We start from the raw sequence: 72089 nt of genomic DNA on the forward strand, positions 1-72089 counted from the left end.
GGGAAAACCCACACGGTATTGGGGAGAACGTACAAACTCCACACAGACAGCAACCGTAGTCAGGGTCGAACCTGGGTCTCTGGTGCTGTAAGGCAGCAACTCTACCGCTGCGCCACCGTGCTGCCCTGTGCTGCATCTCTCTCTCTCTCTCTATATATATATATATATATATACAGTACCAACCAAGGAACTGGGCAGAGCCCGAAGTCAGTGACTAAAGGGGCTGCCCCACTTGGCCGACATTTGCGCCTCATTTACGCGTCATATGTAAAATAGGTCGGCACGTCATGATGCGTGGGGTGCGCGTGGGTGACGCATGCATTGCGCATGGTGAGGCGTGGAATCACATGTAGTGGCGTGCGGTATCGGGCGGCGCTCCAGGATTTTGTAGTGTAACTAAATCCTCGCGCACCACCTGCGGGACGTATCGTGTACGCACGCTGGCATTGGCTACACATGCTGACGCATGCTGTATGGTTACGTCACCGTGCGTCAACGTCCGTAAACATGCGATGCCGCTCGACGCCCATACGCAGTCGGCCCGTCTTTTACGCGTCATGTAACCTCTAACCTCTTCCTGGGTTTCTTGCTAGCCTTTCCTGTTGTACTCCTGCCTGACCGATCTGTATGTATGAGGGCTGCTGCTAACAGAAGTCTCTGTTGTTGCTGTAGCAATAAAATCTGTAGTTCTTCCATGATGGGCATGATGCAGAATAGGGAAGCAGGGCATTCTAATGACGTCACACGCACCAGGCGGCTGTGCTGACGTATGATGACGCGTGATTTACGCGGGACATTGCACGTCGACCTATTTTACATATGATGCGTAAATGAGGCTCAAATGAGGGCCAAGCCACCCTTTAGTACTCCACGAAAGCCGAGGTGATAGAACATAGAACAGTACAGCATGTGAACAGGCCTTCTTTGGCCCACAATGCATGTGCCCAACATGATGCCTAGCTGAACTGATCTCATCTACCTTCCTAAAAGCCTCTTAAACGTCACTATCATAGCAATGTCTTCCAGGCGCCCACCTCTATGTTTGTGACAAGAGTTTAACCCTAGCCATCTCACGGTCCTCTGGTACCTCAATAGTAGTCAAAGAGAACATAGAACGTAGCACAGTACAGCATTGGAACAGCCACTTCCTCCCACAATGTCTGTGCCGAATATGATGCCAAGTTAAACTGATCTCGTCTGCCTGCACGTGACACACATTCACTGCACATCCACGTGCCTGTTGAAAGCCTTTTTAATGCCATTATTGAATCTACTTCCAGCACCAACCTTGGCAGCAACTCAGAAACAAACCTGCATAAGCCAGGACTCCAGTGAAAACCTTTAGATACCATTTATATATATCGACTGAAATTCAGAGAGATCAGGATCCTCCCTAATTCCCTACAACGCCGTTCATGCTCAGATAGATCTCAGACGAATCGAATTTATGGATTCAATGCACTAAAAATTGAGTTGCATACTTTGCCGATTATGTTGAAGTTCGTTTAGTTTAGTTTCAACCCACCACTATCTGTGTAAAATAAACATGCCCTGTGTACGGAAACAGGCCCTTGAATCCACCGATTCCGTGCCGACCAGCGATCTCCGCGCATTTCTACCCCCGTGCAACACTATCCTACGCACTCTACGGATAATTGACACTTATACCGAGCCAATCAACCCACAACCTGCACGTCTTTGGAGTGTAGGAGGAAACCGAAGATCTCGGAGAAAACCCACGCAGGTCACGTGGAGAAAGTACAAACTCCCTACAGACAGCACCCGTAGTCGGGATCGAACCCGGGTCTCCAGCGCTGTAAGTGCTGTAAGGCAACAACTCTACCGCTGCGCCACCGTGTATGTCGTGTTGTAGATTTCCACCCTGAGACAAAGGTTTGACTGTCTACACTGTCAATGCCTCTCATAATTTTATATACTTCCATCAAGCCTTCCCGTAACCTCCGACCGTCAATGAAACAAAGAAAATAAAAAAGTAAAAAAGATATTTTATATTAAATCTGTAGCACGGTTATACGCGGTCAGTAGTCAATAAATCAGTTCCTCTCCATGGTCCGGTTGGAAATGTGGTCATGCCGTTACATTTGCCAACAGGCAAAAGAACACAAATATTTTTATGTTCTTGAGTGTTGCAGCTTGTGTTAAGTTGCTCAGAAGTTTACTGGACTCCCCCCCCACTGTTGTCGCCATTGCAACTTCCTGTACGTCTTGGAAATATCTTTCTCCTTGCAAGGCAGCGGATGTTGGGGAAATGTTGACAGTCAGTGTGCTTTTCTTGCTGGTCCTGTTCTGCAATGTTATTGACGAGAGCCTTTCTGTCACCCCGAAGATTTTGTTAAGTATTGCCAGAGCAGTTCCAATTTATGCAGCAGTTCCTTTGTCTTCTTCACTGTCGGCCTTTTAGGATTTCGTACCGTTTTCTTCGATTTGCAACATTTTCCCTACGGACATAAAATTTTAACACGTCATGTATTGTCATGTATAAGGTTCGGAGGCAGAGATCACACACATAGCATAGATCAGGACAGTGTAGGGGGGAACTGCAGATGCTGGTTTACACCGAAGTCAGATATCAAAAGGATGGAGTAACTCAGCGGGACAGGCAGCGCCTCTGGATAGAAGGAATGGGTGACGTTTCGGATCGAGACCCTTCTTCAGAAGGCTCCAGAGATGCTGCCTGTTCCGCTGAGTTACTCCATCATTTTGTGTCTATCTTTTTATTATAGATCAGGACAGGACATGAACAGGCCCTTCGGCCCACAATGTCTGTGCCGACCATGATGCCAAGATAACCTAATCCCATCGGCCTGCACGTGGTCCATATCTCACCATTCCCTGCATATCTTCGTGCCCATCCACACGCTACTGTCCAACCTGCCTCCACCTCCCTGGTTAGTGTTTCCTCCACACCGTCCCGTCACATGTACACACACACACACACATACTCACACACACACATACACACACACACACACACACACACACACACACACACACACACACACACACACACACACACACACACACACACACACACACACACACACACACACACACACACACACACACACACACACACACACACACACACACACACACACACACACCGGCAACATGTTCCAGGCACCCACCACCCTCTGAATAAAACACTTGCCAGCACGTCCCCCTTAAACTTTTCCCAGATTGTCCAGGCATTTTAAAATGCATTGAATAATGTATTTTGCAACTTAATGTTAAAAGTTACAAAATACTTTGAAGGTTGCAGTTTATATCGATCAGACCATACAATTGTGGAAACTGCAATGACTTAATGGATATCATCTCTAAGATCGATGCATCATGGCTGTGAACCTGAAGAAAGAACCTAAATCTTGGAGAGTAATAGATTGGTAATTATTGATAATTGTGACAATATCCCACATTAAATGTAACCTTGGATAATATTGCTGATTGATTGAAAGATGTAACTTGGAAACAGGTTCTCCGGTTCACAAAGTCCAAGCTGACCATTGATCACCCTTTCACACTAGTTCATAAGTTATAGGAGCAGAATTAGGCTATTCGGCCCATCAAGTCTACTCTGCCATACAATCATTAGCAATGTTACAAAATTTTTAGATTTAAAAAATCAAGTCTGCAATTTATCCCATCAGATAAAGCATAACAATAAGTTTAATTTGACACCTAATTCACTTTCATATCTCAAGTAATAAAAAAAGTTATGGCCATTTTCATATCCGGAAATTAGCATCTTGTTCCCTATTGATTTTCTATGGACATAACAAAAAAGCTGTGATCGAGGGCAGTCAAAAGCCCATAACCTTCTTAAAAATTAAGAGAACGGAATGAAATTTTCAGTTATCATAGATTGAACCATTCTGAAACAAATATAAAATAATCTTACTTGGAGGACCTGAAATTAAAGCATATAATTAGTTAGTTACCCAATTGTAGCTAATTTCAAACTTCAATTACTAGATCTAAACCTATCCATTTCTTAATAAATGATTAACATTTTTAAATAGCCTAAGTGTCCAAATAATATTCACAAATAATTCACAATAAAACATGATTTTTAAATCTCATTTACATTAATTTATAGGCCAAATGGAAGGAATTTAGTGTTCAATTGCTGTAAATTAAAGTCAATTTAATTCGGCTTTCTAGTGGGTTCCTGTGAACGCTCTGGTTTAGAACGTTCACATTGCGCTGGATTTGTGCCCTCAAATGCCCAGAAAAATACTGCGGGATATAAAGAGCCCAAAATGAACTACTCGCTATAGTAAACTTTGTATAAAGGGGTCTTAAGAAGCCCCTTTTAATGTAAAAATAAGGTACATACCTTTAATTGTTTGCTTTATAAAACCCTGGGGCTGCGAGAGGTCACGGGTTGAGAGAGTGGTTTTTAAACTACTATAACTATTATACAAGGCCATAAAAACTAATAATACATTTTGCGACGGGGTCTTTCAGCGATTTTCCGTTAATGATTTACTAGGCTGAACATTTTCGATTGCAACAGCCTAGAGAAAATCGCGTTTTAAACCCGCCCCCTCTAAACAGCGGCAAAATCGCGCACACGGGGCTGGGACAGATTCTCAATGACGATTCAGGTAGGTTTTGTAACATACCTACAATCATGGCTTTCTATCTTTCCCTCTCAATCCCATTCTTCTGCCTTCTCCCGATAACCGCTGTCACCTGTACTAATCTTACAAATACCAAATGACTTGGATTCCACAGATTCACCACCCTCTGACTAAAGGAATTCTTCCTCATCTCCTTTCTAAAGGTACGTCCTTTATTCTGAGGCTGTGGCCTTTGGTCCTGGATTCTTCCACTAGTGGAAACATCCTCTCCACATCCACTCCATCCTGGCCCGCTTGTCTAGTTCTTCCTCATCCACTCCCTGCACACAACAGGGGGAAATTTTACAGAGGCCCATTAACCAGGGCTGGCAACATTGGGTGAGAGTTGGGAGTGAGAAATTGCGAGAGACCAAGCCCGAGGGAGCATAGCGACCGGGGGGGGGGGAGGAGGATTTACCCCCTCCCGTTAGTACGGAGCATTTGCATTTTTCAGCTTGAAATTGTACAATATGGTGCACACTGTAGTGAGTCTTTTAACTTAAGCTTGAATGCAATATATATGCTTTAAATTGGATTGGAGCATTTTTGAAAGGGGGGCGGTGTGCGATCACTGGCCTTGGGGGTACCCGGTGAGGGAGTGGAGCAACCGAGTGGGGAGGGTGTGGAAGAAGGTGGTTCCCCCTCCCAGGGTAGGAACATTTTGAAATTTGATGTATTAAAATCATGTTTTAGTGCACTGTAGAAGTATGATTTCAATGTTTTTTGTATGAAGTATTTTTAAGAGGTAACTTTTTAAGGGGTGACTTTATCCACACAAAGGCTGATGGGTATATGGAACAAGCTGCCAGAGGAGGTAGTTGAGGCAGGGACCATCCCAACATTTAAGAAAAGGTTAGACTGATACATGGATAGGACAGGTTTGGAGGTATGGACCAAAAGCAGGTGGCGTAGCTGGGACATGTTGGCGGGTGTGGGCAAGTTGCGCTGAAGGGCCTGTTTTCACACTGTATCACTCTATGACTACATTATACCTCCACCATGCATGAATGCTTCAAAATCAAGTGAATAAATCGAGTTTTATTGCCATATACTCAAGCATAGAAACATAGAAAATAGGTGCAGGAATAGGCCATCGGCCCTTCGAGCCAGCACTGCCATTCAATATGATCATGGCTATTCATCTAAAATCAGTACCTCTTTCCTGTTTTTTCCCCATATCCCTTGATGTTGTTAGCCCAAAGAACTAAATGTAACTCTCTCTTGAAAATATCCCGTGAATTGGCCTGCACTGCCTTCTGTGGCAGAGAATTCCACAGATTCACAACTCTCTGCGTGAAGAAAGTTTGTTCTCATCTCAGTCCTAACTGCCCCCCACCCCCTTTATTCTTAAACTGTGACCCATGGTTCTGAACGCCCCCAACATCGGGAACATTTTTCCTGCAGTTACAGTAAGTGAAAAACTAGCAGGCAAGCAGGATGCTTTCACCAACCACTCCCATTTAAAGTCCACTATCTTCCACCGTTTCTACCCAGTGCTTGGTACTTACTTCCAGCAGCCACTGGTTGTCCTCCAGGATGCACCGAGCCGCAGCTTGATCCATGTTGGTCACCTGGGCGAATTCGGCACAGAGACTCGCAGGGCAGCGGAGCAACGCTTCAACGCCTCCGACGGCCCAGGACTCTTGCACTGAGACTGCTCCATGGCCGGAGCTGCAGTGAGCGACTCGCGAGCCCGGCAAACACTCGCCAGCCCCGCTCCCCGTCCGCGTCTGTCCCCGCCGCTGCTTCTGCTTCCAACACCCGCGGCCCATGAGTTTTGAAATTTTCATTGAGCACAGAATTTCTCACAACAGAGCAAGATAAAATTGTGATCAGCGTGAGAATTTGGCGAAATGCGTGATTCTCACGCTCAATGCATGGGAGTTGGCAGCCCTGCCTCTCAATCCCCCTCTCCCTCCTCCCCCTCTCTCTCTCTCCTCCTCTCTCTCCTCTCTCTCTCCCCCTCTCTCCCGCTCTCTCCTCTCAACCCCCCTCTCTCCCCTCCCCCTCTCACTCTCCCCCTCTCACTCCCCCTCTCTCTCTCCTCTCTCCCCGTCTCACCCCCCTCTCACTCTCTCTCCCCTTCCTCTCTCTCTCTCTCTCCCCCCTCTCTCTCTCTCTCCCCCCTCTCTCCCCTCTCTACTTCCCTCTTACTTTCTATCTCACTCTTTTCTCCTTTTCGTTATCCCCCCCTCCCCCTCTCTCCTCCCTCTCTCTCTCTCTGTGTCTCTCTCCTCTCTCTGTCACTCTCCCTCTCTGTCTCTCTCTCCGTCCCTCTCTCCTCTCTCTCCCTCTGTCCCTCCCTCTCTCTCTCCCTCTATCTATCTCTATCTCTCTTTCTCTTAACTCTCTCTCTCTCTCTCCCTCTCTTTCTCCCTTTCCCTCTCTCTCTACTGACTCTGGGCTCGATGCTCCGTGTCTTGAATTTCCGGCCTGAAAAGCCTGGTTCTTGGCCTAGTTGTTCTCTCTCTCTCCCCCCCTCTCTCTCTCGCCTCTCTCTCTCTCTCTCTCCTCCCACCTCTCTCTCTCCCTCGTCTCTCTCTCCTCCCCCTCTCTCCTCTCTCTCTCTTTCTCCTCTGTCTCTATATCCTCTTTCTCTTCCCCCTCTCTCTCTCTCTCTTTTTTACCACCCCTCTCTCTCCCATTCTCTCCTACCCTCTCCACCCCCCCTCCTCTCTTTCTTCCCTGTCTCTTCCCCCCTCTCCCACCTCACTCTCTCCCCCCCCTCCCTCTTCTCTCTCCATTCACTCCCCCTCTGTCTCTCCCCTCTCTCTCCTCTCACCCTCCTCTCTCTCTCCCCCACTGTCTCCCTGTCTCCTTCCCCTCTCTCTCTCACCACCTCCCTTTGAGAGTCTGTCCCTTCGGCACAGAGACTCTCGTGGCAGCGGCAGCGGCGTTTCCGACGGCTCCGCGGCCCGGGACACTCGCACTGTCCGGAGCGCTCCATGGCCGGAGATGCAGCGTCAGCCCCGCAAACACTCACCAGTCCCGGCTCCCCGCATCTGTTCCCGCCGCTGGTTCTGCTCCCATCCCTCCCGCAGCCCCGGCTCTCCAACACCCGCGGACCATGCAGTTTATCCGAGTTTTGAAATTTTCGTTGATCACAAAATTTCTCACCACTGAGCGTGAGAAATTTCCGATCAGCGTGAGGGCGTGAGAGTTTGCTTGAGGGCGTGAGTCTCACGCTCAAAGCGTGAGAGTTGCATTAACACACTTTTTATTAATGTGAGAGGGAACTAAGATACCCAGAGATGCTCACTCTGTCACAGGGAGAACGTGTAAACTCCACACAGACAGCGCCCAAGGTCAGGCTCGAACCCTGGTCTCTTGACGCTATGAGGCGGCAGCTCTAACAGCTGTGCCACCGTGCTGCCCAACCATTGGAAAGCAGACTTTACAAAACTTTCAATTGGGAAAGTTGTCATCAGGTGGATTGGAGAGAGGATAGAAACCACACACTATATTGAAAGAATATACAAACCTAATCGGTTCCAACACCAAAGATCTTGTAATTTTACTTCCGGAGTTGTATACTTCTTGACAAAATATACCTTGTTAGTCTACAACACATGCGGCTAGAAAATAAATAGTTAACATATCTGGTTTAGATTTAATAATTAATCACCACTGTTTTGACTTCTGTATCTTAGGATGGCACAGTGGCTCAGCGGTAGAGTTGCTGCCTCACAGCAACAGAGATCCAGGTTTGTTTCTGACTACGGGTGCTGTCTGTGCAGAGTCTGTACGTTCACCCTGTCACCACGTGAATTTTCTCCGGGAGTTCCGGTTTCCGCCCACATTCCAAAGACGTACAGGTTTGTAGGTTACTTGGCTTTGGTAAAATTGTCCCTAGTGTGCAGGATAGAACTGGTGTATGGGTGATCGCTGGGCAGCGTGGACTCGGCGGGATGAAGGACCTGTTTCCATGCTGTATCACCAAACCAAACAAAACTAAACTAAGGTGAACTGAATTAAAATAAACTAAAATAAGCTAATCTAATCTTCATCATAATCTGTCAAGTACGCAACTCTCAAATTTTAATTCAGGTTATCCTTAAATTAGATTAGTCTGGGAGATCTTTCCGAGTTGAACTGTTTTGCAGGGAATAAAGGAGGATCCCGATGTCTCTTTAAACTTTAGAGGATATAGATGTGATATCTACAGCCTTTTGCTGGAGTCTTCCTGGTTTATCCAAGCTTGCCTCTCAGTTACTGGAATGGAATTAAGTCGTTCCTTACCAAATAAATCCACAAATCTGTCAACCTGACACTCATCTTCCATATAGGAGAGATAACAGGAAACAGGAAGTATTAATGGATATCACAGCGACACAGACTTCCTTGGGAAAAATTGATGACATGCTGAGCGGAAGTCAATTGTGGCGGCAGGGCAGAGCTATCAATGAATATTTCAAACCTTATCTGTGCACAGTCCAAACTATAGAAAGTTTATGACAGAAAGAATGTTTAAGAAGGAACTGCAGATGTTGAAAAATCGAAGGTAGACAAAAATGCTGGAGAAACTCAGCGGGTGAGGCCGTATCTATGGAGCGAAGGAAATAGGCAATGTTTCGGGTCAAGACCTGACGAAGGGTCTCGACCCGAAATGTTGCCTTTTTCCTTTGCTCCATAGATGCTGCCTCACCCTCTGAGTTTCTCCAGCATTTGTGTCTGACACAGAAAGAAGGTCATTTGTCCCATCGTGTCTCTGCCAGTTGAAAACTATCGCCCGTTTTGATTCCCAAATCGTCTCCCATTTCGGGTCTGAAGAAGGATCCCAACCCGAAACATCACCTATCCATGTTCTTCAGGGATGCTTCCTGACCCTCGGAGACACTCCAGCACTGGGTTCATAACGTGTCATTATGTTTTCATATCTTCTGTTTGCTTTCCTAATTATCCCCCATTAATTTCACTTTAAAATCTTTTATACCTCTCCAAATTTCCTGCAGAATTAAACACTTGGTATTTTAAATGAGTTTAGTTTAGTTTAGAGAGCCAGCACGGAAACAGACCTTCGGCTCACTGAGTCTGCGCAGTCCAGCAATCCCCATACACTAGCACTATCCTACACATTAGGGATCATTTACAATCTGAAGCCAATTAATTTACAAACCTGCACGTCTTTGAAGTGTGGGAGGAAATATTTACAAGATAAAATATCTCCAGCTCTGTTGAAGACACAAGGGACTGCAGACTGCGGGGACTTTGAGGAAAGCACAAAGTGCTGGAGGAACTCAGCTGGTCAGGTGGCATCTGTGGAGGGAATGGGCAAATGAAGTGTGTCAGTGAGAGTGAGAGTGAGAGAAAGTGTGTCAGTGAAAGAGAGACATGTAGCGTGAAAGATGTGAATTGTTCAACAACTTTAGGCTCTTGAAACCCATGTGGTCAGAGCACCATTTAATCGAATCCGGGAAGAAATCAGTAAATAGGAAATTAGGAGGGCACTGGTAAATGTTGAATTGGGGGTGGGGCACCAGTAAATGGCTATTAGGGGAGGGCACTGGTAAATGTGGAATTAGGGAAGGGCATTGGTAAATGGACCATTAGGGGAGGGCACTGGTAAATAGGCCATTAGGGGAGGGCACCAATAAAAGGTTTATTAGGGGAGGGCACTGGTAAATGTGGAATTACGGGAGGCATACTTACTATCCAAATTTTGCATTCCCAGAATATGATGCAAAATGATTGAGACTAGTGTGAGATGGGCAGTGGGAAAGAAGGAGGAAGGAAAGGAGAATGACAGGGAGAATGTGTCAGAGAGAGAGGGTGTGTCAGAGAGAGGTGGAGTGTTTGAGAGAAAGAGATAGTGCCAAGAGAGGGAGATAGTGTGTTATATATATATATATATATATATATATGTCTCTCTTGGATGGATTTGCCAGGATTTATTAAGACACTTGATACTATCCTTGGCAGCAAAGACAGTGGGCTTCCCGAGTCTGAGAAGCGTTGGGGGACTTCCTAAGTTCCTAAGTGGCCATTTGGCTTGTTTTATGGCCTGTGTCTTTAAATTTTAGATTATATTGTTATATTGTGGGTGGGATTTATGACGTATTCTAGGGTTGGTTTGGAGCTACGTTTCTTGCGCAGAAGCTTAGTTTTTAGTTTAGTTTTGGACCAGCATGAGGAAGGCTTGCCCTTTGAACATGCGGAGTGTAACGGAGACACGAGGAGTTTTCTAACCATTAAAGCGATAAGCTGGAGTTCGATGAAGATTATAGTGTACGAGTCGGAAGAAGATTGGATGTGTACCTTATTGTTTCTCATCTGCAATAAAGAATCTATTAATCAAAAGACTGTGTTATGAAGATTTATCTGTGAAGAAGCTCTGAAGGTCTTTGACGGAGAGCTCGCATGCGTATAATGACATTCTCCTTAATCATGCAGTCCATTTAGCGGCTAGAGGGAGTAATCCCTTGAACGGAAAAAAAAAACTGCCGCTAAAGTTCTTAAGGGAGAGGGTCCCGCTCCCATGAGGAGTGTGAGGAAAAAATGCTGGTGTGTTTGCATATTCACAGTTGCTAGTCTAAAACTAAATGGCGGTGAGTATCGGGAGAGGAAGGAACCTGCTGCTTGTGGAACCTGCTGCTTGAGCGGTCCCGAGGCGCCTACGTGTGGTTGCAGGTCCAGATGCTGCACGATCTGGACTGTGCATTGCCTTTATTTTTCTCTCTGGAGAAAGGGCGGTGAGCTCGCAAACAACTTGTAGAGCTGCTCGTGGGTGATGGCTCCTCTGTCTCAGATTCAGAGAGGATCACATTAGTCCGGTCCTTTTATGGGTCCCTGTTCACCGCAGATGAAATCAGCAGGGAGGCTCAGCGGGTCCTGTGGGAGTGTCTACCGACTGTAGATAGGGAGGTGCTTGAACTTCTTGATGACCCCTTATCACTGGAGGAGTTAACTCGTGCCCTGCAGCTCAGGAGGGGCACTAGTTAACTCGCCTGGGCTCCGTGCTGTCCCAACTGATCCACCCGGACCAGTCCTATACAGTCCCTGGCTGGTCCATTCAGGATAACATCCACCTGGTTAGGGACCTGATTCGTCCATATCAGGGTACTGGTCAGTCAGCTGCTTTTCTGTCTCTTGATCAGGAGACGGTTTTTGACAGGGTGGATCATGACTACCTCTTCGGGACGCTGCAAGCGTTCGGATTTGGACCGCATTTTGTAGCCCGGGTCCAGCTTTTGTATGCTGCAGTGGAGTGTCTCGTGAAGGTTAATGGTGCGTTGTTGGCTCCCATTCATTTTGGGAAGGGGGTTCGCCAGGGGTGTCCCATGTCGGGTCAGTTGTACTCGGTCTGTGTGGAGCCGTTCCTGTGTCTTCTTCGGAGGCGGTTGACAGGCCTGGCTTTACGAGGACCGGGGGTGGCGGTGGTTCTTTCGGCTTATGTCGATGATGTACTCCTTATGTTCACTGATCCTGGTGACCTGCGGAGGATGCGTGACTGCCACAAGGTTTCCTCGGCTGCAACATCTGCCAGGATTAACTGGAGTAAGTGCTCTGGACGTTTAGTGGGTCAGTGGCAGGTAGACTCCATGCTGGAGGGGATGACATTGTATGCGTGGAGCACCACACACCTCCTCTATCTGGGGAGTCCTACTGAAGATGCTTGGCCGGCAAACTGGCAGTAGTTGGAGATGAAAGTGGTTGCCCGGCTGGGGCGCTGGTCAGGCCTGCTTGGAGTTCTTTCCTTCCAGGGTAGGGTGCTGGTCATAAACCAGCTGGTGGCCTCCATGTTGTGGTACCGGCTGGCTACTCTTGTCCCGCCCTCTATCTTTGCAACTGCATTGCAGAAGAAGCTGGTGGATTTATTTTGGGGAGATAAGAAGCACTGAGTCTCCACAGCAGTCCTGAGTCTCCCGTTAGAGGAGGGCGGCCAGTCATTGGTATGCGTGCGTGTACCCAGGTGGCGGCTCTCCGTCTCAGGACTCTGCAGAGGTATATGTATGTAGAGACCCCCCCCAGGTAGCACGCTCTGGCCACGCATATTTTCAGTCGGGGTCGTTGTCTAAGGGAGGTTTCACGGCTAACTAGCTAACTAGCTATTTAGTTATCTAACTATCCAGATAGGTAAATAGTTAGATAGCTACATGGCTAGATGGCCAGCTGTTGCTGGTTAGATGGCTAGCTGGCTACCTAGCCAACTAGCTAGTTAGCCAGCTGGCTAGATAGCAGTTTGGTTAGAGAGCAAAATAGTTAGCTAGTTAACTAGTTGACCATCAGGTAATCTATCTTGCATGATAGCTGTCGAGCCTTTCACTATTCGGTAAGTTTCAATGAGGTTCCCCCTCATCCCTCTAAACTCCAGGGAGTACAGGCCTCATCGTAGGTTAACCTACTCATACCTGGGATCATTCTTGTAAACTTGCTCTGGACCCTCTCCAGAGCCAGCACATCCCTTTCTCAGATATGGTGCCCAGAACTGCTCACCATACTCCAAATGCGGCCTGACCAGTGCCTTGCCTGTCCCACTTAGGCGACTCTTTAGGAGACTGTCAGGGAATAGTTTTAATGGAATTCACCTACAACACCTGGCAACAACCTACGACAACCTACGACTGCAACTGTCGCCAAAAATTGTTCCACATGTTGAAAATGTTGCGGCAGTTGCATGTCGTCGCCCAAAAAAATTACCATAGTGGGACAGGCCCATTAGAGAGCCTCAGCATTATATCCTTGTTTTGTACTCTAGCCCTCTCGAAATAAATGCTAGCATTGTTTTTGCCTTACTGTTGATTCGACTTGCAAATTAACTCTTTGGTAATCCTGCAACAGCCTTCCCTAGTCCATTTCAACCTCCGATATCTGGATTCCACATTTAGAAAATAGTCTATGCCTTTACCACAAAAATGCATGACTCCCCAATTTGCTATACTTCTCTCCCAATCTACAAACCTGTTTATGCCCTTCCGCAGAGTCCCTGCTTTCTCTACGCTACCTGCCCCTTTACCTATTTTTGTACCGTCTGCAAGGGCGTGTTTAGAGAGAGAGAGAGAGAGAGGGGAGAGGGAGTTTTCGCTGGAGTGTTGGTGGGTGAGAGAAGACTCAGTAGAAGGTCATATTATGAGAGGAATGGATTGGGTAGACAGTCAAAGTCTTGAGGTGAGTGGATGAATGTTTAAAGGAGATTAATGAGGCAAGTTTTTTGTACATGGAGTGAAGCAGTTGCTTGGAATTCATTGCCAGGGGAGGTGGTGGAGGCAGATATGACAGTGACGTTTAAGATGCAATGTAGAAAGGTACACAAACACGCAGGGAATGGAAGGATACAGAGTGGGTGTAGACAGATGGGATTAGGTTAATTTGGCATTATGGTTGGCACAGATATTGTGGGCTGGAATGCCTGCTTGATTATTGTACAGTTAATCCCTTACTTGGAACTGTAATCAAAGGCTTTGTGCAAAATAGCATAAATAATATCGGAATAAATCTCCAAGCAACCTTCTTCAGAAACAGCCACCCACATTAATTATGCATGACTTGCTCTTTACATTTTTATGATGTCTCTCTCTAATTAGCTAATTAACAAAACTTTATCCCTAATCAGTACCGTTAAATGCTAAATGTCGAAGCCGTAATCATTAATATTATAATAAATACGAGATAATGGCAGCACGGTAAATAAGAGTATATAATATTGGGGCCTGTTCGGAGGGCCCTTTATCACAGGGCGGCACGGTGGCGCAGCTGCGTTACAGCGTTACAGTAGAGTTGCTGCGTTACAGCGCTTGCAACCGGGTTCAATCCTGACTACGGGTGCTGTCTGTACAGAGTTTGCACGTTCTTCTCGTGAGTCAGTGGGCCAGGCAGCATCTCTGGAGAAAACGGAACGGTGACGTTTCAGGTCAGGGCCGTTCTTCAGTCTGACGTTTTCCCGCTTTTGCTGTTTTTTGACTTTCAAGCAAAAAGCTTACTTCATCATGTTTAATACTTCTCAGTAAAATGGCCGACATTAACCCTCAACCTCTGGGGTATTCGATGTCTGAGAAAATTTGAAATCTTACATCACGTCAGTGTATTACAAAGATACACACATAATGCAAAGGGTCAGGCAGCATCTCTGGAGAAAATGTCTGGGTGAAGATTTGGGTTGGGACCCTTCTTGTTAACTGCCTTGGAAGCTGATTGTGCAGGAAGGAACTACAGAATATGGTTTATACCGAAGGTGGGCACAAAGTGCTGAAATAACCAGACTGAAGAAAAGTTCCAACCTGAAACGTCACCCATCCCTTCTCTCCAGAGATGCTGCCTGACCTGCTGAGTTACTCCATCACTTGGTGTCTATTTTTGGAAACTTATTGCACTGAAATCCATGAAAAGCATTTCAGGGGCTCAATGCAACTTGTTGCCTCTGTTGTGTTGCACAGATATTACGATTGATAATCTTAAAATTTCTTTGCATTTATTTTTGCAGATGCTCATTCATTTTATCCCCAAGAACAGATGCTCGTAACATCAGTGAACAAGGGAGACAATATACTAAAAGATATTTTGAAGAAGGGTCTCGGCCCGCAACATAACCCATTCCTTTTCTCCAGAGATGCTGCCTGTCCCACTGAGATACTCCTGCTTTTTGTATCTGTCTTTGATTTAAACCAGCATTTGCAGTTCTTTCCTACACGTACTAAAATATCTATGAACTCCCAATTTATCTCTTCTAACTTTCCAAAGTAATAGAGTGGATTGGGAGAATGACTCACCAGCTGATTGTACCTATACCTATACCCATGGGTTTATACGACACAGTGGGCAAGGTCCTCTAGTTTTGTAACCAACAAAAATATTCTGAAGTAGGATCATTTTTTAATAATTAGTTAGAGTACAGAGCAGGAGGAAAATATCCATAAAGAAACAAAATAAATAATTTCTGTGACAGGTTCAACACTGATTTTAAGGCAACTGGTAGTCTCCTTTAATCTGGACAAAATTATGAGATGCACTTGACATCCCCCCCGGAAGTCCCCACGAAAATGTGGCGCCTAGGCCGGGTGAGGGGGCCAATCTCGACCTCATCAGGACTTCCGTGCCGATCGGTGGGTCTAATTTGCCGGCTGCGGCCAGGGTTCTGGAACTCCAGGCTGGACGGAGCCGGCAGATCCATTCCCATAGACAACTTTGTGGCCGTTATGGGCCTGTCCCACTGTACGAGCTAATTCAAGAGTTCTCCCGAGTTTCCCCTGATTCGAACTCGGAGAATTACGGTAATAGCCGCTCGTAGGTACTCGGGGCTCTCGTGGACATTTTTCAACATGTTGAAAAATCTTCACGAGTCATCACGAGCTTACCCCGTGTCCCGAGTACCTGCCGTTAGCGTTACGAGCCACTAAGAGACGTCCCGAGCTCCGACGTAGCCGCTACGTACATTCTACGTGCTTACCACGAGTTTGATGTTTTATAACTCGGGAGAGCTCTTGAATTACCTCGTACAGTGGGACAGGCCCTTTACTTTGGCTCCACGTCTGCGCAGATGGACCGTTCTGGAACCGTTGGACTACTCTTGGCGGCCATGGCCTCTGTTGGTCCGGCCAATACAGATAATCCAGAAAGGCTCTAGAACCAAGGGTGCATGAAAATTGGTGGTGAACCTGTAAGCCCTTTTGTGACCAAGGCTCTCGAAGTGTACAACCTGTTACATTAAAACATGCGATCCCACTTGTTGCAACAAAATAACACCAACAGCAACAAGATGGATAGTCAGAGGGTGGTGAATCTGTGGAATTCTTTGCCACAGAAGGCTGTGGAGGCAAAGTCAGTCGATATATTTAAGGCAGAGATAGATAGATTCTTGATTAGTACGGTGTCAGACGTTATGGGGAAAAGGCAGGGGAGTGGTGTTAGGAAGGAGAGATAGATCAGTCATGATTGAATGGCGGTGTAGACTTGATGGGCCGAATGGCCTAATTCTACTCCTATCATATGTTCCAGCATAGAAGGAGGCAATTTATCCCACTGAGTCAATGCAGGCTCCTAGTCGAACAATCTAGTGGGACCCATTTCCATCACAGTGACCTTTTGAAAGCGCCTCTATCGCCACTTTCCCTACAGACAGCAATTTTATAATTTTTAGTTTTAGAGATACAGCATGGATACAGGCCCTTCGGCCCACCAAGTCCTCACCGACCATTGATCCGCACACACTGGTTATTTAGCGACAATGTACAGAAGCCAATTATCCCATAAATCCTGCACGCCTTTGGATAGTGGGAGGAAACTGGAGCGCCTGGAGAAAACCCAAATGATCACAGGGAGACTGGAGTCTGGCAATGCCGCAAAATCATGGCCCCTCTTGCATGTGGGATCAGTGGACCATTTCTGGTGTGGCAATACTCCACAGGACTGTTTGTGAGAAAATAATGTCACTGTGCGTTGGCACTTTGCACAGGTGACAATAAACGCACCATTGAAGCACAGGCAGCATCACACACATCCAAGACCATTCCTCTTCTGGGAGACAGATAGTATTGGGGAGCAGCAGAAGTTTACGATAAGCTCAGTTATGTATGCTCAACGCAAAATCAGAAAGGATGCCCAAAGTTGTAAATGGTACAGCGTGGGACTGGATGTCAAGTATCCCAACAGGCTTTGGGAGGATGCTACTAGCTAGAGACAGACAGAGCGAAATGCTGGAGCTAGAAGAACAAAGGAGCGCAGTGAAAACGGTCAAGTCATTGGGAGCAGAGCTGAATGTAACTTCATGGCTATGGCAGTACGGCCTTGAGAAGATATGGTGCCTGCAACGGATATTTTGCAAAATAACTCTATAATGAGAAGGAGATATGAATAGGCAACATAATTAAGAACTCCCTAGCCTGATACAGAATGAAGATGTGTTTTGTTTATTCAGCCCTTGGAGGAGTGACAGCTTGAAATGATTGACTGTAAAGCCACGAGAATCTTGGGTTAGAACAAAAGCTTCCTTTCCAAGATTGAAGGAAAATTAGTATAAAAGAGGGGCGGTCCGAGACATCGGCAGCAACAACCCAGGAACAACCAACACAAGAAGGAGGGACCTGAGTTAGAAGCTCAGAGAAGACTACCCCCTCCCAACAGAGTGGAACTGGCTAATTCATTCATACAGTTTATATCTGACTCCAAGTCATGGGTTTTATGTTTTAGTTTAAGAAGTGATAAGTTGAAATAGTAAAGTAAAGTTATTAGAAGTCAATTGTTTGCATGCATGTTTAAAGTAATGGGCCTGTCCCACTTAGGCGATATTTCAGGCGTCGGTCAAGTTGCCGGCAGTCGCCTGAAAAACCGGCAACTGGAACAGCGACTGTCAGAGTGGAACACGCACACATTGCTTCCTTCACCAGCCCGTTATGCAGGTGGGGGACAGGGCAATGGGGGGGGGAGCGCTGTCTGAGTGAAATTCACACGGTGCAAAGCCAAGGTGATATCGCGATGAACAGGAAGGTTGGCGCTGTAATTAAGTCGGCTAAAGCACAGTGTACGGTAAGCCCTTTAAAAGAAGGGGGGGGGGGTTAGGGCGGATGGGGAAGAAGTGAGGAGAAGGAAGAAGAAGGAGTGGAGACAACTTCTAAGAAGCCAGAGAGACATGGCTGTGAAGCTCGGCGGACATTAACATTACCGGTCGGTTATCCTTGATTCTGAAAACTACTGTTCCTACGTTTTCCTTTCCCAATGAGCCAATGAAATTCACCAGCCATCACCGGCTACAACCTACGAGAACCTACGAGAACCTTCGCCTCCTGGCGACCCACTAGGACCTCCTGGTGACCCACCTACGGCACGAGAATTCTCGCTACTCTCCATGGCGGCTTCATTCTAGTAGCCGCTAATTTTTCAACATGTTGAAAAATTCTCGACGACCATAATGAGGCTGCGACTAGTTCCCAGAATGCGGGAACTCCTCACGACCATGAAGGCGACTCCCCGGCAACCACCCGCGAACATGTGGTGACCATGTGGCGACCATGTGGCGACCATGTGGAGACTGAATAGTCTCCTGCAGTTGCCCAAAAAGTCGCCTAAGTGGGACAGACCCAGAAAACTCGAGTATTAATAAAGATTAAGTTGTACTAAACTAAAATAGAATCTTTTGTTCAACACATCAGTTGATACCCTAAAGAGGTAATAGGGTCAACAATGGTATCAGCCCATGAAATATTACATCAAGATGCAAAATAACTTTACCAACTTTTCGATTCGCAATGATTTTCTTTAGACTTATCCCTTTAATATAGATGCAATTGAAAGTCAACCTTGTTGGTGGGTTTGGAATCACGTGGTGGATGAACCAGGTAAGCACAACGGATTTGTTTAGTTTACTTTGGTTTAGAGATACTGCGTAGAGTACAGAGCCTTCGGCCCACCGTGTCCGTGCCGACCAGCCATATACAATTTACCGAAGCCAATTAACTTACAAACCTGTGTGGCTTTGCAGTGTGGGAGGAAACCAGAATACCTGGAGAAAACCCACGCGGTCACAGGGAGAATGTACAAACTCCATACAGACAGGACCCATAGTCACGATCGAACCTGGGCCTCTGGCGCTGTAAGGCAACAACTCTACCGCTGTGTCACCGTGGCGCCCATCTGAGATATTCCATAACTTTGACTATTGGTTATATTGTTTCTATCTCTGTACTATTTCCGAAAGTACTGAGGGAAAAAAAAGGCACATTTGCCAATCATCTATCATCACCTCAGGATCTTTCAAAGCAAATTCCAGGCACCTAAGTACATTATGTGGTGCAGTTGTCATGTGGGAACAAACACGACTCTTATCTTATTTTTACAATCTTATACTAAACATGGTGGAACTGACAATCTAAACCCCCCTCTCTCTCTCTGTCTCTCTGGGTTGAACCAATCCATTATTCATCTGCAACAGGATATCTGCATTATTAATCTGTCAATGGAACAATTACAAGGCCTGGAAAGCATTTGCTTTCGTGGAGACCTCAAATCTGTAGTTGTAATGCTGACAAAACCATCAGCGTTCATCTTCATTACAGCATATTTGTGGCTTGTGCTCGTGTGTAATTTAACGTGGAAATCAAAAAGCAGCTGAAGAGAAGAGAAACCAGTTATGCTGCACTAGAGAAACTATATATTTTTGTTAAATGGGCAGCATGGTGTCACAGCGGTAGAGTTGCTGCTTTACCGCGCCGGAGACCCGGGTTCGATCCTGACTACGGGCGCTGTCTGTACGGAGTTTGTACTTTCTTCCCGTGGTTGGGTTTTCTCCGAGATCTTCCGTTTCCTCCCACACTCCAAAGACGTGCAGGTTGATAGGTTAATTGGCTTGGTATAAATGTAATAATTGTCCCTGGGGTGTGTAGGATAGCGTCAATGTGCGGGGATCCTTGCTCAGCGCAGACTCGCTAGGCCGAAGGGCCTGTTTCCACGCTGTGTCTCTAAACTAAACTAAACTAAACTAGTTGATTTGTCATCTTTAAAAGTAATTCTTATACAAATCACGCTGAAAGAAAGAAAACACTGAAAATCCTGCAACTGACTAGGTGGGATCCAAAGCCGTATTAACGGCTTACAAATCCTTCATTACTCTTTAACAAATTCCCCCGCATGCATAAACTAATTTTATATTTGTACATTCTAATCCCTCAGAAAATATTTCACATTATAATGAATTTAAAAATAGTAAAAGTAATTTGATATTATCCAGGAAGTTTATTTATGCTAATTCTTCTTCTCCCTTAATCATTTTTTGATCTTTTGTCTTTTATAGTTGCCCTGTAAAATGTTTAATATGGTAATTAAAATTGTGGCATCAATCTTGATGCTAGATCTATAATGAATACAACGGCACACAGTGCAGTGAACTACAGGGCTCTGGGGAGTGTTGTAGAGCAGAGCAATCTCGGAGTGCAGGTACATAGTTAGTTGAATGTGGCACCACAGGTAGATAGGGTGGTCAAAAAGGCTTTTGGCACATTGGCCTTCATCAGTCAGAGTATTGAGTATAGAAGTTGGGAGGTCATGTTGTAGTTGTATAAGGTGTTGGCGAGACCACATTTAGAGTATTGTGTTCAGTTCTGGGCACCATGCTATAGGAAAGATGTGGCAAAGGGTCTTGCTTGGAACAAGACCAGCTCTGTCAGGACCCTGAATGGTGGTCTCCCCCAGGTCTCTACTCTGTCCTAGCTCCCCTACTCTTCAACATTTATGTGAGCGACATGCCAACTATCTCGTCCAGGAAGTTTGCATATGCAGATGACCTTGCCCTTGCCCTTGCCCTTGCCCACCAGGGAGCTGCCCTTGAGGATATCAGCAGATTGCTAACCCAAGTCTTGAAGGGGATGGAGGAGTACTTCACCATCTGGTGATTTCGCCCCAACCCATCTGTCAACTGTCACTGCCCTTCACCTCAGCAATCGGCTCGCCAATGCAAAGCTCTGAGTGTCCTTTTGTGGTAAGCAGGTGAAGAATGAAGAATTCCCCAAGTACCTCGGAGTCACCCTGGATCGCACCCTCACCTGTCGTGAACACCTGAAGAGGGTGGCTGATAAACTGAAAGCAAGGGTCAACATCATCAGGAAACTTGCAGGCAACAGCTGGGGATCCAATGCACACACCCTCCGTACCACAAGCTTAGCCCTAGTCTATTCAACAGCCGAGTTTTGCTCAACAGCTTGGACTACAAGTTGAGAGGAGAAAGGTTTAATGGACAAGTTTTTTACACAAGAGTGAGTGTTGGGGGCCTGGAACACAGTGGCAGGGATGGTGGTGGAGGCAGATATGATAGTGGCATTTAGGAGGCTTTGAGATAGGCTCATGGAAGTGCGGAGAATGGAGGTGCAGGCAGTTGAGATCAGTTGAACTTGGCATCATGTTCGTCACAAACATTTTCGGTCGAAGGGCCTGTTCCTGTGCGGTATTGTTCTATGTTCTATCCAAAAGTCTTTAAAATGCCTAGTGTAATGTATCTACTTCAACAGCCACCCGCCCAGAAATGCATTCCAGGCATTCCCCACCATCTGTGTAAAAAAACCTGCCCTGCACATCTCCTCGAAGCTTTGCCCCTCTCACCCTATTTCTTCACCACAGAACCTCAGCAAATAAATCTTATGCAGAGTGCGTAGGAAAGAACTGCAGATGCTGGTTTAAATCGAAGGAAGACACAAAATGCTAGGGTAACTCAGCAGGACAGGCAGCATCTCTGGAGAGAAGGATTGGGTGACGTTTCGGGTCGAGACCATTCTTCAGTCCTTCTCTCCAGATACGCTGCCTGGCCCGCTGAGTTACTCCAGCATTTTGTGTCTACGTTTTCTGCAGACGCAGAGAAACCATTCTGTACCTAAACCATAACTTTTAACCTCGGTAACGTTTTCTTCTCTGGGAAGCTCACTTGCTCAAAGCACTGGCCAAACCTCTGCCCAAATGCCCATGTGCATCTATTGTAGACGAGTGGGGCTTCAAGGATGCATAGCATTTCCGTACAACTTGCCCCTGGATTCTGAGGTTGGGAATTTCCCATGGAGATTCTCACAGTTTCCCATACTGTAAGAAACATAGAGTACAGGACAAAATGAACTATAGATGGTGCTGGAGTGTGGCAAATCTTTGCATGCTCATAATTATTGTCATGGTCTTAATCATAGTTATATAGTCATAGCCATGTTCATAGTTATAGTCAGTCTTAGTCTTATTCATAATCATAATCACAGTCTTTATCCCATCCGCACTGGTCCCACCTGCCTGCGTTTGGCCCATATCCCTCGAAACCTGTCCCATCCACGTACCTGTAATTATTTCTTCAAAGTTATGATAGTCCCTGCCTCAACTACCTCCTCTGGCAGCTCGTTCCGTACACCCACCACCCTTTGTGTGACACGGTTAACTTTAAGATTCCATTGAAATCTGTTCCTTGAGGGATCAAGCCGAGTTGAATTCTGGATAATGTATACGTACCAAGGCAGACATTGTATTTCTGTGCAGGGCGCGAAAACTCATCTGCAGGTCGTTACACGATTCACAGGTAATATTTAGTGCTTTAGTTTTCCATAAAATTTCACATACCTTATAAAAAAATTAAAAAACAAGGAAGTTAGCTGGAGAATGGAGACATGTTTACTTTAGACTTTAGAGATACAGAGCCGAAACCCATCACACTCTGGACTTGTGAGGTGCAGATGATGGAAAGGCTGTGAGAAGTTTCTTTAGGGTGGCACGACAGCGATAGAGTTCTTCATAGTTTCATTGTTCTTTAGAGACGTGCAGAAACAGCTTCGGACCACCGAGTCTCGAGTTACTCCAGCCAATTTTATGTCTAAGTAAATTCACCGACAAAACTGCACGTTCTGCAGACGGATACTGTGCTGGAGGAAACTGGGAACCCCGGAGAAAAATTCTGTACCTACGGGGATAACTTTTAACCTCACGGTAACGTTTTCAGGATTGCACCTGGCTCACTGGCTCAAAGCACTGGCCAAACCTCTGCCCAAATGCCCCTGCGCATCTATTGTAGCTGGATGGGGCTTCAAGGTTATGACCATGCTGGCAAGGCATCTTGGCACATGATGGTAGCACAGACTGGGAGAGTGTTTCATGCTGACCTATTGTTTTCTATCCATTAAAGTTAACGAACATAAAGATGTCGGTCTGAAGTTTCCCACAATACAAGTCTCAGACAAGTTGAAGTTATCCCACTCTCCGGTCCACTCCCTACACACACACACGAGGGGAATCAACCTATAACCCCGCACGTGTTTGGAATGTGGGAGGAAACCAGAGCACCCGGAGGAAACCCACGCGGTCACAGGGAAAACGTGCAAACTGCACGCAGGTACCCCGGTGGTTTCCCCCCACATCCCAAAGACGCGTGGGGTTTGTAGGTTAATAATCCCTCTGCAAATTGCCCCAAGTGTGTAGGGAGTGGATGGGTCAGTTATTCCATTGGTAATGATTGCTTACTGGTGCGATATCAGTTTAGTTTAGTGGGCAACACACATATAGTCGCCTTGGTTGGGCGCCATCTTGGAAGCCTTGATATGAATGAATATTGTAACAGGGAAAACTATTTCCCCAAGAAACAATATTCTTGGAGGATTGTAGACTGACAATTTAGCATCTTCAACATTACCCTGCAAAAGCCTTAATGCATCAAATCCTTGATAGAAAAATATGATATGATTGTAAGCTAATTTATTTTAAATTGGTTACTTAATACCTCTGTTATAAATAGCAGTAAAACAAAATCTTATGTCCTGGGTCATTGAATTCATAAGTTGTTTGTCTGCAAGTGCATGGAATAATAATTCCTTACATCTGCGGGTTTTATTGACTGAGGGCACATTTCCATTCTGTTTACGTGACAAACCCGCACGTCTTTTGAGTGTGGGAGGAAACTGGAGCACCCGGAGAAAACCCGCGCGGTCACAGTGAGAACGTGCAAACTCTGTACAGACAGCAACATAGTCAGGATCGAACACGGGTCTCTGGCGCTGAAAGGCAGCAACTCTACCGCTGCGCCGCCGTGCCGCCCTATTGTTGAATGGAATAATTTATTTTCTTAGATCTCTTAACTTTTTTCAATCAAATGACCCAATCACTCAGCTCATTGCTAAAAGGAATCTGTTGTTATTATTTCCTCTGTCTCGGACCCCTCATATCGAATTTAATCTCCTCCTCTGTCTCCAAAGAAAACAACCACACCCAAGTCAGACTCCCCCCCCTCAGCGCTCTGATACTTAAGCTCGGGCAACATGAAACTTGTGTCAACATCCATCCATCTCCACCACACTCTGCATTGATCGCTGATCACCTTCCGAATACTTCATCCTCTGCATAATACCCCTTCCCGCTCCGCTAGGTCTCTGCCACCTCTGCTTCCCACCAACTTCAATGGGCGGCACGGTGGCGCAGAGGCAGAGTTGCTGCCTTACAGAGCCAGAGGCCCAGGTTCGATCCTGACTACGGGTGCTATCTGTACAGTTTGGGTTGTGACCTGTGTGGGTTGTCTCCGAAATCTCCGGTGCTGATTGGTCCTGATCTTATCTTCCCTCCCACCTCTGACTTTGACTCAAGAAGGGTCCCGACCCAAAACGCCAGCTATCCTTTTTCCAGAGTTGGAGGTAGGGGAGGGGGCTCTAAGGGCTGGAGGCATTACACACGCACTTGGCGTCTATCACCATATGTTATTGCTGTTGATTGGCATGATGAGATTCCTGCAAAGAATGGTAAACTATTTTCATGTCAAGTTCATAAGTCCATAATTTCATAAGACATACGGGCAGAATTAAGCCATCCACGTCTTTGTGGGCCAGCAACAAATGACCTCGGGCAGGGTGGTGCTTGGCAGGTCCAGTGTTGGCGGGGGAAGGTGTGATCTCAAAACGGAGACAATGTGGTGAACTGTGGAACTGGTAAAACAACTCGGGTGGAGGAATGGACAAGGGGGGGTGGGGGGGGGGGGGGGGGGGGGGGGGGGGGGGAGGGGGGGGGGGGGGGGGGGGGGACAGCGATGAAGAAGGGTTTCGCCCGAAACATCGCCTATTTCCTTCGCTCCATAGATGCTGCTGCACCCGCTGTGTGTCTTCAGCAATTTTGTGTACCTTCGATTTTCCAGCATCTGCAGTTCCTTCTTGAACACCTGGGCCTCCTTCATTGCCAGAACGATGCCACATGCAAATTAGAGGAACAGCACCTCATATTTTTCTTGAGATCACACCTTCCCTCACCAACAATGGACCTACCAGGCACCACCCCACCCGACCCCGTCATTTGTGGCCGGCCCTGATTATCCTCCTCTTTTCTAGCCTCTTTACACCCAAAATATCACCCATCCATTTTCTCCAGAGATGCTGCCTGACCCGCTGAGTTACTCCAGCACAGTGTGTCTATCTTTGCTATAAACCGGCATCAGCAGTTTCTTGTTTCTACGCCAGAATTGTCATGACACAGGTGAAAGCCATTTATCCCTTGAACAAAAATTGACAGACAGGGCGGCACAGTGGCACAGCGGTAGAGTTGCATTAACACTAGAGACACGGGTTCGATCCTGACTACGGGTGCTATCCGTTCAGAGTTTGTACGTTCTCCCCGTGACCTGCAATGGTTTTATTCGGGTGCTCCGGTTTCCTCCCACATTCCAAAGATGTACGAGGTTCATTGGCTTTGGTAAACATTGTAAATTGTCGCTAGTGTGCAGTGTGTTCTGGTACAACAGGGATTGCTGGTGAGCCGAAGGGGCTGTTTCCACACTATATCTCTCAAAGTAAAATTAAAACTACAGTGGAATATTAGCATTGGCACATGAAGCATTGCATGACATTTTGTAATCATTAATGAACATTAATTATTGGTCAATGACAAATGTAACGACTATTTAATATTTAGGGAGCACAAAAATTTCTAAGCAGCACAATCTTAAGTTATTTTATTTTTTGTTTAGTTTTGAGATACAGCGATCTCCGCATATTAGCACTATCCCACACACACTAGGGCCAATTTGCATTTATAAACCAAACCAATTAACTGATAAACCTGTGTGTCTTTGGAGTGTGGGAGGAAACCGAAGATCTTGGAGAAAACCCACGCGGTCACAGGGAGAACATACAAACTCTGTACAGACAGCACCAGTAGTCAGGATCGAACCCGTGACCCAGGGCTCTGGCACTGTAAGGCAGCAATACTACTGCTGCGCCTTACAGTAACACTACTCCTTTTGCGGAGGTATTAATTGATTTAGTTTAAATGGGAAGTTAACATGGGAAGGCAATTTATCAACGATTCAATCCATTAGAATAGTCTAAGTACAAATGACTCTGGTTCTGTATTATTGTGCAAGTCCACCACTGACTTTCCAGCAACTGCTGGTCAGGCACCTCCTTTAATCCGGACAACATTTCGAGAGCACACTTTGAATACCCCCCCCTCCCTCCCGGATGTCTTCCCGATAATGTAGCACCTAGGCCGGGTGAGGTGGCCGATCTTGACCTCATCGGGACTTCCGCGGCTGATCGGCGGGCCGAATTTGCCCCCTAGGGCTGGGGCTCTGGAACTCTGGCCCGGCCGGAAACGGCAGATCCGATGCCCCAGCCAACATTCCGAAGCCGACTGGTATCTCGACCGCCCTGTGGCCTAGGTGGATTGTTCCAGTATTGGTGGACTTCTCTCGGAGGCCGTGACCTCTGTTGGTCGAGCATAATGGGTGATCCAGCAAAGCTCCGGAACCAAGGGTGCAGGAAAATCGGTGGTGGACCTGTACTTGTAAATATGGCGCTGCAAATGGTTTTTTTTTTCAGATTAAGAGAGGCATTTGAAAGAAGATAATTTAAAATAAAAGGATTCTGGCAGTCATACATACCAAAGATTTGAAGTCACGAGGTGAATTTGGAAATCTGGTCCGTGTGATGGATTTCATTCTCACATTCTAAAATAGAAAAATAAAGTCATAGAGTAATTCAGTGTAGAAACAGGCCCTTCAGCCCAACTTGCCCATGCCGACCTACGTGTCCCATCTACACTAGTCCCACTTGCCCGCGTTTGGCCCATAATCCTCTAAACCTATCCTATCCACGTACATCCAGATGTTTCGTGAATGTTATGATACTACCTGCCTTCTCCGGCAGCTTGTTCCATATACCCACCCACTTGCCTGATGGGAGAGGAGAGAAGAGGGAGTGACCAGGGTGAGACTGGTCTCTCATTATGCTGGCCTTGCCCGGGCAGTGTGAAGTGTAGATGGAGTCAACGGAAGGGAGGTTGGTTTGTGTGATGGTCTGGGCTGATTACACAATTCGCTGCAATTTCTTGCAGTGTCGATGGAGCTGTTGCCAAACCATGCTGTATGATGCATGCCAATAAAATGCTTTCTCGGGCGCATCTTATGAGTTCATACTGGAGGAGGAAGCCTCTTGGCTGTTGGTGATGAGGTTAGCAGTAACGGAGCATCATTCAGTGTGCCCCGGCATCTTAACTGCGTGACAGATGATAGCGAGTTCTCCATTGATCACGGTGGCGCAGCGGTAATTTGCTGCCTCACAACGCCAGAGACCCGGGTTCAATCCTGACTACGGGTGCTGTCTGTACGGAGTTTGTACGTTCGCCCCGTGACCTGCATGGACTTTCTCCAAGTCCTTCAGTTTCCTCCCACACTCCAAATGCTTACCGGTTTGTATGTTAATTGGCTTGGTGTAAATGTAGTAATTGTCCCCAGTGTGTGTAGGGTAGCATTAATGTGCGGGGATCACTGGTTGGTGGGCCGAAGGGCCTGTTTCCGCGCTGTATCTCTAAACTAAACTAAACTAAGCTGCTGTCAGAGTGGGATTGGCAAAGCACCCAACGGTCTTAGTTACCCACCGGAAAGGAATGGAGGATACAAAACACATTCAAAACCACAAACAATTTTACAATTAGTGCACAGGCCGAAGGGTAAAACATATATTTCATGGGGTAAAAAGACACAGTGGTTGCAGAACTCGAGCCAAGAAAATAAGTAATGGATGAAATGCTGCACAATGTAGGATAGTATTAATGAGGATTAATGCAGTTTGAATCCATATGCAAGGTACATAAACGATTGAATTACCAAGAAAGTACCATCGTGCAGGGGAAAGTACCATCGTGAGCAAAAACCCAAAGTGCTAGAGTAACTCAGCGGGTCAGGCGGTATCAATGGAGAAGGAATGGACTGACGATGTTTTGGGTCGGGACCCTTCTTCGGGTTGCTTTGAGTGGGGGTGACGTGTGGGAGCTGGAAAAGAGAGGTGGGTGGGTGGTGGTGGGTGGTGAGGGGGGAGGGTCGGGGAGGGAAGTGATTAGCAGACGAGTGGAGTACCTGGCAAAGACTAGAGGTGAAAAGGAGACGCAAGGGTATTAAATAAGGAAAGTGCAGGAGGAGAGAATAGTAAAGCAGGAGAGAGGGATATGGGTGGATCTCCGCTCTAACACTATCCTACACACACTGGGGACACTTTTATATTTACACCAAGCCGAAGTTGCCGATCTATCTACAGGAGCCCACACCAGGAACACCGGATGCAGTAGATGAGGTCAGAGGAGGTGCTTGTGAACCTGTGCGTAACCTGAAAGGTCAGTTGGGGTCCCTGGATGGAGTGGAGGGAGGAGGTGTAAGGACAGTTGCTTCTCCTGCAGTTCCAGGGGAAAGTACCTGGGGAGGCAGTGATTTGGCTTTGAGTGAAGGGACGAGTGAACAAGGAGTTGTGGAGGGAGCGGACTTTGCGGAAAGCGGAAAGGGGTGGAGATGGAAAGATGTGATTAGTGGTGGGATCCTTAGGAGGTGACTGAGATGTCAGAGGTTTTAACGTAACAGCTCAAGTCCATCTGAAACTCACAACTCAATGTTGGGCGACACAGTGACGCAAATATAGATTCTGTATCTAAAATAAATATATAAAATAATCCGGGTCCAGTGGGTCGGCACGGTGGCGCAGCGGTAGAGACCGCTGCCTTACAGCACCAGAGACCCGGGTTCCATTGTGACTCTGGGTGCTGTCTGTACGGAGTTTGGACGTTCTCCCTGCGACCCTGCCTGGGTTTTCTCAGAGATCTTTGGTTTCTTCCCACACTCCAAAGACATACAGGTTTGTAGCATAATTGGCTTGGTGTAAATGTAAAATTGTCCCTAGTGTGTGTAAGATAGTGTTAATGTGTGGGGATCGCTGGCCGGCGTGGACTCTGTAGGCCGAAGAGCCTGTTTCTGTGCTGTATCGCCAAACTAAACTAAAAAACCTACCCAGAAAACGATTTTCTTGCACAAATAATGGTATTATTAATTTAGATTAAAAAACTAGTAAAGTACTGCTTGAAGTTATTAGTAGAGAGTGTTTAATGGCCTCACATGTCCACCTTGGCCTACGGGATTTCCTGACTTTCCAACCATTCCATCTCCTCTTCCCATTCCCACACTGACCTTTCTGCGCTGGGCCTCCTCCATTGTCAGAGTGAGGCCACATGCAAATTGGAGGAACAGCATCTCATATTTCACTTGGGCAGCTTACAACCCAGCGGTATGAATGTTCGATTCAGTAATTTCAAGTAACTTGCATCTTACACTCCCCTCCCTCTTTGGCCCAATCCTCCATCCGAGTCATTTTTACCAGTTCCATAGTCCTCCACATTGTTTCTCTTGAGATCACACCGACCCCGGCCAACAATGGACCTACCAAGCTGCCTGAAGATAGACACAAAAATCTGGAGTTTGTACGTTCTCCCTGCGACCACGTGGGTTTTCTCTGGATGCTCCGGTTTCCACCCACACTCCAAAGATGTACAGGTTTGTTGGTTAATTGGCTTCAGTAAGTCATAAAATTGTCCCTAGTGTGTAGGATAGTGCTATTGTACGGGGTGATCGCTGGTCGGCGCGGACTCGGTGGGCCAAAGGGCCTATTTCCGCACTGTATCTCTAAAGGCTAAAGTCTGAAGTAATTTGGAAGCTTGCAAGAGGAAAATGCAACTTTGCTATCAATTCTTAACAATATCAGGGCAGAAATTATTGCTTCTAAGTGAGAAAATTATTTTTTAATTTCCTCACATGACATTCTATTCTATGCTAATTTAATGCCCTGTTAATTCATTTGCTATAAATAGATTTGCTCTCGACACCCGTGTGACATGTGAAGCCATTAAACACTCGCCACTAATTATTTCAAAGAACTTTACCAATTTCAATTTTCTATCAAAATTAATAATACCATTTTTTTTCGTTTGGAGAAACAGCCCAGAAACAGGCCCTTCGGCCCACTCAGTCCGCATCGACCAGCGATCCCCGCACACTAATACTATCCTACACACACGAGGGACAATTTTCCGTTCGTACCAAGCCATTTATGCTACAAACCTGTATGTCTTTGGAGTGTGGGAAGAAACCGAAGATCTCGGAGAAAACCCACGCGGGTCACGGGGAGAACGTACAAACTCGGTACAGACAGCACCCATAGTCGGGATCGAAACATGGTCTCTGGCGCTGTGAGGCAGCAACTCTACCGCTGCGCCACTGTGCCGCCCGACTTTATTTTCGCAAGAAAATAGTTTTCTGGGTCGATTTTGTATCGAGACAAAAAATCATTTTCTTTATAAAATAGCATTGTCCACAGACTGTTTTAACAGGGAAGACAGTGAGGGGACATAATGAAGACAGCCAAACGAATGGCTGATCTGTGTGGAGTTGACTTGGTAGGTTTTCCTGACAACCAAGACTATTAAGTATGCATTGAAAGTGACTGGGATTGATATAATGGATAGGTGACATTTCGGGTCGGGACCCTTCTTCTTCACCTATCCATATTTGATACAAAATGCTGGAGTAACTCAGCAGATCAGGCAGCATCAGGGAGAGAAGGATTAGGTGGGGTTTCAGGTCGAAACCCTTCTCCAGGCTGAGATTCAACAAAATGTCAACAAAATAGAGAGAGTACAGAGGAGATTTACTAGAATGTTGCCTGGGTTTCAGCAACTAAGTTACAGAGAAAGGTTGAACAAGTTAGGGCTTTATTCTTTGGAGCGCAGAAGGTTAATGGGGGACTTGATAGAGGTTTTTAAAATGATGAGAGGGATAGACAGAGTTGACGTGGAAAAGCTTTTCCCACTGAGATTAGGGAAGATTCAAACAAGGGGACATGACATGAGAATTAAGGGACTGAAGTTTAGGGGTAACATGAGGGGGAACTTCTTTACTCAGAGAGTGGTAGCTGTGTGGAATGAGCTTCCAGTGAAGGTGGTGGAGGCAGGTTCGTTTTTATCATTTAAAAATAAATTGGATAGTTATATGGATGGGAAGGGAATGGAGGGTTATGGTCTGAGCGCAGGTATATGGGACTAGGGGAGATTATGTGTTCGGCACGGACTAGAAGGGTCGAGATGGCCTGTTTCCGTGCTGTAATTGTTATATGGTTATATGGTTATATGGTTATTCAGGGGGGAGGGAAATTAGAGCTAGGAAAAACATCATAACAAGATTTAGAAAAAGGGTCTTTTTGAAAACAACCTTTTCATACCTTAGTTCCCCTCCCATACAACCCTTACATGACCTCGGTGTATCTGATATCCTTGCAACTGATGCTTTGGGTGGCACAATGGAGCAGCGGGTAGAGCTGCTGCCTCACAGCTCCACAGTCCCGGGTTCGATCCTGACCCTGGGGTGCTGCTTGTGTGGAGTTTCCATGTTCTCCCTGTGACCGGGGGGGTTTTCTGCGGGTGCACCGGTCTCCTCCCACACATCAAAGACGTGGGGTTTGTGCAGGTGCGTGTGGGGAGTGGATGCAAAAATTGGGATGACAGAGAACTAGCGTGAATGTGTGTTCGCTGGTCATCGTGGACTCAGTGGGGCACCGGGTCTGTTTCCATGCTGTATCTCTAAACTAAACTAAATTAAAGAACCTCTTCCCATACCCACGACCAACCGCCCCCCTCCACACCCAGCTCTCCCTTCATAAGTTATAAGAGGAGAATTAGGCCATTTGGCCCATCAAGTCTACTCTGCCATTCAATCATGGCTGATCTATCTCTCCCATTTTCCTGCCATCTCCCCGTTACCTCTGACACCCGTACTAATCAAGAATCCCTTGGTCCTTCTCTCCCCTGACTGTGGTCCCCTCCCTTCACAGCATTCAACAGAGCCAGTCCCACCAGTTTTCCTTCGTGCATTCCACGATGGTGAAGTTCATTGGTTCCAGGAGGAAAATTAGGCCATTCAGCCCATCGAGTCTACTCTGCCATTCAATCATGGGTGATCTCTATCTATCCTTCTCAACCTCCCTTCACGGTGAAGTGTGGGAAAGGCCATTGATGTACAAAGTGTGCAAGACCAATTCTGTATCCAGCTTGTCGGTCTCATGCATCCTAGTACTTTCCCAAGAATCATTGCAGTTACAGCACAGAAGGAGGCCATTCAGCCCATCTACTTCCATTCTGTCTCTGTGCAAAAGTAATCAAGTTAGTCATGGTCTCCTGCTCTGTCCTAATTCCCTTGCAAATCATTTCCTTCTCTATGGTTACCCAGCTAATCTCTGAATGCAATGTTGATTTCTCTTCTGAAGAAGGGCCCTGGCCCAAAATGTCACCTCTCCATGTTCTCCAGAGATGCAGCCTGACCTGCTGAGTTACTCCAGCACAATGTCTTCTTTAGTAAACCAGCATCAACTGACAACAATCAAAATAGGTCAGTTGGGAGAGCGTTAGACTGACGATCGAAAGGTCGCTGGTTCGATCCTGAGTTTAGGCAAATCTTTCAGCTTGGCACAGTGGGACAGCAGTAGAGTTGTTGTCTGGAGCGCAGGAGGATGAGGGGTGATCTTACAGATGTGTATAGATCGGGTAGAGCCTCTTGCCCAGAATAGGTGAATCGAGGACCAGGCATAGGTGTAAGGTGAAGGGGAAAGGATTTAATAGGAATCGGAGGGGTAATTTTTCCACACATAGGGAGGTAGGTGTGTGGAACGAGCTGCCAGAGGAGGTGGTTGAGGCAGGGACTATCCCAACATTTAACAAACAGTTAGACAGGTACATGGACAGGACAGGTTTGGAGGGATGTTGGTCCCTTAGCCAGAGACCAGGGTTCAATCCTGACTATGGGTGCTGTCGGTACGGAGTTGGTATGTTCTTCCTATGAGCCTGTGGGTTTTCTTCGGATGTTCCAGCTTCCACACATTCCACAGATGTGCAAGTTAATTGACTTCTGTAAATTGACCCTAGATAGAACTAGTGTATAGAGGATCGCTGGTCGGCGCGGACTCTGTGGGCTGAAGAACCTGTTTCCACGCAATAGCTCTGAACTAAACAAAACCTGCAGTTCCTTGTTTCTAAGTTCATTCCCTCCTTTCTTACCCTAGTAACGTATTTCTAACCTTAACCATTCAGCATGTTAAAAACAAAATCCATGACTATATAATTGTTCCTTTGCCAATCATTTTACATCAGGGAAGATGAACTCAAATTCCAACCAGACTGGAAATATTTTTCCTGACTCTCCTTCATTCTACTTTCAATCATTTGAAATCAGTTCTCACTATTGACTCCTTTTCAAAGGCAATTAGGCCTGGAAATTGATTCTTTGTTTTACAACAATATATGTGCGACACAAACTCATTGCGCTCCAACTGGAGATTTATTTCTCTGGAACAGAATTTCTGAAGCAGAATCTGATGCACTGGTGCTGAAGTCTGAAGAAGGATCTCGACTAGAGTTGCCAACTGTCCCGTATTATCCGGGACATCCCGCATTTTGGGCCAAATTGGTTTGCCGCACTTGTCCCATATATAACTGCTACTACTCGGGTTGAGGGGATTGTCGGCTCGGAGTGTCGCATCCGACCCCGCCTCATCCGTCCCGACGTAGTGCAGCCCATGGAGTGCAGCTGTAGCAGTGCCTCGCCCGTGGCCCCGTCTGTCGGCAGCCCAGCCAACTCATCGTTTACTGCCGACACCACCACTCCTCCTCATGGCCGATCTTCAGCTCATGACTTGGACGGGGTGCCGGACGTTGCGCGCGATGTCGCGTGGCCAAAACTCCTCAGCTGGCCCGCCGGCTGGGCTTTATATGCAGTCTAGCACCCGGGCCAACTCATCATTCACCCAGGCATGGCCGAGTTGGTCAACGAATTGCCTTCGGGAATTTGTCCCGTAGTTTGACCTTTTGTCCCTTATTTGGGAGTGAGAAAGTTGGCAACCCTAGTCCCGACCCAAAACGCCACCCGTCCATTTTCTGCTGCCTGACCCGCTGAGTTACTTCAGCATTTTGTGCCTGCCTTTAGTATAAACCAGCATCTGTTCAGTTCAGTTCAGTTTAGTTTATTGTCACATGTACCGAGGTACAGTAAAAAGTTTTTGTTGCGTGTTAACCAGTCAGCGGAAAGACAATGCATGATTGCAATCGAGCCACTCACAGTGTACAGATACATGATAGGGGAATAACATTTTGTGCAAGATAGAGCCAGTAAAGTCCGATCAAAGATAGTCCGTGGCTCACCAATGAGGTAGATAGTAATTCAGGGCTGCTCTCTAGTTGTTGATGGGACGATTCAGTTGCCTGATAACAGCTGGGACGAAACTGTCCCTGAATCTGAAGGTGTGCGTTCTCACACTTCTGTACCTTTTGCCCGTCGATGGGAGTGTGGAGAAGATGGGGTGCGCTCGTCCTTGATTATGCTGCTGGCCTTGCCGAGGCAGCGTGAGGTATAAATGGAGTCAAAGGAAAAGAGGTTGGCTTTGATGTGATGGCAGCTCTTTGTTTCTGTGTTGTTGATACCGTGTGGATTATAGGGTAAAGTTCCTTCTCACCCACTGCTCGGGCAACATGTTCACACATAGTGTGGTGGGTGTTTGGACTGAGCTGCCAGAGGAGGTAGTTGAAAGGTAATATAACAACATTTAAAAGACATTTTGACAGGTACATAGATAAGAAATGTTTGAGAAGAATATGGGCCTAATGTGGACAGAAGGGTCAAACGTAGATGGGGCACGGACATAGTTGGGCCAATGTGAACTTCTGCTGTATGATGTCATGACTCAGAATAAGTCGGCACGGTGGCGCAATGATGGAATTGCTGCCTTACAATGCCAGAGGCCCGGGTTCGATCCTGACTACGGGTGCTGTCTGTACGGAGTTTGCACGTTCTCCCTGTGACCGCGCGAGTTTTCTCTGGGTGCTCCTGTTTCTTCCCACAGGCAGGTGGGAGAAGTGTAGATGGGACATGTTGGTGGTTGTGGGCAAGTAGGGCACTGTATACATACTATATTATTCTATAAGTAAACTAAATGTATAAAATTATCCAGTCCTGCTGTGCGGCACGGTGGCGCAGTGGTAGAGTTGCTGCCTTACAGCGCCAGAGACTTGGGTTCGATCCTGACTACGGGTGCTGTCTGTACACAGTTCGTACGTTCACCCTGCGTGGGTTTTCCCCGGGATCTCCAGTTTCCTCCCACACTCCAGGTTTGTAGGTTAATTGGGGCGGTATCATTGTAAATTGTCCCTACTGTGTGTAGGATAGCGCTAATGTGCGGGGATCGCTGGCCGACCCGGACTCGGTGGGCCGAAGGGCCTGTTTCCACGCTGTATCTCCAAACTAAACTAAACTAAACAGCCCCGGTGACAACCTTCCAAATCCTACATATCCCAGCTTGTGCAACATGGCCAGATCTGATAAAGACATCTAGTGCTTAGATGATATGGAGATGATATATTTAAATAAAAAAATCAGCACAGTGTTCTCAGAGGCATGAATTAATGATTTGGAATAATGCTTCAGACAGAAGTAGCAGTTCAGTGGAGTGAAATAATAGCATTTGAAGAAAACTCATGTAAGGGCAGCGCACTATACACCTGTCAACAGACATGTAAAAATAGATGTGCATACCCCAGTCTTATTCCGGTGCAATGATGCATTATTTTTCAATTGTATAATGATGTGTGCTGCTTCAATCTAAAAATGGAACAAAAACAAAAAGTGGTATGAATATTGATTCCTCTAACTTCAAGTAACCCCTACATTCCCTCTCTCTCTCCGTCCCTCCCCCGCCCCAGTTTCAAAGTCGTCTTGTTGAGTCTCATGTTTAAGAAGGAACTGGAGATGCTGGAAAATCGAATGTGGACAAAAGTGCTGGAATAATGGAGCGAAGGAAATAGGCAGTTTCGGGACAGGCAGCTCCAGCACTTTTGTCTACCTTTGTTGAGTCTCATTGTCTTCACCCAACAAACAGCTGACAATGTGTAGGAAAGAACTGCAGATGCTGGTTTAAGCCGAAGATAGACACAAAATGCTGGAATAACTCAGCGGGACAGGCAGCATCTCTGGAGAGAAGGAATGGGTGACGTATCGGGTTGAGACGCTTCATCAGACTGATCAGACTGAAACAGCTAACAATGGCCTGTTTCCTTTATCCTCGTTACTTTTTTGCATATCTTTCATTCATTTGTTCTATATCTCTCTACATCACCATCTACAGTATATCTCTCACTTCCCTCTCCCCCGACTCTCAGTCTGAAGAAGGGTCTGGACCCGAAACAACACCCATTCCTTCTATCCAAAGCTGCTGCCTGTCCTGCTGAGTTAGTCCAGCATTTTGTGTCTATCTGCCGTCTGACCTGCTGAGTTGATCCAGCATTTTGTGTCTATCTTTGGTTTAAATCAGCGTCTGCAGTTCCTTCCGACACAAAAAAAAAACCAAATAAGTTCTCGCCACTTTTAGACTAATGCCCCTGTCCCACTTAGGAAACCTGAACGGAAACCTCTGGAGACTTTGCGCCCCACCCAAGGTTTTCGTGCAGTTCCCGGAGGTTTTTGTCAGTCTCCCTACCTGCTTCCACTACCTGCAACCTCTGGCAACCACCTGCAATCTCCGGGAACCGCACGGAAACCTTGGGTGGGGCGCAAAGTCTCCAGAGGTTTCCGTTCAGGTTTCCTAAGTGGGACAGGGGCATTACTCTTCTTCTGAAAATAATAATAATAATAATAATAATAATAATAATAATAATAATAATAATATATTTTATAATTTTATAATTTTATAATCTTTTATAATCTTTAATGATTTTGCTTTGGAAACATAGCATACTCTAGCAAAGAAATTTGACCCTGCTGTTAGCACTGAACATACAATGTAGCATCGGCATGTACACGTTAAAATGTGACTGTTGATTTTCAGTGGAAGTGAACTTTGGAAGCAAGCATTCTGCGTGCACACGTTCGTAACATTCTGAGCACATTACAATGGATCCACTTTTCCTTCTTAAAGTGTGTAAAATTTATAAATGTTACCATGTGGAAGTTGAGATCATGAGAAGAATAGATCGGGTAGACACATTGAGCCACTTACCCAGAGTTGGGGAAGCGGACATAAGATGCCAGGACATAGAGAGTGTGAGCTATAGGGAGAGGTTGCGTAGGCTGAGTATATTCCATGGAGCGTAGGAGGATGAGGGGAGAGATCTTATAGAGGTGTACAAAATCATGAGAGGAATAGAGTGGGTAGTTGCACAGTCTTTTACCCAGAGTAGGGAAATCGAGGACCAGAGGACATAGGTTCAAGGTGAAGGGGAAGAGATTTAATAGGAATCCGAGAGGTAGATTTTTCACACGGAGGGTGGTGGGTGTATGGAACAAGCTGCCAGAAGAGTTAGTTGAGGCTGGGACTATCCCATCGTTTAAGAACCAATTGGACAGGTACATGGATAGGACAGGTTTGGAGGGTTATGGACCGGCCGAAGCCAAGTGGGACTAGGGTAGCTGGGACATTGTTGGCCGGTGTGGGCGAGTTGGGCCAAACGGCCTGTTTCCACTCTGTATCACTCTATGACTGTGACTATATGATGTTAAATGCTGACCTTCAGATCAATTGCAGGGCCATGGACCCAGGTTTGATCCTGACCTTGGGTGCTGTCTGCATGGAGTTTGCACGTTCTCCCTGTGCCCTTATGTGTTTCCTCCTCTGGGTGCTCTGGTTTCCTCCCACATCCTGAAGACGTGCGTAATTGGCCTCTGTAAATTGCCCCTGGTGCGTAGGGATTGGTTCCGAAAGTGGGATAACCTAAAACTATTGTGAATAGGTGATGAATGGTTAGCGTGGAATCGATGGGCTGAAGGGCCAGTTTCCATGCTGTATCTCAAATAGGAGATGATGTTTGGAATTTGGAAAGTGCGTTACAATATTTCTTTGGTCAATCTGTTTCAAGTTCCATGTAAAACAAAATATCACTTTTGACTTACTGCATGGATTGTGATTTTCACAATGCAATTGTAACACTCGGTGAAATTATTTACACAGAAGTAACCTATCGGGGGGTTTGTGAAGCTTGCTTCTGCATACACTCTACATGAGTATAGGAGTTGGGAGGTCATGTTGCAGTTGTATTAGACGTTGGTGAGGCCACATTTAGAGTATTACGTTCATTTCTGGTAACCATGTTACGGGAAAGATGTCGTCAAGCTTGAAAGAGTTCAGAGAAGATTTACCAGGATGTTGCCAAGACTCGAAGGACTGAGCTATAGGGAGAGGTTGGGCAAGCTTGGGCTTTATTGCTTGGAGAGCAGGAGGATGAGGGTGATCTTGTCGAGATGTACAACATCAAGTGAGGAATAGATCAGTTAAACACCCAGAGTCTTTTGCTTAGAGCAGGGGAATTGGAACCAGAGGGTAAAAGTTTAAGGTGAAGGGGGAAAGATTTAATGGGAGGTACACAAAAATGCTGGAGAAACTCAGCGGGTGCAGCAGCATCTATGGAGCGAAGGAGATAGGCAACGTTTCGGCCCGAAACATTGCCCATCTCCTTCGCTCCATAGATGCTGCTTCACCCGCTGAGTTTCTCCAGCATTTTTTGTGTACCTTCGATTATCCAGCATCTGCAGTCCCTTCTTAAAGATTTAATGGGAACGATGGTGGGTGTATGGAACGAGCTGCCGGAGGAGGAGGTAGTTGAAGCAGGTATATCGCAACGTTTAAGAAACAATTAGACAGATACATGGATAGGACAGGCTTAGAGGGATGTGGGCTAAACGCAGGCAGGTGGTGCATGTTAATCGGTGTGGGCAAGTTGGGCCAAAGTGCCTGTTTCCATGCTGTATGATGATGACCATTCCAAGTGCGTTTACAGAGCATAGAAACGGGACCTTCAGCCCACTGAGTCGACGCCAACCCATCGATACTAGTTTAATGTTACCCCACTTTCTCATCAACTCCCTTCACATGAGGAACATGCTTCAGAAAAGCAGCCAAAGATTTGTCCCACCCTGGTCATTCCTTCTTCCCCCTGCTCCCAATGAGTGGAAGATACAGAAGTTTGATAACCTGCACCACCAGACTCAGGAACAGCTTCTTCGTTACTGTAATTCGTAACTGTGAGTCATTCATAACTGTCACTGTATGTCATGTTGTTAGTTGTGGGCGGAGCACCAAGGCAAATTCCTTGTATGTGAATACTTGGCCAATAAACTTACCTACTTACTTCCTCTCTGTTATCAGGCTTCTGCACAATTGTTACATAAATTAGGGTTGTGTCCGATTCGCCTCCACCCTGTTTCGAACATGGGTAGATGACCCTGGAACTGATTCATTAGAATACTGAGATCTATATTCTGCGCTTGTATCTTCCCCTGTGCTCTACCTATTGTCCTTGAGTTTGGCTTGATTGCATTTATGTATGGTATTATCTGATTTGGTTGGATAGCGTGCAAAGCAAAACTTTTCACAATGCCTCGGTGTACATGGTGAGAATACTAAACCGAAACCTAAACCTAAACCTGGCCACACCATCACCTCTACTTCCTTAGAAAGCTTCAGAAGTTTGGTATGTCCCCAACAACCCTCACCAACTCGTACAGATGCGTCATAGAAACATAGAAAATAGTTGCAGGAGGAGGCCATTTGGTCCTTCGAGCCAGCACCGCCATTCATTGTGATCATGGCTGGTTGTCCCCAATCAATAACGCGTGCCTGCCTTCTCCCCGATATCCCTTGATCCCACTAGCCCCTAGAGCTCTATCTAACTCTCTCTTAAATCCATCCAGTGACTTGGCCTCCACTGCCCTCTATGGCAGGGAATTCCACAAATTCACAACTCTCTGGGTGAAAATGTTTTCTTAAAGTCTTAAATGGCTTCCCCTTTATTCTAAGACTGTGGCCCCTGGTTCATAGAAAGCCTTTTACTGGGATGCATCACAGCTTGGTTTGGGAACATTTCCATCCAAGACCGTGAGAAATTGCAGCAAATAGTGGACGCAGCCCAGACCATCACACAAACCAACCTTCCATCTATTGACTCCATTTATACACACTGCCTCGGCAAGGCCAGCAGCATAAACAAGGACTAGTCACAGCCTGGCCACTCCCTCTTCTCCCCTCTCCCATCGGGCAAATGGTACAGGTGTGAAAACGCACACCTTCAGGGACAGTTTCTTCCCAGCTGTTATCGGGCAATTGAATCATCCTACCCCAACTTGAGAGCAGTCCTGAAGTAGTATCTATCTCACTAGTGACCCTTCGACTATCTTTGATCGGACTTTACCTTTCAGTAAATATTATTCCTTTATCATGTATCACTGTAATGGCTCGATTGTAATCATGTATTGTCTTTCTGCTTACTGGTTAGCACGCAACAAAAGCTTTTCACTGTACCTTGGTACACGTGACTATAGACTAAACTAAACTATATCTAAACTACCCAAAAAATCATGGAATTATTACAGTAGAGAAAGAACCATTCGGCCCATCACATCCACTGGAGCAACTCTATAAAACCACACCAGCCCCTTTCTCCACAGCCTTTTGCTCATTCATATATTGGGCAGCACAGTGGCGCAGCAGTAGAATTGCTGCGTTACAGCGCTTACAGTACCGGAGACCCGGGTTCGATCCTGACAACAGGTGCTGTCAGTAGGGAGTTTGTGCGTTCTCCCCGTGACCTGTGTAAGTTTTCTCCGAGTACTTCAGTTTCCTCCCACACCCCAAAGACGTACAGGTTCACAGATTCATTGGCTTGGTATAAATGTAAATTGTCCTTAGTGTGTGTAGGACAGTGTTAGTGTGTGGGGATCGTTGGTCGGCGTGGATTCGATGGGCTGAAGGGCCTGTTTCCGTGCTCTATCTCTAAATTAAAATAAACTAAACTTAAAATGTTATCTTGAGGGTCACATTGGAACCTTCCTCCATTACTTCTGCAGGCATTAATAGGTGGATGCAGTTTGTTTCCCATGCCTCTGTGCCACCCCAAATGCCCATATAACTCGAAATCTTCCCTGTCCATGCACCCTCCGAATGACTATTAAATATCGCTATTGGACCTGCCCGAGTTCCATAAACAGGGGTTCAAGCCTCACCATGGGTGGTTTTCTTCCCCTCCCACCTCTGCAATCAGTCCCGACCCGAAACGTCACCTCCCCATGTTCTCCAGGGACACTGCGTGACCTGCTGAGTTACTCCAGCACTTTGCGTCTTTCATGGGTAGATGTTTAGTTTAGTTTCACTTAGTTTAGAGATACAGTGCGAAGTATGCCCTTCGGCCCATCGAGTCTGCACCGACCAGCGATCCCCGCACACTTACACCATCTTACACACACAAGGGACAATTTACAAGGGAGAACGTACAAACTCCATACAGATAGCACCAGTAGTCAGAATCGAACCCGGGTCCCTAGCGCAGTAACTCTACCGCTGTGCCACCGTGCCACCCTAATACAACAGAGTTATATTCTGAAATTCAGTTCTTTACAATTTCTATTCAATAGATTTTACCCGAAAGACATTCTATGAAGTAAAGAAATTGAACTCACTGTTTCATTCAGTAGAACAGAAATCACATTTCGATAGTGAGCTGCCAGAGTTGTTGCCGCACATTCTTCATCAGCTGTGCTATGTTTTACTAAGATCATCAGTGTAATGAAGACTGTGGACCTGTGAAACACTAACAAAAGACAAATCGTCATTAGGCAGGGGTCAGACAATCAAGGAATGGCTCATAAGACAGAGGAACAGAATTAGGCCATTTGGCCCATCGAGCCTCGGTAAGGCCACAAGTTAACTTTACCTCTCATTGTTAATGATTACTCTGCTCTTGGTCGGAAACAATGCAGTATCTGAAAGCCAAAATAGAAGTGGTTTAAGATTCTAACTTACTCGCTTTTAGGAAGACAGTAAGTATGTGTGAAATCTGTGCTTCCGATAATGAAGCCTCCTTTATTTTATATTTAGAAGCTGAAGGGGAAACAGGATAGCCATTCTTTATAACAAATCTTTCTCTCTTTTTCTTAGAAACCAACGCAGGCAATGACTTGAGTAATGGGAATTAAATATATTACAGGAAGCTTTACAGCAAGAGAGATGACATTATTGATAATTATTTCCCAACAGTACTTAATTAGTAGTTAAGGGATATGATACAGTTGGAATTACGGGTACATGGCTCCAGGGTGACCAAGGCTGGGAGCTAAACATGCAGGGGTATTCGATATTCAGGAAGGATAGATAGAAAGGAAGAGGAGGTGGGGGTTGGCATTTCTGGTTAAAGAGGAGATTAATGCAATAGCAAGGAGAGACATTAGCTTGGATGCTGTAGAATCTGTATGGGTAGAACACTCGTTGGAGTTGTATACAGACCACCAAACAGCAGTAGGGAGGTTGGAGATAGCATCAAGCAGGAAATTAGAGATGCGTGTAGCAAAGGTACAGCAGTAGCAGGTGACTTTAATCTACATATAGATTGGACCAACCAAATTGGTAGCAGCGCTGAGGAGGAGGATTTCCTGGAATGTATAAGGGATGGGTTTTTAAACCAATACGTAGAGGAATCAGCTGGAGGGCAGGCCATCCTAGACTGGGTATTGTGTAATGAGGAAGGATTAGTTAGCAATCTCAGGTACACAAAAATGCTGGAGAAACTCAGCGGGTGCAGCAGCATCGATGGAGCGAAGGAAATAGGCAACGTTTCGGGCCGAGACCCTTCTTCAGACTAGTTAGCGATCTTGTTGTGCAAAGCCCCTTGGGCAACAGTGACCATAATATGGTGGAATTCTGCATTAGGATGGAGAGTGACATGGTTAATTTAGAGACCAGGTTCCTGAACTTGAATAAAGGAGACTTTGAAGGTATGAGACGGGAATTGGCTAGGATAGACGGACAAATTATACTTAAAGGGTTGACGGTGGAGATGCAATGGCAAAGATTTAAAGACCGCATGGATGAACTCCAGAAATTGTTCATCCCTGTCTGGCGAAAAAATAAAACTGGGAAGGCGGCTAACGAGTGAAATCAAGGATAGTGTTAAATCCAAGGAAGAGGCATATAAATTGGCCAGAGGAAGCAGCAAACTTGAGAACTTGGAGAAATTTAGAACTCAACAGAGGAGGACAAAGGGGTTAATTAAGGAGGGGGGGAGGGGGGGGGGGGGGGGGAGAGCATGAAAGAAAGCTTGCAGGGAACATAAAAACTGACTGTAAAAGTTTCTTTGTAAAAAGGAAAAGATTAGTGAAGACGTATGTAGGTCCCTTACAGCCAGAGACAGGTGAATTTATAATGGGAAACAAGAATATGGCAGAACCAGTTAAACAAGTACTTTGGTTCTGTCTTTACTAAGGAAGACACAAACAATCTCACGGAAATACTAGGGGACCGAGGATCTAGTGGTAGGGAGGAACTGAACGGAATCCACATTAGTCAGAAAATGGTGTTAGGTAAACTGTTGGGACTGAAGGCATTTAAATCCCCAGGGCCTGATGGTCTGCATCCCAGGGTACTCAAGGAGATGGCCCTAGAAATCGTGGATGCATCGGTGATAATTTTCCAATGTTCTCTCAACTCTGGATCAGTTCCTGTGGGATGGAGGGTAGCCAATGTAACTCCACTTTTTAAGAAAAGAGGGAGAGAGAAAACAGGGTATTATAGACCAGTTAGCCTTACATCGGTAGTGGGGAAGATGCTGGAGTCCATTGTTAGACATGTTAGAGTAGCGCATTTGGAAACCAGTGATGGGTTCAGTCAAAGTCAGGATGGATTTATGAAGACAAAATCATGCTTGACTAATCTTCTGGAATTTTTTGAAGTAACGAGTAGAATGGATAAGGGAGAGCCGGTGGATGTGGTGTATCTGGATTTTCATAAAGCCTTTAACAAGGTGGCACACAAGAGATTAGTGTGCAAAATTAGAGCACATGGTATTGGGGATAGGGTATTGACATGGATAGAGAACTGGTTGGCAGACAGGAAGTAAAGAGTAGGAATTAACGGGTCCTTGTCAGAATGGCAGGTAGTGACTAGTGGGCTGCCGCAAGGCTCAGTGCTGGAACTCCAATTGTTTACGATATATATTAACGATTTAGATGAGGGAATTAAATGTAACATCTCCAAGTTTGTGGATGACACAAAGCTGGATGGTAGTGTGAGCTGCGAGGAGGATGCTATGAAGCTGCAAGAGTGACTTGGATAGGTTGGGTGAGTGGGCAGATGCATGGCTGATGCAGTATAATGTGGATAAACGTGAGGTTATCCACTTTGGTGGCAAGAGCAGGAAGGCAGATCTGAATGGTGTCAGATTAGGAGAAGGGGGGGTGCAACGAGACCTAGGTGGGCTTGCACATCAGTCACTGAAGGTAAGCTTGCAAGTTCAGCAGGCAGTAAAGAAAGCAAATGGCATGTTGGTCTTCAATGCGAGATGATACGAGTTTAGGAGCAAGGAGGTCCTGCTGCAGTTGTACAGGGCCCTGGTGAGGATCGCTGGTTCGAAGCGGGCTCGGTGGGCCAAAGGGCCTGTTGCCGAGCTGTATCTCTAAATGAAAAAATAGCATGAGTAGCGAGGGGGAGCCTGACTGTGGGAAGAATGCCCAGGAAAGGACTTCAATTTAGAAAGATAGCTGAAACCCAAGCAGTGTATTTGAACAGATATAACAATAGCCTGTTGAACACAATTCCCTTTAGAAATCTTTAAAGCGCTGGTTTTTGGACTGGTATTTGATTGGAAACAGCTGCCTGAGACAAAGTTTTAACCCATGTATTCTTGATAAATATAGTTAATGATGGAAAACAAACCTGTTTTTTTTATGATCACATATAGATACATGCAGGCTGAAGAATTCAGGTACTTGGTTGATGGAAGGAGAGAGAGCCAATTGTTGTGGCAAATTGAATATTTTGTTTTTCTCATTACATGAACTCATGAAGGTTGCCAATTTTATTTGCAGTGTGGCAATAGTTTAAAAAATGTAGTGAAAGATGAGGTAATAATGAAGGTCCAGTTTACAATCGTTATCTCACTTATGCCAGGTTAACCCACTGTGAACCAATGGCCAAAAGAGGCAAGGTCATAATACATGTGAGAGCAGTTAGTCATAGAATCGGAGACTGATATAGTGTGGAAACAAGCCCTTCGGCACAACTTGCCCACACCGGCCAACATGTTCCAGCTACACTAATCCCACCTGTCTGTGTTTGGTCCATATCCCCCCCTCTCTCCCCCCCGCCTCTCTCACCTTCTCTTTCCGCTCCCTCTCTCTCCCCCCTCTCCTATTTGAATGTTGAACAGTCTACTTTAGTTTAGCTTATTTTGTTATTATTGTCACGCGTATCGAGGTTCAGTGAAGAGCTTTTTTGTTGCGTCCTATCCAGTCAGCAGAAAGACGATACATGATTACAATCAAGCCATCCACAGCTTACAGATACAGGACCAAGGGTATAATGTTATGGCAAGATAAAGTCCAATTAAAGGTTGGCTGAAGGTCTCCAATGAGGTAGATGGAGAGTCAGCTCCACTCTCTAGTTGGTGTGACAATGGTTCAGTGGCCTGATAATAGTTAGGAAGAAACAGTCCCTGAATCTGGAGGTATTCATTTTCAAAGTTCTGGACCTCTTGCTTGATGGGAGAGGGGCGACCGTGGTGAGACTGGTCCTTGATTATGCTGCTGGCCTTGCCGAGGCAGTGTGAAGTGTAGATGGAGTCAATGGCAGGGAGGTTGGTTTGTGTGATGGTCTGGGCTGCGTCCACGATTCTCTGCAATTTCCTGCCGTCTCGGGTGGAGCTGTTCCCAAACCATGATAAAATGATTTCTACAGCTTATCTGGTGTTGGGGACATGCCAAACTTCCTAGGCCTTCCTCAGATCTGTTACGTATGTCCTGGGTTGTTGAGTAGAATAAGCTGCATCTTCTTACGAAAGCAAGTTTATTCTACAGGAAGGAGTATGGTAAATTGCGTTGTGCAACTCATTTTGTTTGTCTTCTTTGGGTTACCGTAGCGCTGACTTACCAATAGGCAACAGTAGGGGGAGGCAGGAGACATTAATAAAATAAAGATGATCACATACTAATACACTGCACACATTTTCGATTGAATTCATTCAGTTTAGTTTAGAGGTGCAGCATGGAAACAGGCCCTTCAGCCCCCCAAGTCCATGCCGACCATCGATCACCCGAACACTCATTCTATGCTATTCTATCCTACACACGAGGGAGAATTTACAGAAGCTAATTAACCCACAAATCTGCACATCTTTGGAGTGTGGGAGGAAACGGGAGCACTTGGAGAAAACCCACGAGGCCACAGGGAGAACGTACAAACTCCGCACAGACAGCAACCATAGTCAGGGTCGAAACCGGCTCTCCGGTGCTGTAAGGCAGCAGCTCAACGACTCTGCCAATGTGCTGCCCATTAAAAGATACAGCATGGAAACAGGACCTTCGGCCCATCAACTCATTCTGACCATCGAACACCCGTTCACACTAGTTTCACCAGCTATGCCACTGTGCCATCCTTGTTGTTAGCTAGAGAGGAGCCTGTTGTTTGACCAGCTCAATCACCATGCCACTGTGCTGTAAATTACCCTCATTTTATCCCTGCAAAGACAGAACGCTTGATCGGGAAGCTAGGGTCAATGGTGACAAAACTAAAAGGTACACAAAAATGCTGGAGAAACTCAGCGGGTGCAGCAGCATCTATGGAGCGAAGGAGATAGGTAACGTTTCGGGCCGAAACCCTTCTTCAGACTGATAGGGGGTGGCGGGGAGTAGGAAGGAAAAAGGGAGGAGGAGGAGCCTGAGGGCTGGGGGATGGGAGGAGACAGCTTGAGGGCTAAGGAAGAGGAGGAGACATCAAGGGCTAACAAAATTGGGAGAATTCAATGTTCATGCCCGCTGGATGCAGGCTCTCCAAGCGGAATATGAGGCGCTGTTCCTCCAATTTCCGGTGTTGCTCACTCTGGAAATGGTGAAGTCACGAGGGGGGTTCCATGAGGAGGGGGTGCGTTGGAGATGGGAAAAGGGGTCATCAATGGGGGGCGAAGACTCCTTCCTGTGGAAGTGCGCTGTGAGGCGGAGGCGACGGTAGAAAAGCTCCAAGTCGTGGTGGGCGCAGAACACATTGAGGTGGGGACAGAGGGGGACAAAGGTAAGATCTCTGCTGAGGACAGACCGTTCGGTGTGGGAGAGGGGGAGGTCGGGGGGGTTGGTGAACACCCGGCAGGGATGGGGGTTGGGGCCGGAGGAAGGCAGGTGGGTGGACTGGGGACGGGGCGATGTGTAGGTGGGGGGGTGGTGGAGTGCGCTAGGGGGTGGGGGGTGAGAGGGCTGCAATGTGGGTGGGGAAGAGCAGGGGTCACATAGTTAGAGGGGGATGGGGAAGATTCAGTGGAACAGCCACTGAGGTTAGCAAGGCTGGGCAGACTGGCACTGGGACCCAGTGGAGTCAAACCCAGGAGAGTGGGAGTAAGCAGCATGGAGGCTCCAGGCCCAGTGCAGAGTCCAGGCTCCAGGTAAGGCGACGGCTGTGGGTTGCTGGAGGGGGGGTGGAGTGGCGCGGGTCACCGGACCCGATGGTGGGAGTCCAGTGGCAGTTGAGTCGGGGTCCGCGGGCGATGTGTGGGAGGTCCCGGTGGGTGGATAGTCGGCGGGTCGGCCAAAGCGGTGGGGCGGCGAGTTGAGTGGGGTGCGTTGCGGCAGCCATGTTGGGGGAGCCCCGGTCCGGCGGCAATGTCCGGTGGGTCGGGTCCGCCGGTGATGCCCGGTGGGTCGGGTCCGGCGGCGAAGCCTGGTAGGTCCGGTGCGGCGGCGATATTAGGCGGGCCCAGTGCGACGGCGTTGTTCAGTGGGCCCGGTCAGGCGACGATGTTGGGTGGGCCTGGTGCGGCGATGAGGTTGGGCAGTCCCGGGGTGCGGCGGCAAAGGTCGGTGGAATCAGCGAGGGGGAGAAAGTCCGAGTTACCGTTGAGGCTGGGCGCCATCGGTAGGCAGGTGAAGGTCGGCGGCAGCATCGACGTGGAGGTCGGTGAAGGCGGCGTCCTGGTGAGTATTGGAGGCGATCCTCGTTGCCAAGATGGCGTCGCGGGACTCGGGTTTGTGACAAAACAAAGTTTGAGTATGCTGAAAGTGTCGAGAAAGACTATACATATGACGAGAAGGTGTCGAGAAAGACTGTAAAGGGCGGCAGCGGTGGAGTTGCTGCCTTACACCACTTGCAGTGCTAGAGACCCGGGTTCGATGCCGACTACAGGTGCTGTCTGTACGGAGTTTGTACGTTCTCCCCGTGACCGCGTGGGTTTTCCCCAAGATCTTCGGTTTCCTCCCACTCTCCAAAGGCGTATAGGTTTGTAGGTTAATTGGCTCAGGTTTGGATACTTGGTATACGTGTAAATTGTCCCTCGTGTGTGTAGGCTTGTGTTAATGTGTGGGGATCGCTGGTCGGTGTGGACTCGGGCTGAAGGGCCTGTTTCCGCCCTGTACCTCTAAACTAAACTAAACTAAATTAAACTAAAAATTACTGCTTAGACTTATGATTAAAAAGTTTGGTTTGGATATCTATCCATTATTTTATCTTTCCTGAATTCAGCACGGTGGCGCAGCGGTAGAGTTGCTCATTTACAGCGCCAGAGTTCACTGGAGTTTAGAAGGATGAGGGGGATCTTAGAGAAACATAGAACTATAAAAGACTGGACAAGCTAGATGCAGGAAAACTGTTCCCAATGTTGGGCAAGTCCAGAACCAGGGGCCACAGTCTTAGAAGAAAGGGGAGGTCATTTAAGACTGAGATGAGAAAAAACCTTTTCACCCAGAGTTGTGAATTTATGGAATTCCCTGCCACAGAGGGCAGTGGAGGCCAAGTCACTGGATGGATTTAAGAGAGAGTTAGATAGAGCTCTAGGAGCTAGTGGAGTCAAGGGATATGGGGAGAAGGCAGGCACGGGTTATTGATAGGGGACGATCAGCCATGATCACAATGAATGGCGGTGCTGGCTCGAAGGGCCGAATGGCCTCCTACTGCGCCTGTTTTCTATGTTTCAGAGATCCATGTTCGATCCAGAGAACAACAGAGGAGGAGGACTGAACTTTGGTGCCTTCCATCACAGTGGGAAACTTTGATGCCGCTGTGTGGGGATGTTTATGTTAAAGACTATCGTGTTCTGAGTTATTTATGTTATTTGTATGGCTGAATGGTGACCACAAATTTCACTGTACCAATTGGTGCATGTGACAATAAATGTCTCTTGTCTTGACCATGGGCTCTGTCTGTACGGTGTTTGTACGTTCTCCACGTGACCGCGTGGGTTTTCCCCGGGTGCTCTGGCTTCCTCCCTCACCCCAAAGACGTGCAGGTTGTGGGGTAATTGGTTAAAATTGTAACTTGTCCTTGGCATGTCGGATAGTGCTGGTGCACGGGGATCGCTGGTCGGCGCGGACTCAGTGGGACGATGGGCCTGTTTCCACGCTGCATTTCTAAACTAAACTAAACAAATTCACCATTACATTTTCTTTTGCCTTGCAAGCGCAGTCACTCGTGTCTAATAATCCTCTTTTGCACCAACAAGATTATCCATAATACTTCTTCAATGATATTATGTTCTTTTTATCCAATTAATTAGTTTGAGGCATGCACCAGAGCACATGAGCATTCAAAAACAAGTAACAACCAGACATAATTAATTTGTTCTTTATGTCTTCACTGGGATTAATTGCCATGTCACTGAACAACCCAAAAACTCAGAGTCAAATAGGACAAAGCATGACAGCAATTCATTATTTTAAGTGTGTTCCATATACACTTCCAACGTACATCTAAATGGAGTATCATGTTACCAAGTTAAAGGGCATTGGTTAGTATTCATAATACTGTAAATGTTGACATTAATATTGTGGGCGGCACGGTGGCGCAGGGGTAGAGACGCTGCCTTGCAGCGCCAGAGACCCGGATTTGACCCTGACTATGGGTGTTGACTGTCCGGAGTTTGTAAATTCTCCCCGCGATCGCGTGGGTTTCCTCCGGGTGCTCCAGTTTCATAAGTTCATAAATTATAGGAGCAGAATTAATCAATTTGGCCCATCAGGTCTTATCCATTGACTTGACCTCCACAGCATTCTGCGGCAATGAATTCTACAGATTCACCACCATCTGACTAAAGAAATTGCTCCTAATCTCCTTGCTAAAGGTACGCGCTTTTATTCTGAGGCTATGGTTTCTGGTACTAGACTCTCCCACACTCCATGGGCGTACAGGTTTGGAGGTTAATTGGCTTCGGTAAAATTGTAAGTTGCCCCTAGTGTGTAGGATAGCATTTAGTTTAATTTAGTTTAGTTTAGAGATGCAGCGTGGAAACAGGCCATTCGGCCCACCGAGTCTGCACCGACTTGCGATCCCTGCACATTAACACTATCCTACACACACTAGGGACAATTTACATTTATACCCAGTCAATTAACTTACACACTTGTACGTCTTTGGAGTGTGGGAGGAAACCGAAGATCTTGGAGAAAACCCACGTGGCCACGGGGAGAATGTACAAACTCCGTACAGACAGCACCAGTAGTTGGGATTGAACCCAGGTCTCTGGCGTTGAAAGAGCTGTAAGGCAGCAACTCTACCGTTGCGCCACTGTGCCACCCCCAGTGCTGGTGTACAGGGTGATCGCTGGTTGGCGCGGACTCTGTGGGCTGAAGGGCCTGTTTCCACGCTTATAGAGTCATAGATTGCTGCAGTGTGGAAAAAGGCCCTTTGGCACAACTTGCCCACACAGGCCAACATGTCCCACCTGCCCACATTTGGTCCATGTCCCTCCAAACCTATCCTATCCATGTACCTGTCTAACTGTTTCTTAAATGTTGGGATAGTCCCTGTTTCAACTACCTCCTCTGGTAACTTGTTCCATACACCCACCACCCTTTGTGTGAAAAAGTTACCCCTCAGATTCCTATTAAATCTTTTTTCTACCTTAAACCTGTGTCCTCTGGACCTTGATTCACCTACTCTGGGCACGAGACTCTGGGCATCTACCCGATCTATTCCTCTCATGATCATATACACCTCAACCACCCCTCATCATCCTGCGCTCCAAGGAACAGAGTCCCAGTCTACTCAACCTCTGCCTATAGCTCAGACCCTCTAGTCCTGGCAACATCCTCGTAAATCTTCTCCGTACCCTTTCCAGCTTGACAACATCTTTCCTACAGCATGGTGCCCAGAGCTGAACATAATACTCTGAACGTGGCCTCACCAACGTCATATACAACTGCAACATGATCTCCCAACTTCTCCACTCAATACTCTGACTGATGAAACTAATCTAAAACGTAATCTAAAGGGCCTATAACATCGGGCCGCCATTGCGGCGACTGGCTGCGGAGGCCTCAAACGGGCCCCGACCTCGGGTGGACTAGAAGGAGGAGGAGGAGGAGGAGGAGGACTGGACTTTTTGGTGCCTTCCCTCACAGTGGAAAGTGTTGATTATGCTGTTGGGGGGGGGACGTTCATGTTGAATCCTATAGTGTATTGTGTCTTTTTTTTCTTCTTTTTTATTTTATACGGATGTATGGTAATCTAATTATTTTCTCTGTAAAGCACTTTGGCTTCAACTTGATCTGATTTAAAAGTGCTATATAAATAAAAAATACTTACTTACTAATTACTTACTTACTAAAACTCTAATACTAATCTGTGGTATGGTAGTATACAGATGGGGTCAAGGGAAGAGCATTCACATCGCGGCCCTGTTTACACCAATCTTTCCACCACCACGCACAAGAAGCACAAGAAGCACAAGGCAGACACCATTGTACGCAGATGCTGAGAACTGTGTTCAGCTCTGGCTGAACAACTTCTAATCTTGTGTGCGTACTCGATATGAAGAAGAAGTATACAGATGCCACAACATTCCTGCTACAGGAAATGTCACAAATATTAAAGCAACTGGGGCAGTCAGTGTAAATCTGTCCAAAATGTTGACATCATAAGGGGGCTGGATATTGCTGGGAAACGCTGAGTGTCCCCTGCCAGCATTTATTCTGCACAGGAAGTTCAGGATTCCTCCACGAATTTCCACACTTGCTGGCTGCGTTGGGACAGTGAGTTCAGCTGCCAGGACAAGAGGCTGATGCAATCCCCTAACGGTTGACAATTCTCTCACTCTAAGTGCACGGGGCTTGGCTTATGGAGTAAAAACAGCAGGGGAAGAAATGGAAAGAAAACAGCTACGACCACAAGGTAATTTAGATGATCTAAATTAATAGATTTTGCATTGTTTATTTTCACTGGTTAAAGGAGTATTTCATCAAAATCTTTAAACATATTGACGTTTTTATCTGATTTTCAATAGTTTGTTGTATACTTCTGAAAGCCAGGGTCATTCTCAAATACGGAAGATAGACATAAAATGCTGGAGTAACTCTGGGTCAGGTAGCATCTCTGGAGAAAAAGAATAGGTGACGTTTCGGGTCGAGACCTTTTGTCAGACTGAAAGTCAGGGAGGGTCACACTGGAGCTACGGGAAGCTACAGAACAAAGCAGAGCTGGCTCCGATGACAGGAAAGGTGGAGTCCACAATGGTCCATTGTTGGCTGGGAACAGCGTGATAACAATAAACACAAATTTAGTGTCCATCTTCAGTGTAAACCAACATCTGCAGTTCCCTCTGACTATTCACTCTTAATTACTTTAAGTCCGATTCCGATTCAGATTCAGATTCAACTTTAATTGTCATTGTCAGTGTACAGTACAGAGACAACGAAATGCAGTGTAACTGGGAGATACAAGGAAGTCCTGGCAGATACAAGGAATTACAGACACTGGAATGTAACACAAAGTGCTGGAGTAATTCAGCGGGTCTGGCAGCATCTGTGGAGGGAATGGACAGGTGACGTTTCGGCGGAACCCATCTTCAGACTCTTCTTGAAGAAGGGTCTTGGCTCGAAGCATCGTCGGTTCTTTCCCTGCAGAGATGCTGACTGATCCGCTGAGTTACTCCAGCACTTTGTGTTTTATTCTAAGTCCTTGACAGCTTTGAAACATGGCAAAGACAGGGAACAGGGCTTTAGTTTTTTTAGTTTTAGTTTTAGAAATACAGTGCTGAAAGACTTTGACCCACCAAAGTCCGCACCGACCAGCGGTCCCTGCACATTAGCAGTATCTTACACACACTAGGGACAATTTATGCATACACCAAGCTAATTAACTTACACACCTGTACGTCTTTGGGGTGTGGGTGGAAACCAATGATCTCGGCAAAATCCCAGGCAGGTCACGGGGAGAATGTACAAACTCCATACAGACAGCACCCTTAGTCGGGATCAAACCCGGGTCTCTGGCGCTGCAAACGCTGTAAGGCAGGACTAAACTAAACTAAAGTTTGTGAATTTAGGAAAATGCAAAGATTCTCGTTAAGTTGGGATGAAATTCCTTGAGTCCTTGAACTAATACAATAGCTCCAGATATAAATAGGCAATTTCTACTTTGATGGAAAATTACAGTGATGGAAATTTGATGATAGACAAAGTGCTGGAGCATCTCTGGAGAAAAGGTGACATTTCAGAGCGGAACACTTTTTCAGATGGAGAGTAGAGTGGTGGGGGGGTGGGGTTGGAGGTAGGAAAAGGCCAGAACAAATCAGGGCCTGCAATAGATGACTAAGGAAGGGTGGAGCCCACAATGGCCCATTGTTGGCTGGGGAAGAGGTGATAATGAAGGGATACAAGGATGGAAAAGTGGAACAAGTAGGGAAACTAGGTTGGGGGAGGTAGGAGATGAAGGGGTTACTTAAAATTAGAGAAATCAACGTATAAACCACTGGGTGGTAAGCTGCCCAAGCGAAATATAAGGTGCCGTTCTTCCAACTTGCGAGTGGCCAAACTCTGACAGTGGAGGAGGCCCAGGACAGAAAGGTCAACTCCAGCATTTTGTGTCTCTCTTTGATATAAACTAGCATCTGCAGTTCCTTTTTATTACAGAACGGCTGATCTTGCCAGCAATGCCTTGTCGTGGATGACTTAATAAAAATCAATTTGTTTTGACCCTGTTTCTGGCACTGTCCTGGTTTTGTGTCGATAAGATTGTCCGCATTGGAATCTTTTCTTGGGAACAAAGTCGGCTATTATAAAAAATGCCAATGAGAAAAAAAATAAGCAAAGACTCGGCGAAACGTCAAAAGAAGGGCCTGGACCCTAAATGTCACCAATCCACATTCTCCGGAGACGCCTGAAGAATGCTGCCATCCATGTTCTCCAGAGATGCTGCCCGACCCGCTGAGTTACTCCAGCACTTGGTGTTTTAGGCATGAAACATAAAGACTAGCGTGCCTTGCCTGGTACAGCCTGCTCAAAATACATGGCACTGAATAGATTTGGATCACAAAAACAAGATGAACCTCCATCGAATAGCAGTCACACGTGGGCTGCAACTGCATCTTGCGTTACGCTACTTACTTTCCACTGGCATGTGGGAAAAAAAATTGGGCAATCGTTGTTTTGGGAACTTGAATAAAGCAAATTCTGATGTCTGCAATGTTTTGTGTATATTGGCAGCAGACGGATTTTCCACTCAGCTTTCCAGTTAATATTTACTGCTGCTGTGGAACCAAATCGAAGACTGTGTCATTACACAGTAACTCCAGCGGTGAAAAGTTGGACTCCGCGATACATACGTCAACAGACATTCTTACCATGCATTTTGGGGTTCCTGCTGCCAGATGAGAATTCGGCAGTCTGCAATCCATGCTATTTGGTAGAAGTCCCGTTCTCCCCTTCGTTGAACGTGCCACGGGCGGGTTCAGTCATATTGTTTGCGGAAACTGCCCCAACATGTCTGGCTGAGCAACGTTGGATCAGGCCCACTGCCGGAACGTTATCAGCGATTCTTTCAGAGAAACAGCACTTTCCTTCGCTCCCTCGGGCTACGACCCTGCAGGACTGACTACCTGAGTTGGAGATGGTAAAACAGTATTTGACCCCGTGGTGATCCAGTCAAGAGCGGGCAAGTGAATCGGCTGTGTGTTCAGCTGCCTCACATTGTTTCGGCCGGGTAAGCCCTCCCAGCCAAAATTCCCCTCCCCTCCCTCCCCTCCTCTCCTCTCCCCTCCCTTCGAACAAAATCATTAATAGTCACAGTTTAAACAAATAGAATCTCAGAGTAAACAGAAAGCGAAAGCATGTCAAGAAACTCATAGAGATATCGAAGGGGTATCAAAGGGTGATCTCAGGCGGATAAACTGCCTACCCCACTACGCCGGAGATACAGGTTCAATCCCGACCTCGGGTGTTGTCTGTGTGGAGTTTGCATGTTCTCCCGGTGGCCACGACGGTTTGCTTCAGGCTCTCCGGTTTCCTCCCACATCCCAAAGACGTACAGGTTTACACGACGCTTGGCCTCTGCACATTGCTCCTAAAGTGTAGGGAGTGGATGAGAAAGTGGGATTACATATAACATAGAACATAGGACAATGCAGCACAAGAACAGGCCATTCGGCCCACAATGTTTGTGCCGAACATGATGCCAAGACCAACTCTTAACCACCTGAACATAGTCCATATCCCTCCATTCCCTGCATATCCATGTACCTATCCAAATGTCTCTAAAATGTATCTCAAAAGGCTGATACAAGAACAAATCTAGTTTAGTTCGAAAGACTAGGTGACGTTTCTAGTCGGAACCCTTCTTCAGACTGAGAGGTGGGGGTAGGAAAAGCCGGCAACAGATGACCATGGAAGTGTGGAGTCCATAATGGCCCATTGTTGGCTGGGGAAGAAGTGATAATGATAGGGATGCATCCGGCGGAAATGGGAGGATGACTAGGGTGCGGGGGAGGGCGGGGAGAAAGTAAACCCTGCACTCCTTCTCTCCTCCCTCCCCCACCCTTGTCGTCCTACCCGTTGTTCGCATCCCCGTATCCCTTCGTTATCACCTCTTACCCCCCCCCCCCCCCCCCCCCCCCCCCCCCCCCCCGGGCCAACAATGGGCCATTGTGGGCTCCACCCTTCCTTGGACATCTATTACCAGCCCTGATTCCTGCTGGCCTTTTCTTACCACCAGTTCCCCAACCTCCCTTCCTCCCCCCCCCCCCAACCCCACTCTACTTTCAGTCTGAAGAAGGTTTCCGACCTGCAACGTCACCTTTTCTCCAGAGATGCTCTCTGGCCCGTTGAGCTACTCCAGCACTTTGTGTCCATCATCGAATTTCCATCACTGTTGGACATGGTCAACCAAGACCAGCATTAAATTAGTGGATTCTTGTAAATGCAAACTGGAGGAACAACACATTATATTTTGCTTAGGCAGCTAACAATCCAGCGGTATGAATATTGATCTATTTAATTTCTAATAACCTCTGCATTCCCTCTCCCCCCCCCTCCCCCACCTTAGTTAACCTACCAGTCCCTATGTATCCCTCCTTGATCACATCTTTCTCAGCCAACAATGGCCCTTTAAGGCTCCACCTTTCCTTGGTCATCTGTTGCCGGCCCTGCTTTGTTCTGGTTTTCTCTGACCGCCAGTTCCCCCTTCCCTACTCTCAGTCTGAAGAAGGCTTCCGACCAGAAACGTCGCCTATTCTTTTTCTCCAGAGATGCTGCCTGATCGATTGAGTTACTCCAGCACTTTCTGTCTTTCTTCGGTGTAACCCAGCATCTGCAGTTCTTTGCTACACTAGTTTAGTTTAATTTAGTTGATTGTCAGTGAAAAGCTTTTCTTGATTGTGAACCAGTCAACCTAAAGACTGTACGTGATTACAATCGAGCTGTCCACAGTGTAGATACAGGATAAGGAAATAGCGTTTAGTGCAAGATAAAGTCCAGTAAAGTCCCATTAAAGATAGTCCGAGGGTCTCCAGTGAGGTAGATAGTAGCTCGAGACCGCTCTCTAGATGTTGAAAGGATGGTTCAGTTGCCTGTCATTCTTTATTTTTACCCGAAATAGACAATAGGCAATAGGCAATAGGTGTAGGAGTAGGCCATTCGGCCCTTCGAGCCAGCACCAGCCATTCAATGTGATCATGGCTGATCATTCCAAATCAGTACCCCGTTCCTGCCTTCTCCCCATATCCCCTGACTCTGCTATTTTTAAGAGCCCTATCTAACTCTCTCTTGAAAGCATCCAGAGAACCTGCCTCCACAGCCGTCTGAGGCAGAGAATTCCACAGACTCGCCACTCTCTGCGAGAAAAAGTGTTTCCTCGTCTCCGTTCTAAATGGCTTATTCTTAAACTGTGGCCCCTGGTTCTGGACTCCCCCAACATTGGGAACATGTTTCCTGCCTCCAGCGTGTCCAAACCCTTAACAATCTTATATGTTTCAATAAGATCCCCTATCTAAACTCCGGCGTGTACAAGCCCAGCTGCTCCGTTCTCTCAGCATATGACAGTCCCGCCATCCCACAAATTAGCCTTGTAAACCTACGCTGCACCCCCTCAATAGCAAGAATGTCCTTTCTCAAATTAGGGGACCAAAACTGTACAAAACTGCACAATAGCAAAGTATTCTGTGGGAAGGTAGGAATGTGAGTGAAGAATGAGAGATAAGAGGGAAAAAACGCCTTAGCATGGTTGAGCTAGTTTATTGACCAAATGAATTTGAATGTAAGGTAGATTAATTGAGCCAGGCATCACAACATAGTTAGAATAAACTAGATGGTGGAAAGAGTTGATTGATTTTCAGATTATTTATGTTAAATAATTTTTTAACAATTTGGAACCATGTAGTTGATACATCAAAATTGCTTAGTTTATTGATTTGAAGGCCATTAACGAAGCAGAATTGACTAAACTGTGATGGCGAATTGATTCATACGAGCTCAGAACTGGAAAATTATTTACTGTCAAATATTAACAATTGAATGCAAGGTTTGGATTTTCTGTTACTGATTAAGAAATTAATGAGCTGGCAATCTCTGCGTGAATACACATGAGTATGAAATGAAGCACATTGAAATTAATAAATTAAATTCTGGAGATTTGTGCATCGCAGACCCCACAGGAAATATATAATTTCAGTACCCTGTCCCCAGAGTAAAATTTTATGTTGCATAACAATTTGAAAATGATAATTCCTTGATTGTTAATTGCGAACTGGCTTATATTTTCCATTTCTGTTTTTGGATAGGGTATTGCTAAATAATCGAAGATGGTGGCAGTGTTTTAGTTTGGAGTTTCGTTATACAGCACGGAAACAGGCCCTTCGGCCTACCGAGTCCTAGGGTTGCCAACTTTCTCACTCCCAAATAAGGGACAAGAGATCAAAATAAGGGACAAATTCCCGACGGCAATTCGTTGACCAATTCGGCCGTGGCTGGGTGAATGATGAGTTGGCCCGGGTGCTGGACTGCACACAAAGCCCAGCCGGCAGGCCAGCTGAGGAATTTTGGCCCGGGCCGCGTGACGTCGCACTCAAAGTCCGGGACACCATCCAACTCATGAACCGATGATAGACCATGAGAATGAGAGGTGGTGGTGTCGGTGGTAAGCGAAGGTCGGAACATCGGACAACTGGCCGGGCTGCCGACCGACGGGGCCACGGGCGAGGCGCTGCTGCTGCTGCACTCCATGGGCTGCACTATGTCGGGACGGGTGAGGCGGGGCCGGACGCGGTGCTCAGACCCGACAGTCCCCTTGACCCGAGTAGTAGCAGTCAAATACGGGACAAGGGGAGTCCCGTATGGGGCAAACCAATTTAGCCCAAAATACGGGATGTCCCGGCTAATACAGGACAGTTGGCAACCCTACCGACTACAGACCAGCGATCCCCGCGCATTAACGCTGTCCTACATGGGGACAATTTAGTACCGGGTGGTGGCGCCGTACGATGGCAGCCAACTTCGGGCAACTCCAGGCCGCGGGAGCTTCAATCGCCGGCTGTGGGAGATTTGATTGCCCTGACTGTGATGGTTCAACTGCCCCGACCACGGGGAAAAAAGGAGGAAATAAAGATAAAACTTTATTGCCTTCCTTCACAGTGAGGAATGTGGTGGAACCGCTGTGGTGGATGTTTATGTTAATTTTTATGTAGCTGTGTAGCTTGTTTTTTTTTGGTATGACTGTACGGCAAATCAAATTCCTTGTCTGTTGCAAAACTTGTATGTTGGCTAATAAATGACACGAGTTACAAGTTATGAGTTATACCAAGGCCAGTTCACCTACAAACCTGTACGTCTTTGGAATGAGGGAGGGAGCCGGAGCACCTGGAGAAACCACGCAGGTCACGGGGAGAAAGTACGAACTCCGTACAGACAACACCCGCAGTCGGGATCGAACCTGGGTCTCTGGCGCAGGAAGGCAGCAACTACCGCTTCACCACCGTGCTGCCCATGTAGGGAACAGTGGGAGATGGGAATTGATTTGAATTGAATACTTTATTGTCATATGTGACAAGTCACAGTGAAATTCTTTGCTTGCATATCCAAGCTATGCAAATAGTCGCCCATAAAGGGCGTTTACAAAGTTACAAATTCCTCCCCACACCAGGTCCCCCTTTGTTCTTCCCGCCTACCCCCTCCCTCACGCGGTCCCCCCCCGCGCCAGGTCGTCCTTTGTTCCTTCCCCCAACAGCGGCGTCTTGACTCCCACGTGTCCGTCCTCGTCTTTCGGTCAGCGCCACCATCGACCGCCGCTCCGACCTCTCCACTATCGCCACCGCCGGGTCCTCTCCAGATGCCTCCGTGGCGCTGACCCAGGCCCCAGCCGCGGGCTCCGCAGACCCAGGGGCCATTGGCCGCGCGATCGTCAACCCGCGAGGCTCCTGCAATGGCTTCTCAGCGGCACCTCCGGAACAGTGGGATATTGGAACAGTGGGATAGTGGAGAAGAGCGAGATATCAGGAACCCTGAGGACACTGAGGAACAAAAGTTTTGAATTGAGGAAAAATCTGAGAGAGAGGGAGAGGAAGAGCAAGAAGGAGAGAGAGAGAGAGAGAGAGAACCGAGAAGCTAAAATAAAAAATGACAGCATAATGGTGCCGCTGGTAGAGCTGCTGCCTCACATCGCCAGAGAACTGGGTTCAGTCCAAACATTGGGTGCTGTCTGTGTGGAGTTTGCACATTCTCCCCGTGACCACATGGATTTCCTCCGTGTGCTCCCATTTCCTCCCGCATCCCAAAGACACGTGGGTTCGTAGGTTAAGTGTTCAAGAAGGAACTGCAGATGCTGGAAAATCGAAGAAACACAAAATTGCTGGAGAAACTCAGCGGGTGCAGCAGCATCTATGGAGCGAAGGAAAAAGGCAACGTTTCGGGCCGAAACCCTTCTTGAAGAAGGGGTTTCGGCCCGAAACGTTGCCTATTTCCTTCGCTCCATTGATGCTGCTGCACCCACTGAGTTTCTCTAGCAATTTTGTGTACCTTGGGCTCGTAGGTTAATTGGCCTCTATAAATAGCCCTCATGTGCAGTAGGGAGTGGATGAGGAAGTGGGGTAACAGAGACCAAGAGTAAAGGTTCAGGCAGTATCCGTGGCGAAATTGGATAGATGACGTTTTGGTGCGGGACCATTCTTCTGACCTAGAACTAATGTGAACGGGTGATTGATGGTCAGCGTGGACTCGATGGGCCAAAGGGCCTGCTTCAATGCTGCATCTTTCAAGCAACCAATATACCAGACATTAGATTAAACAGTGGATGTAAGTAAAAATGGAATAAGACCGTCCAAACTCTCAGATGGCAAAGTAACTGCTGTTTTGAAGTCAAGATGGAAAGGATTAATTTCTACAGGGTAAAATATTGCAAGTTGAGGAGGCATCACACCGACAAACATTTCAGCTTTAATGAACTTACGTGCGAGCTTGGTAAATCTGTCGTGATCATACTTTGCCCTACAATGGATATTCCTTGAGGTACGGCGATAACAAGAAACTGTCACCGAGTTATGAAAGCTATGGAATGGATTCATTATCGGCCAAGATATCTCGTTCAGCTTGCCACTAATGGGGACCTAGTTGAAAGACTGTTCATTAGCGGCATGCAAAATTGGGCGGCCCAGCGAAGTTTTGACCTTTCAAAATATAATTTTGAAGTCGGTGCTCGGTGTTATATTGGGAAATGACATTTCGTGCAGCGAAATATACACGTCCTTTCTGCCTCAGAGTGGATGAAGCTACTGACTTGTGTGTGCGGCTCAGATGACGGAGCTCTGCGTGGGATCATTTGAGATCTACAATGGGCTGGTGGGATGGTCATCACGTTGTGATGGATGGAACAGGCATGAGCTTGCTCATCTATGGCCGGCAAGGATTTGACTCTCTGGCTTTGGAATGAGCTAAATTGGGTTGGCGTTCAATCTGATGCACCCATTATCCCTGTATTATTCAGCAGCAAAATCTGCATGGTCTTTCACACACATAATAAGTGTTATCTCCGAGAAATTCCTCCCGTCAGCTGCCAACAATTTTAAAGATTGTTAGAAAAGTTGAAGCTGGATATCTCTGTAGTCAGGCAGTTCTATGTAGGAATGCAGAATTGTACAGGGTTTTTCATTTATTTCCATGTCTCATTATGACATCACAAGAGGCCATTCAGCCCATCAACACTATGCTGGCTCACAGAGTATTCCGAACCCTTTTCCGATGCAATCTACTTTCTCCCATTTTTCCACCCACTCTCCGTAGATTCTACTTACCACCTGTCTCAGGGAAATTAATTGACCAACCTGCACGTTTTTGGGATGGAAGGGGAAACTGGGAAAATAGAGAGAAGTACAGCACAGAACAGGCCATTCAGCCCACCATGTCTGTGCAACTATGATACCAAATTAAACTAATCCCTTCTGTTAGTATGTGGTTCATATCCCTCTATTTCCTGCATGTTCTGTGTCTTTCTAATTGTCTTTTAAATGTTGCTGAGGTATCTTCGACTTGGCCTCCACGGCAGCCTGCGGCAATGAATTCCACAGATTCCCCCACCCTCCATCATTAACCTATCCACAAACCTTCACAGTAGTAGGAGAAGTTGAATGTGGCTGGTGGATGCTGAGGTGATGTATTTCTTCAGTCATTAATGCTGGGCTCTGTATGTTACTGATGCACACACTTTCCATTCTCAATGCCATTGCAAACATCCCTTATCCATCCTGAGTGGCTCCGATCAGGGAAGATGTTGCACTCTATTAAATAGGCTTTGAGAACATACTTGAATCTATTCCTGTGTTCACCTGGTTAACCCTTAATGGTGATGGAGGATCACAAGAAATTGCAGAAGATTGTGCACACAGCCCAGATCATCACGCAAGCCAATCTCCCCTCTATTGATAGACACAAAGTGCAGGAGAAACTCAGCGGGTCAGGCAGCATCTCCGGGGAAAAAGGATAGCTGACGTTTCAGGTCAGAACCCAAATCTGAGGAAGGACATTATTGCCATAGAGGGAATGCAGAGACGGTTCACCAGACTGATTCCTGGGATGTCAGGACTGTCTTATGAAGAAAGACTGGATAGACTTGGTTTATACTCTCTAGAATTTAGAAGATTTAGAGGGAATCTTATAGAAACTTACAAAATTCTTAAGGGTTGGACAGGCTAGATGCAGGAAGATTGTTCCCGATGTTGGGGAAGTCCAGGACAAGGGGTCACAGCTTAAGGATAAGGGGGAAATCCTTTAAAACCGAGATGAGGAGAACTTTTTTCACACAGAGGGTGGTGAATCTCTGGAACTCTCTGCCACAGTGGGTAGTTGAGGCCAGTTCATTGGCTATATTTAAGAGGGAGTTAGATGTGGCCCTTGTGGCTAAAGGGATCAGAGGGTATGGAGAGAAGGCAGGTATGGGATACTGAGTTGGATAATCAGCCATGATCATATTGAATGGCGGTGCAGGCTCGAAGGGCCGAATGGCCTACTCCTGCACCTAATTTCTATGTTTCTATGTTTCTTCTTCAATCTGAAGAAGGGTCTCGACCCCATACATCACCTCTCCTTTTTCTCCAGAGGAACTGCCTGTCCGGCTGAGTTAGTCCAGTATCTTGTGTCTAATGTTATTATAAAGCAGCATCTTCGTGTCTTTGTTTCTCCCTGCCATCAACTCCATCTACACTAAATTGTGCTTCCAATTTTGATGGAAATTTGTATTTGGATTCTCTATACAAAAGCTTTTTTTTAGTTTTTGGAGATTTGGTGTGGAAACAGGCTCTTCAGCTCTCTGGGCCCGTGCCAACTAGCGATCCGCGCACACTAACACTATCCTACATACGCTAGGGACAATTTAGAATTTTACCAAAGCCAATTAACAATTAACCTACGAACCTGTCGTCTTTGGATTGTGGGAGGAAACCAGAGCACCCGGAGAAAACCCTCACAGTCACGGGGAGAACGTACACACTCCACCTGTAGTCGGGATTGAACCCGGGTCTCCGGCGCTCTAAGCACTGTAAGGCAGCAACTCTACCGCTGCGCCACCAGTCTTCAACAAAGAAGTTAATGGAAATTGAGTTCTAAATTCTATTTGTGGACCAGGTGTTTATCAGATGCTGATGGGATATGCATCAAAATAGTTTAAGAATAAGGGGGAGGCCATTTAGGACTAAGATGCGGAAAAACATTTTCACCCAGAGAGTTGTGAATCTGTGAAATTCTCTGTCACAGAAGGCAGTGGAGGCCAATTCATTGGATGTATTCAAGGGAGAGTTAGAGATAGCTCTTTGGGCTAACGGAATCAAGGGATATTGGGAGAAAGCAGGAACGATGTATTGATTTTGGATGATCAGCCATGATCATATTGAATGGCGGTGCTGGCTCGAAACGCCGAATGGCCTACTCCTGCATCCATTTTCTATGTTTCTATGTATCAAGATTCCAGCACTTGCTGTCCATGTGTCTCAAATTCTATTTGTCAATTTGTTTTAGCGGCAAAGAGATATATCGTTCGTCCATTACTCATTCCATCTACAGTATATTTTAATTTGTGAATGTATAAAAGTTCAGCTCACGGCTCCCACATAATTAGGCCCGCGCAGGTTTGATCCGCTGAAGCAAGATGAATATATTCATGGGCGAGAGTTTTACATGTTGCGATCTCTTTAACCGAAAGAGAGAGAGAGAGAGAGAGAGAGTGCTCCAGGTTTTGATGTGGTGTCACAGCAGCTCAGAGTGTGACAGAGACTGCCCGTGCGTCTGAACAAAACCCAACACAGATTGAAACCTTTTTCAAAAGTCGTTCAGTGGAAGATGAAGTGGAATTGATTCACAGTTACAGAAGGGAACATACCATGAAGAAGCAGATATGTTCAAATAAAGGAAGACCTTCGGAATTCTACACGGTATTGTTGCGGTCTTTGGACCAAAGGCGAATAGATTGATAGAAGAGGAAGTTGTAATTTCGAGCTGTTTGGCTGCATTTCTTTATGGTTTTGTCATATTCTGACCCACTGTTCCATCAGTAACCTTGCTTGCCTTTAAATAGGTGATCTGACAGAACATGACTGAACCAATTTGTACGGTGAATGGAGCTAGTAAATTAAAAGATTTTTCCAGCTCAACGTGCAGAGTACTAGTGTGTCAGTTGGATTTTCTTCAGAGGCAGTTCCCTGGAGATGGAAGATGATTTGCTTCCACCGGTTTTGTCAACTCTGAGATGAATGATGAGGCTGATGCAGAAATCGCATGTGTAGGAAGGAACTGCCGATGTCTGAAAATGCCTGGATAGAGTGGATGTGGAGAAGATGTTTCCACTAGCGGGGACAGTCTAGGACTGGAGGCCATAGCCTCAGAATTAAAGGACGTTCCTTTAGGAAGGAGATGAGGAGGAATTTCTTTAGACAGACGGTGGTGAATCTGTGGAATTGGCTGTGGAGGCCCAGTCAATGGATATTTTTAAGGCAAAGATAGCTACATTCTTGGTTTATATGGGTGCCAGAAGTTATGGGGAGAAGGCAGGAGAATTGGGTTAGGATTAGGTTAGGTGGGAGAGGTAGATCAGTCATGGTGGAATAGACCTGATGGGCCGAATGGCCTAATTCTACTCCTATCACGTATACATTTATGAACTTATGAACACCGAAGATAGACACAAAATGCTGGTGTAACTCAGCGGGTCAGGCAACATCTGCGGGGAAAAGGACTAATTTTTTTTAAAGTCTTGGGTCAAGACCCGCCTTCAAACTGAGTCGGGGAAGAGGGAAACTGGAGGTATGAAAAAGTACAGGACAGGGGCGACACGGTGGCGCAGCGGTAGAGTCACTGCCTTACAGCACTAGAGATCCATGTGTCGATCCTGACGAAATTTGTACGTTCTCCCTGTGACCACGTGGGTTTTCTCCAGGTGCTCCGGTTTCCTCCCACCTCCAAAGACATAGAGGTTTGTGGGTGGCTAATGTACGGGTAGGGGAGGGTGGGGGGCGAAGGGTCTGTTTTCACGCTGTATCTCTAAACTAAACTAAACTAAATCAGAGCCAGCACCGATGGCCAATGAGCCCACAATGGTCCATTGGTCCATAGTCTGAAGAAGGGTTTCGACCCGAAACGTCACCTATTCCTTCGCCCCATAGATGCTGCCTTATCCGCTGAGTTTCTCCAGCATTTTTGTCGACCTTTTTTTCCAGTATCTGCAGTTGTTTCTTAAACGCAATGGTCCATTGTTGGCTGAGGAGGAGGTGAGAGCGAGGGGATCCAAACAGTGAAACAAACAGGACAACAAGGGTGAGGAGGAGATGGAGAGAGCAGAAATGCAGGCGTTACTTGAGATTAGAGAAATCAATATTCATACCGCTGGGTTGTAAGCTTCCCAGGCAAAATATAAGTTCCTGTTCCTCCAATTCTTCCTCAGAAATTACATACTCTTCCAAAAGACAGAGATGGAAGTCCCTGGAGGATGGTCAGGTGGGTATCATTGAGGTTCTATGCTCTGCTGATGTGAGCATTTGAAGCTCTCAAGATTACCCTGAATGCTTTTCTAGTAGTTTAGCTGGTTGGCCATGGCTGCAAGATTCATTGGAGTCAATGGGAAAAGCTTGCATTTCTTTGAGGAACTGTGGCTCAGCTGGTGGAGTTGCTGCCTCACAGCACCAGAGACCCAGGTTCGATTCTGACCTCGGGTGCTGTCCGTGTGGAGTTTGCACCTTTTCTCCCTGTGACCACGTGGGTGACCTCCGATTACCTTCAACATCCTAAAGACTTCCAGGATTGTCGGTAATTGGCCTCTGTCAATTGTCCCTCGTGTGCAGGAAGCGGATGAGAAAGTGGGAAAGCATAGAACTGGCGTGAACGGGTGATCAATGGTCAGCGTAGAGTCGATGGGCCAAAGGGCCTGTTACTATGCTGTATCTTTCAATTAGTCGAGGAGCTTTTGAGCATGTCATAGTGTCATTGAGTCATTCAGCACAGAGACAGGCCCTTTGGCCCAACTTTCCTTATGTTGACCAAAATGTCCCATGTCCACTAGTTTCACCTGCCTGTATTTGGCCTCTATCCCACTCAACCTTTCCTGTCCATTTACCCGTTTAAATGTTTCTATACGTTTTTAGAGCACCTCCCTCAACTACCTACTCTGTCAGCTTGTTCTATATGTCCACCTCCCTGTGTGAAAAAGTTGGTCCCTCAGGGTCTTATTGAATCTTTTCCTCTTGATTTTGATTCCTCTATTCTGGGTAAAATACTCCATCCATTCCACTCTTGACTTTGTACACCTCTAAAAGATCACCCCTCATGCTCCTGCACTCCAGTGAATAAAGTCCTAGCCTGCTCAACCGCTCCCTACAGCCCAGTGCCCTCAAGTTCATGCCACATCCTCGCAAATCGTCCCTGCATCCTCTCAAGCTTAACAAAATGCAATATAACCATTCCAACTTCTATACTCGCAACTATAAAGGCCATTTATTATCTAAATGGTGGCCGATTGGGAAAGGGGGAGATGCAGCGAGACCTGGGTGTCATGGTACACCAGTCATTGAAAGTAGGCATGCAGATGCAGCAGGCAGTAAAGAAAGCGAATGTATGTTAGCTTTCAAAACCTTTGAGTATAGGAGCAGAGAGGTTCTACTGCAGTTGTACAGGGTCTTGGTGAGACCACACCTGGAGTATTGCGTACAGTTTTGGTCTCCAAATCTGAGGAAGGACATTATTGCCATAGAGGGAGTGCAGAGACGGTTAACCAGACTGATTCCTGGGATGTCAGGACTGTCTTATGAAGAAAGACTGGATAGACTTGGTTTATACTCTCTAGAATTTAGAAGATTGAGAGGGGATCTTATAGAAACTTACAAAATTCTTAAGGGTTTGGACAGGCTAGATGCAGGAAGATTGTTCCTGATGTTAGGGAAGTCCAGGACAAGGGGTCCAGCTCCCTTTAAAACCGAGATGAGAAGAACTTTTTTCACACAGAGAGTGGTGAATCTCCTCCTGCCCACAGAGGGTAGTTGAGGCCCCCCTTGTGGCTAAGGGGATCAGGGGTATGGAGAGAAGGCCCCAGCCCCCCCGAAGGGCCGACCCCTCACCTAATTTCTATGTTTCTATGTATGTTTCTAAAACCTATGTTGGGAACCTTGGATCGACCACCTTGTTGGAACTTGTCCAACCTCAACTAAACCTTGGTCCGAAGATTGAGGATCTCCTCCCTTCCAAACCCGACCCGAAACATCACCTACCCGAAACACCACCTATCCATGTTCTCCAGAGATGCTGTCAGACAAGCTGGGTTCGATCCAGAACTTTGTATCCTTTTTGGTAAATCAGCATCTGCAGTTCCTCGTTTCAACAGTGGTACTGTTTTACAGGATATAATGGATTTAGTTTGAAATTTTTCACTAAAACCATTGCATTGGATGGAAACAAAAGTTATTACAATCTTTAACATTGACGAAAAAAGCTGTGGTAGCTGAAAATCTGAAATGATGAAATTATTTCTAATGAAAGGTCATTGACCTAAATCATTAAATCTGTTTCTCTTCCAATTTTGGCAAGATTATTTGATTTGCTAACGTGTTGGAAAATGTTCTGATCAATGCCTGTAATTTTGCATCAAATACAAATGTGTGCATGTAGGCACTTATTGGTGTATTAAATTGAAACATTTTAAACAAATACTGCTTGCCATTTGCGTATGTGATGTTTTGTTAAAATTATTTCATTTCTGACTGTCTTTACCACAATCATTTAAAGGCAAATGTATTTAATGTTTTTAATTTTTCTTATTGCCAACCTTCCTGCTTTTTCATATTTCATATTTTCTCATCTCATGGAAGTAGATCATTTGGCCAGCATCTTCCAATAGACCATTTCAGCTAAAATTTAGTTATCAGCCAAATTAGCAGCACAAAATTCAAGAGTGTTTGGACTTTAGGTTCGTGATACAGTGCGGAAACAGGCCCTTCGGCCCACCGAGTCTGCGCCGACCAGTGATCACCCTGTACACTAACCAACACCCACAAGGGACATTTTTACAACTTACCAAAGCCAATTGACCTACAAACCTGTGAGGCTTTGAGTGTGGGAGGAAATTGGAGCAACCGGAGAAAACCCACGTGGTCACAGGGAGAACGTACAAACTCCATACAGACAGCACCAGTAGTCTGGATCGAACCCAGATCTATGGCACTGTAAGGATATAATTCTGCTGCTGCTCCACTGTGCTGCCCTTAGACCGACAATCCTCATAGCTCCTCCTGCTGGCAGCTCCCTGACACAGCAGGTAGATGTGCCACTTGTCTGTACAGACGTGGAGCATCCTTCAGCTAACCACGAAACAAAAGCCTACAGTTCTTGCCAATCACAAAAGTACTCGATCAGCTGCATGATGCTTTGATATGACCGCAGTTGTAAGCCTCTCCCAAGACACACAAAACACACACAAAAAGCTGGAGTAACTCAGCATCTCTAGAGTGAAGGAATTCGTGACCTTTCTGGTCGGGACCTTTCTTCTAAAAACCCTTCTCATATATAACCCTTCCGAATATAGTTAACAAATCTTTTATTTTAAACTGCAGCATAACATCCCTGCTTATATTCTTCCCCTTTTTAATAAAGGCTAGCACGCTACATACATTCCTTCTCTGCCACCATCTACCTACCGAAACGTCACCCATTCCTTCTCTCCTGAGTTACTCCAGCTTTAAATGTCTATCTTCGGTTTAAACCAGCATCTGCAGTTCCTTCCTACACACCAGGCTATTCTAGACTGGGTATTGAGTAATGAGGAAGGGTTAGTTAGCAGTCTTGTTGTGCGTGGCCCCTTGGGCAAGAGTGACCATAATATGGTCGAGTTCTTCATTAGGATGGAGAGTGACAGAGTTAATTCAGAAACAAGGGTTCTGAACTTAAAGAAAGGTAACTTTGAGGGTATGCGACGTGAATTGGTCAAGATAGACTGGCAATTGATTCTTAAAGGGTTGACGGTGGATATGCAATGGAACGCCGCAGTCAGAAAGAGGTGAATTGATCATGGGGAACAAGGACATGGCAGACCAATTGAATAACTACTTTGGTTCTGTCTTCACTAAGGAAGACATAAATAATTTGCCTGAAATAGCAGGGGACCGGGGGTCAAATGAGATGGAGGAGCTGAGTGAAATCCAGGTTAGTCGGGAAGTGGTGTTCGGTAAATTGAATGGATTAAAGGCCGATAAATCCCCAGGGCCAGATAGGCTGCATCCCAGAGTGCTGGAGGAAGTAGCCCCAGAAATAGTGGATGCATTAGTGATAATTTTTCAAAACTCTTTAGATTCTGGAGTAGTTCCTGAGGATTGGAGGGTAGCTAATGTAACCCCACTTTTTAAAAAGGGAGGGAGAGAGAAAACGGGGAATTATAGTTATAGTATATTATAGTAGGGTTTTACCTCACTTAAGCTATTTTTAATGTCTTATCTTTCCTTGGTTGCCATTTTGTCAAGGGTGAAGATCCCAGTTTCTTTAATCTACGCTCTACGCCCAAGCCTCTGATCAGCAGACATCCACCTGAGGACATGTACACAACTGCATTCAAGTCGTGAATTTTTCTCTTTTATCTTGATGTCCAACATTAGACACAGTATTCGATGTGGGGAAAGAGGACGGTATGACCCACTTTGAAATGTATTCTTCGTCTGTGTTTGGCACGGTGTCGAATTACTTATCATGCATTTAAGTTAAAGAATCGTCAAACTGTTTTGGCACACAACGAGGCCATTTGGCCTATCGAGCCAATGCCAGCTCGTGAAGCATTCCCATCAGTTCCTCATAGAGTTTAGTTTAGAGATACAACGTGGAGACAGGCCCTTCGGCCCATCGAGTCCGCGCCAACCAGCGATCCGCATACACTTGCACTATTGTACACACTGGGGAAGATTTATAATTTTTAACCAAAGCCAATTAACCTACAAACCTGCAAGTCTTTAGAGTCAGGGAGAAAACTCAGGCAGTCACGGGGATAACGTACAAACTCCTCACAGACAGCACCTGTAATCAGGATCGAGCTCCAAGCTCCTGTGGCTTGGAGCTCCCAAAGTCGATCCCTAACCAGGGGCCGCAAGCTCCACAATGTTAAAGTCTGCAGGCTCCCGCAGTTGGAGCTCTAAGGTCAATCCCGGACAGGCATCGCCAGCTCCACGATGTTGTCCGCAGGCTCACGCATTTGGAGTAAGAGGTTAAAGAAAGTTTACCCCAACACCCCCCCCCCCCCCCGATATAAAACATACATTTAACACATGCTGAAAAACACCAAAGAAGGGAAAGGACGAGACAGACTGGTTCTAGGTTTAAGATGAGAGGGGCAAAGTTTAAAGGAGATGTGCGGGGGAAGACTTTTTTTTACACAGAGGGTGGTGAGGTCCTAAAAGACTTCCCCCTTATCCTTAAACTGTGACCCCTTGTTCTGGACTTCCCCAAACTTCGGGAACAATCTTCCTGCATCTAGCCTGTCCAACCCCTTAAGAATTTTGTACGTTTCTATAAGATCCCCCCTCAATCTCCTAAATTCTAGCGATTAAAGGTAATTGCGGTAAAAGGTAATTAAAGGTAAATGGTAAAAGATTAAAAGCGATTAAAAACCTTATTTAAAGGTACGTCCTTTTATTCTGAGGCTATGACCCCTGGTCCCAAACTCTCCCACTCAGGCACGGAACTCGCTATCATAATATGGAGGGGACCAGGGGACACACAATTTTTTGGCGGCCGCGTGCGCATGCGCACACTCACACACACATGCGCGAGGCTTCGGAGGCTCAATCCAGCGCTAAATGCAGCTCAACTCTGCCTGTCTCGCCGCGTTAACCTACAAGCCCTGATTGGACTGACGGGAGACTAGCGCTGTTTCTCCGTGCTGGCTATATTTTCCGCAAGCCCAAGCTGGCTAACCTGGCGGGACAGGCAGAGTTGAGCTGGGTTTAGCGCTGCTTCTCTGCGCTGGCTGTGGGCCTGGGGGTACAGCTCGCGTCTGACTCCCGACCTCTCTGGCCACCCGTGGGGGCGGCACTCGGGTGGGGACGGGACAGCGCAGGAGAGCCGGCCGGGATCGATCCTGGCTGCAGATGAGGCGCAGGTCTGTGCCACGTCTCCCTCCTCCAATCACTACACTCTATCCTCAGTCCCATCCCCCCCGCCCACTCCTCCCTCCTCCAATCATCACGCTGAATCATCATGTCCCGCTCCCATTGCCTGCTAACCAACGTCTCTTTCATCCAATCGGCGCCCTCGATCAGCAGTCCCACCCCCACTGTGTCGCGGAAAGCGGAGACAAAAACTTGTGGGGGGGGATGTCCCCCACCTCTCAAAACATGGGGGGGACGTGTCCCCTCTGCCCCCCCCCGTGTTTTCCGCCCCTGCTCCCACTAGTGGAAAAAGATCCTCTCCACATCCACTCTATCCAAGCCTTTCACTATTCTGTACGTTTCAATGAGGTCCCCCCT

General features: G+C 46.5%; 1 long non-coding RNA gene across 1 annotated transcript; it reads right to left on the minus strand.

Annotated features, from left to right (window-relative positions):
* Positions 1–866: 866 nt before the first annotated feature.
* LOC129711360 (uncharacterized) lies at positions 867–27555 on the minus strand. The gene is made up of 3 exons (XR_008725824.1): positions 26941–27555; positions 22545–22652; positions 867–2459 (listed from the first exon to the last, which is right to left on the minus strand). It is a non-coding gene; the product is annotated as an uncharacterized LOC129711360 (long non-coding RNA).
* Between the last annotated feature and the right edge of the window lie 44534 nt (positions 27556–72089).

This window comes from Leucoraja erinacea, chromosome 29, assembly GCF_028641065.1.
Source record: "Leucoraja erinacea ecotype New England chromosome 29, Leri_hhj_1, whole genome shotgun sequence".
Lineage (NCBI taxonomy): Eukaryota > Metazoa > Chordata > Chondrichthyes > Rajiformes > Rajidae > Leucoraja > Leucoraja erinaceus.